At 44.0% G+C, this 72,089-nt stretch overlaps 1 protein-coding gene and 1 pseudogene across 1 annotated transcript; one reads left to right on the top strand and one right to left on the bottom strand.

Annotated features, from left to right (window-relative positions):
* Positions 1–26,609: 26,609 nt before the first annotated feature.
* On the bottom strand, positions 26,610–27,290 carry LOC148442690 (RNA-binding protein 7 pseudogene; annotated as a pseudogene).
* A 16,055-nt stretch (positions 27,291–43,345) lies between these two features.
* Positions 43,346–68,778, top strand: FOSB (FosB proto-oncogene, AP-1 transcription factor subunit). Its single transcript, XM_088463612.1, is given in 5 exon segments — positions 43,346–43,450; positions 67,178–67,203; positions 67,205–67,457; positions 67,544–67,651; positions 68,383–68,778. Coding segments are annotated over 5 exon segments (888 nt in total).
* The last annotated feature ends 3,311 nt before the right edge of the window (positions 68,779–72,089 follow it).

The following is a 72,089-nucleotide window of genomic DNA, read 5'->3' as shown; positions in this document are numbered from 1 at the left end:
GGTAGGCACTGTGACACTCTACATTATACGGTGAGCACTGCAACTGCATTATATGGTGGGCACTGCGACTGCATTATATGGTGGGCACTGCGACTCTGCATTATATGGTGGGCACTGCGACTCTGCATTATATGGTGAGCACTGCGACTCTGCATTATATGGTGAGCACTGCGACTCTGCATTATACGGTAGGCTCTGCGACTTTACATTATACGGTGAGCACTGCGATTGCATTATATGGTGGGCACTGTGACACTGCATTATATGGTGGGCACTGCGATTACATTATATGGTTGACACTGCTTCTCTGCATTATATGGTGAGCACTGCGACTGCATTATATGGTGAGCACTGCGATTGTATTATATGGTAGGAATTGCGACTGCATTATATGGCGAGCACTGTAACTCTGCATTATATGGCGAGCACTGTGACTCTGCATTATATGGTGGGCACTGCGACACTCTGCATTATATTGTGAGAACTGCGACTCTGCATTATATGGTGAGCACTGTGACTCTGCATTATATGGTGAGCACTGCGACTGCATTATACAGTGGGCACTGCGACTGAATTATACGGTGAGCACTGTGACTCTGCATTATACGGTGAGCACTGTGACTGCATTATTCGGGGGGCACTGCGACACTGCATTATACGGGAGGCACTGCGACACTGCATTATACGGTTAGCACTGCGACTCTGCATTATATTGTGAGCACTGCGACTCTGCATTATATGGTGGGCACTGCGACCCTGCATTATACGGTAAGCACTGCGACTACATTATATCGTGGACACTGCTTCTCTGCATTATACGGTGAGCACTGTGACACTCTGCATTATATGGTGTGTACTGTGACACTCTGCATTATACGGTGAGCACTGTGACTCTGCATTATACGGTGAGCACTGTGACACTCTGCATTATACGGTGAGCACTGCAACTCTGCATTATGTGGTGAGCACTGCGACTCTGCATTATATGGTGAGCACTGCGACTGCATTATATGGTGAGCACTGCAATTGTATTATATGGTGGGAACTGCGACTGCATTATATGGCGAGCACTGTGACTCTGCATCATACGGTGAGCACTGTCACACTCTGCATTATACGGTGAGCACTGTGACTCTGCATTATATGGTGAGCACTGCGACTGCATTATATAGTGGGCACTGCGACTGCATTATACGGTGAGCACTGTGACTGCATTATACGGTGAGCACTGTCACACTCTGCATTATACGGTGAGCACTGTGACTCTGCATTATACGGTGAGCACTGTGACTCTGCATTATACGGTGAGCACTGTGACTCTGCATTATACGGTGAGCACTGCGACACTGCATTATACGGGGGGCACTGCGACGCTGCATTATACGGGGGGCACTGCGACGCTGCATTATACGGTTAGCACTGCGACTCTGCATTATATGGTGAGCACTGCGACTCTGCATTATATGGTGAGCACTGTGACTCTGCATTATATGGCGAGCACTGTGACTCTGCATTATATGGTGAGCACTGCGACTCTGCATTATACGGTGATCACTGCGACTCTGCATTATACGGTGAGAACTGTGACACTCTCCATTATATGGGGGGCACTGTGACACTCTGCATTATACGGTGAGCGCTGTGACACTCTGCATTATACGGTGAGCACTGTGACACACTGCATTATATGGGGGGGCACTATGACTGCATTATACGGTGAGCACTGTGACTCTGCATTATATGGTGAGCACAGTGACTCTGCATTATATGGCGAGCCCTGTGACTCTGCATTATATGGTGAGCACTGCGACTCTGCATTATACGGTGAGCACTGCAACTCTGCATTATATGGTTAGCACTGCGACTCTGCATTATACGGTGGTCACTGCGACTCTGCATTATACGTTGGTCACTGCGACTCTGCATTATACGGTGAGCACTGCGACACTCTGCACTATACGGTGAGCACTGCAACTGCATTATATGGTGGGCACTGCGACTGCATTATATGGTGGGCACTGCGACTCTGCATTATATGGTGGGCACTGCGACTCTGCATTATATGGTGAGCACTGCGACTCTGCATTATATGGTGAGCACTGCGACTCTGCATTATACGGCGAGCACTGCGACACTGCACTATACGGTGAGCACTGTATCACTCTGCATTATACGGTAGGCACTGCGACTTTACATTATACGGTGAGCACTGCGATTGCATTATATGGTGGGCACTGTGACACTGCATTATATGGTGGGCACTGCGATTACATTATATGGTTGACACTGCTTCTCTGCATTATATGGTGAGCACTGCGACTGCATTATATGGTGAGCACTGCGATTGTATTATATGGTAGGAATTGCGACTGCATTATATGGCGAGCACTGTAACTCTGCATTATATGGCGAGCACTGTGACTCTGCATTATATGGTGAGCACTGCGACTGCATTATACAGTGGGCACTGCGACTGAATTATACGGTGAGCACTGTGACTGCATTATACGGGGGGCACTGCGACACTGCATTATACGGGAGGCACTGCGACACTGCATTATACGGTTAGCACTGCGACTCTGCATTATATTGTGAGCACTGCGACTCTGCATTATATGGTGGGCACTGCGACCCTGCATTATACGGTAAGCACTGCGACTACATTATATCGTGGACACTGCTTCTCTGCATTATACGGTGAGCACTGTGACACTCTGCATTATATGGTGTGTACTGTGACACTCTGCATTATACGGTGAGCACTGTGACTCTGCATTATACGGTGAGCACTGTGACACTCTGCATTATACGGTGAGCACTGCAACTCTGCATTATGTGGTGAGCACTGCGACTCTGCATTATATGGTGAGCACTGCGACTGCATTATATGGTGAGCACTGCAATTGTATTATATGGTGGGAACTGCGACTGCATTATATGGCGAGCACTGTGACTCTGCATTATACGGTGAGCACTGTCACACTCTGCATTATACGGTGAGCACTGTGACTCTGCATTATATGGTGAGCACTGCGACTGCATTATATAGTGGGCACTGCGACTGCATTATACGGTGAGCACTGTGACTGCATTATACGGTGAGCACTGTCACACTCTGCATTATACGGTGAGCACTGTGACTCTGCATTATACGGTGAGCACTGTGACTCTGCATTATACGGTGAGCACTGTGACTCTGCATTATACGGTGAGCACTGCGACACTGCATTATACGGGGGGCACTACGACACTGCATTATACGGGGGGCACTGCGACACTGCATTATACGGTGAGCACTGCGACTCTGCATTATATTGTGAGCACTGCGACTCTGCATTATATGGTGAGCACTGTGACTCTGCATTATATGGCGAGCACTGTGACTCTGCATTATATGGCGAGCACTGTGACTCTGCATTATACGGTGAGCACTGCGACTCTGCATTATACGGTGAGCACTGCGACTCTGCATTATACGGTGAGAACTGTGACACTCTGCATTATATGGGGGGCACTGTGACTCTGCATTATATGGTGGGCACTGTGACACTCTGTATTATACGGTGGGTACTGTGACTCTGCATTATACGGTGAGCACTGTGACACTGCATTACACGGTGAGCACTGTGACACTGCATTACATGGTGAGCACTGTGACACATTCTGAATTATACGGTGAGCACTGTGACTCTGCATTATACATTGGGCACTGTGACTCTGCATTATACGGTGAGCACTGTGACACTGCATTACATGGTGAGCACTGTGACACTCTGCATTATATGTTGGGCACTGTGACTCTGCATTATACGGTGGGCACTGTGACACACTGCATTATACGGGGTGCACTGTGACACGCTGCATTATACGGTGAGCACTGTGACACTGCATTATACGATGAGCACTGTGACTCTGCATTATATGGTGAGCACTGTGACACTCTGCATTATACGGTTGGCACTGAGACCTTGCATTATACGGTAAGCACTGCGACTACATTATATAGTGGGCACTGCTTCTCTGCATTATATGGTGGGCACTGCGACTCTGCATTATATGGTGGGCTCTGCGACTACATTATATCGTGGACACTGCTTCTCTGCATTATATGGTGTGCACTGCGACTCTGCATTATATGGTGAGCACTGCGACTGCATTATATAGTGGGCACTGCGACTGCATTATATAGTGGGCACTGCGACTGCATTATACGGTGGGCACTGTGACTCTGCATTATACGGTGAGCACTGTGACTGCATTATGCGGTGAGCACTGTGACACTCTGCATTATACGGTGAGCACTGTGACTGCATTATACGGTGAGCACTATACGGAGGGCACTGCGACACTGCATTATATGGTTAGCACTGCGACTCTGCATTATACGGTGAGCACTGTGACTGCATTATACGGTGAGCACTATGACACTGCATTATATGGGGGCCAATGCGACACTGCATTATACAGTGAGCACTGCGACTCTGCATTATACGGTGAGCACTGCGACTCTGCATTATACGGTGAGAACTGTGACACTCTGTATTATACGGTGGGTACTGTGACTCTGCATTATACGGTGAGCACTGTGACACTGCATTACACGGTGAGCACTCTGACATTCTGCATTACATGGTGAGCACTGTGACACATTCTGAATTATACGGTGAGCACTGTGACTCTGCATTATACATTGGGCACTGTGACTCTGCATTATACGGTGAGCACTGTGACACTGCATTACTTGGTGAGCACTGTAACACTCTGCATTATATGTTGGGCACTGTGACTCTGCATTATATGGTGGGCACTGTGACACACTGCATTATACGGGGTGCACTGTGACACGCTGCATTATACGGTGAGCACTGTGACACTGCATTATACAATGAGCACTGTGACACTGCATTATACGGTGAGCACTGTGACACTGCATTATACGGTGAGCACTGTGACTCTGCATTATACGGTGAGCACTGTGACTCTGCATTATACGGTGAGCACTGCGACACTGCATTATACGGGGGCACTGCGACACTGCATTATACGGGGGCACTGCGACACTGCATTATACGGGGGGCACTGCGACTCTGCATTATATTGTGAGCACTGCGACTGCTTTATACGGTGAGCACTGTGACTCTGCATTATATGGTGAGCACTGTGACTCTGCATTATATGGCGAGCACTGTGACTCTGCATTATATGGTGAGCACTGTGACTCTGCATTATATGGTGAGCACTGTGACACTCTGCATTATACGGCGGGCACTGCGACACTGCACTATACGGTGAGCACTGCGATTGCATTATATGGTGGGCACTGTGACACTGCATTATATGGTGAGCACTGCGACTGCATTATATGGTGAGCACTGCGATTGTATTATATGGTAGGAATTGCGACTGCATTATATGGCGAGCACTGTAACTCTGCATTATATGGCGAGCACTGTGACTCTGCATTATATGGTGGGCTCTGCGACACTCTGCATTATATTGTGAGAACTGCGACTCTGCATTATATGGTGAGCACTGTGACTCTGCATTATATGGTGAGCACTGCGACTGCATTATACAGTGGGCACTGCGACTGAATTATACGGTGAGCACTGTGACTCTGCATTATACGGTGAGCACTGTGACTGCATTATACGGGGGCACTGCGACACTGCATTATACGGGAGGCACTGCGACACTGCATTATACGGTTAGCACTGCGACTCTGCATTATATTGTGAGCACTGCGACTCTGCATTATATGGTGGGCACTGCGACCCTGCATATACGGTAAGCACTGCGAATACATTATATCGTGGACACTGCTTCTCTGCATTATACGGTGAGCACTGTGACACTCTGCATTATATGGTGTGTACTGTGACACTCTGCATTATACGGTGAGCACTGTGACTCTGCATTATACGGTGAGCACTGTGACACTCTGCATTATACGGTGAGCACTGCAACTCTGCATTATGTGGTGAGCACTGCGACTCTGCATTATATGGTGAGCACTGCGACTGCATTATATGGTGAGCACTGCAATTGTATTATATGGTGGGAACTGCGACTGCATTATATGGCGAGCACTGTGACTCTGCATTATACGGTGAGCACTGTCACACTCTGCATTATACGGTGAGCACTGCGACTGCATTATATAGTGGGCACTGCGACTGCATTATACGGTGAGCACTGTGACTGCATTATACGGTGAGCACTGTCACACTCTGCATTATACGGTGAGCACTGTGACTCTGCATTATACGGTGAGCACTGTGACTCTGCATTATACGGTGAGCACTGTGACTCTGCATTATACGGTGAGCACTGTGACTCTGCATTATACGGTGAGCACTGCGACACTGCATTATACGGGGGGCACTACGACACTGCATTATACGGGGGGCACTGCAACACTGCATTATACGGTTAGCACTGCGACACTGCATTATACGGTTAGCACTGCGACTCTGCATTATACGGTTAGCACTGCGACTCTGCATTATACGGTGTGCACTGTGACACTGCATTATACGGTGGGCACTGTGACACTGCATTATACGGTGAGCACTGTGATACTCTGCATTATACGTGGAGCACTGTGACTCTGCATTATACGGGGGGCACTGTGACACTCTGCATTACATGGTGAGCACTGTGACACTCTGCATTATACGGTGAGCGCTGTGACACTCTGCATTACATGGTGAGCACTGTGACACTCTGCATTATACGGTGAGCGCTGTGACACTCTGCATTATACAGTGAGCACTGTGACACACTGCATTATATGGGGGGGCACTATGACTGCATTATACAGTGAGCACTGTGACTCTGCATTATATGGTGAGCACAGTGACTCTGCATTATATGGTGAGCCCTGTGACTCTGTGCATTATGTGGTGAGCACTGCAACTCTGCATTATATGGTTAGCACTGCGACTCTGCATTATATGGTGGTCACTGCGACTCTGCATTATACGTTGGTCACTGCGACTCTGCATTACACGGTGAGCACTGCGACACTCTGCACTATACGGTGAGCACTGTATCACTCTGCATTATACGGTAGGCACTGTGACACTCTACATTATACGGTGAGCACTGCAACTGCATTATATGGTGGGCACTGCGACTGCATTATATGGTGGGCACTGCGACTCTGCATTATATGGTGGGCACTGCGACTCTGCATTATATGGTGAGCACTGCGACTCTGCATTATATGGTGAGCACTGCGACTCTGCATTATACGGCGACCACTGCGACACTGCACTATACGGTGAGCACTGTATCACTCTGCATTATACGGTAGGCTCTGCGACTTTACATTATACGGTGAGCACTGCGACTCTGCATTATACGGTGAGAACTGTGACACTCTCCATTATATGGGGGGCACTGTGACACTCTGCCATTATACGGTGAGCGCTGTGACACTCTGCATTATACGGGTGAGCACTGTGACACACTGCATTATATGGGGGGGCACTATGACTGCATTATACGGTGAGCACTGTGACTCTGCATTATATGGTGAGCACAGTGACTCTGCATTATATGGCGAGCCCTGTGACTCTGCATTATATGGTGAGCACTGCGACTCTGCATTATACGGTGAGCACTGCAACTCTGCATTATATGGTTAGCACTGCGACTCTGCATTATACGTTGGTCACTGCGACTCTGCATTATACGTTGGTCACTGCGACTCTGCATTATACGGTGAGCACTGCGACACTCTGCACTATACGGTGAGCACTGCAACTGCATTATATGGTGGGCACTGCGACTGCATTATATGGTGGGCACTGCGACTCTGCATTATATGGTGGGCACTGCGACTCTGCATTATATGGTGAGCACTGCGACTCTGCATTACATGGTGAGCACTGCGACTCTGCATTATACGGCGAGCACTGCGACACTGCACTATACGGTGAGCACTGTATCACTCTGCATTATACGGTAGGCACTGCGACTTTACATTATACGGTGAGCACTGCGATTGCATTATATGGTGGGCACTGTGACACTGCATTATATGGTGGGCACTGCGATTACATTATATGGTTGACACTGCTTCTCTGCATTATATGGTGAGCACTGCGACTGCATTATATGGTGAGCACTGCGATTGTATTATATGGTAGGAATTGCGACTGCATTATATGGCGAGCACTGTAACTCTGCATTATATGGCGAGCACTGTGACTCTGCATTATATGGTGAGCACTGCGACTGCATTATACAGTGGGCACTGCGACTGAATTATACGGTGAGCACTGTGACTGCATTATACGGGGGGCACTGCGACACTGCATTATACGGGAGGCACTGCGACACTGCATTATACGGTTAGCACTGCGACTCTGCATTATATTGTGAGCACTGCGACTCTGCATTATATGGTGGGCACTGCGACCCTGCATTATACGGTAAGCACTGCGACTACATTATATCGTGGACACTGCTTCTCTGCATTATACGGTGAGCACTGTGACACTCTGCATTATATGGTGTGTACTGTGACACTCTGCATTATACGGTGAGCACTGTGACTCTGCATTATACGGTGAGCATTGTGACACTCTGCATTATACGGTGAGCACTGCAACTCTGCATTATGTGGTGAGCACTGCGACTCTGCATTATATGGTGAGCACTGCGACTGCATTATATGGCGAGCACTGTGACTCTGCATTATACGGTGAGCACTGTCACACTCTGCATTATACGGTGAGCACTGTGACTCTGCATTATATGGTGAGCACTGCGACTGCATTATATAGTGGGCACTGCGACTGCATTATACGGTGAGCACTGTGACTGCATTATACGGTGAGCACTGTCACACTCTGCATTATACGGTGAGCACTGTGACTCTGCATTATACGGTGAGCACTGTGACTCTGCATTATACGGTGAGCACTGTGACTCTGCATTATACGGTGAGCACTGCGACACTGCATTATACGGGGGGCACTACGACACTGCATTATACGGGGGGGCACTGCGACACTGCATTATACGGTGAGCACTGCGACTCTGCATTATATTGTGAGCACTGCGACTCTGCATTATATGGTGAGCACTGTGACTCTGCATTATATGGCGAGCACTGTGACTCTGCATTATATGGCGAGCACTGTGACTCTGCATTATACGGTGAGCACTGCGACTCTGCATTATACGGTGAGCACTGCGACTCTGCATTATACGGTGAGAACTGTGACACTCTGCATTATATGGGGGGCACTGTGACTCTGCATTATATGGTGGGCACTGTGACACTCTGTATTATACGGTGGGTACTGTGACTCTGCATTATACGGTGAGCACTGTGACACTGCATTACACGGTGAGCACTGTGACACTGCATTACATGGTGAGCACTGTGACACATTCTGAATTATACGGTGAGCACTGTGACTCTGCATTATACATTGGGCACTGTGACTCTGCATTATACGGTGAGCACTGTGACACTGCATTACATGGTGAGCACTGTGACACTCTGCATTATATGTTGGGCACTGTGACTCTGCATTATACGGTGGGCACTGTGACACACTGCATTATACGGGGTGCACTGTGACACGCTGCATTATACGGTGAGCACTGTGACACTGCATTATACGATGAGCACTGTGACTCTGCATTATATGGTGAGCACTGTGACACTCTGCATTATACGGTTGGCACTGAGACCTTGCATTATACGGTAAGCACTGCGACTACATTATATAGTGGGCACTGCTTCTCTGCATTATATGGTGGGCACTGCGACTCTGCATTATATGGTGGGCTCTGCGACTACATTATATCGTGGACACTGCTTCTCTGCATTATATGGTGTGCACTGCGACTCTGCATTATATGGTGAGCACTGCGACTGCATTATATAGTGGGCACTGCGACTGCATTATATAGTGGGCACTGCGACTGCATTATACGGTGGGCACTGTGACTCTGCATTATACGGTGAGCACTGTGACTGCATTATGCGGTGAGCACTGTGACACTCTGCATTATACGGTGAGCACTGTGACTGCATTATACGGTGAGCACTATACGGAGGGCACTGCGACACTGCATTATATGGTTAGCACTGCGACTCTGCATTATACGGTGAGCACTGTGACACTGCATTATACGATGAGCACTGTGACTCTGCATTATATGGTGAGCACTGTGACACTCTGCATTATACGGTTGGCACTGAGACCTTGCATTATACGGTAAGCACTGCGACTACATTATATAGTGGGCACTGCTTCTCTGCATTATATGGTGGGCACTGCGACTCTGCATTATATGGTGGGCTCTGCGACTACATTATATCGTGGACACTGCTTCTCTGCATTATATGGTGTGCACTGCGACTCTGCATTATATGGTGAGCACTGCGACTGCATTATATAGTGGGCACTGCGACTGCATTATATAGTGGGCACTGCGACTGCATTATACGGTGGGCACTGTGACTCTGCATTATACGGTGAGCACTGTGACTGCATTATGCGGTGAGCACTGTGACACTCTGCATTATACGGTGAGCACTGTGACTGCATTATACGGTGAGCACTATACGGAGGGCACTGCGACACTGCATTATATGGTTAGCACTGCGACTCTGCATTATACGGTGAGCACTGTGACTGCATTATACGGTGAGCACTATGACACTGCATTATATGGGGGCCAATGCGACACTGCATTATACAGTGAGCACTGCGACTCTGCATTATACGGTGAGCACTGCGACTCTGCATTATACGGTGAGAACTGTGACACTCTGCATTATATGGTGGGCACTGTGACACTCTGTATTATACGGTGGGTACTGTGACTCTGCATTATACGGTGAGCACTGTGACACTGCATTACACGGTGAGCACTCTGACATTCTGCATTACATGGTGAGCACTGTGACACATTCTGAATTATACGGTGAGCACTGTGACTCTGCATTATACGGTGAGCACTGTGACACTGCATTACTTGGTGAGCACTGTAACACTCTGCATTATATGTTGGGCACTGTGACTCTGCATTATACGGTGGGCACTGTGACACACTGCATTATACGGGGTGCACTGTGACACGCTGCATTATACGGTGAGCACTGTGACACTGCATTATACAATGAGCACTGTGACACTGCATTATACGGTGAGCACTGTGACACTGCATTATACGGTGAGCACTGTGACTCTGCATTATACGGTGAGCACTGTGACTCTGCATTATACGGTGAGCACTGTGACTGCATTATACGGTGAGCACTGCGACACTGCATTATACGGGGGCACTGCGACACTGCATTATACGGGGGCACTGCGACACTGCATTATACGGGGGCACTGCGACTCTGCATTATATTGTGAGCACTGCGACTGCTTTATACGGTGAGCACTGTGACTCTGCATTATATGGTGAGCACTGTGACTCTGCATTATATGGCGAGCACTGTGACTCTGCATTATATGGTGAGCACTGTGACTCTGCATTATATGGTGAGCACTGTGACACTCTGCATTATACGGTTGGCACTGAGACCTTGCATTATACGGTAAGCACTGCGACTACATTATATAGTGGGCACTGCTTCTCTGCATTATATGGTGGGCACTGCGACTCTGCATTATATGGTGGGCACTGCGACTACATTATATCGTGGACACTGCTTCTCTGCATTATATGGTGTGCACTGCGACTCTGCATTATATGGTGAGCACTGCGACTGCATTATATAGTGGGCACTGCGACTGCATTATATAGTGGGCACTGTGACACTGCATTAAACGGTGAGCACTGTGACACTCTGCATTACATGGTGAGCACTGCAACTCTGCATTATATGGTGGGCACTGCGACCCTGTATTATATGGTGGGAACTGCGACTGCATTATATGACGAGCACTGTGACTCTGCATTATATAGTGAGCACTGCGACACTGCATTATATGGTGGGCTCTGCGTCACTCTGCATTATATGGTGAGCACTGTGACACTGTGCATTATACGGTGGGCACTGCGACCCTGCATTATATGGTGAGCACTGTGACTCTGCATTATATGGTGGGCACTGCGTCACTCTGCATTATATGGTGAGCACTGTGACACTCTGCATTATACAGTGGGCACTGCGACCCTGCATTATACGGTGAGCACTGCGACTGCATTATATGGTGGGCACTGTGACTCTGCATTATATGGTGAGCACTGTGACTCTGCATTATATGGTGAGCACTGCGTCACTCTGCATTATATGGTGGGCACTGCGTCACTCTGCATTATATGGTGAGCACTGTGACACTCTGCATTATACGGTGGGCACTGCGACCCTGCATTATACGGTGAGCACTGTGATACTCTGCATTATAAGGTGAGCACTGTGACACTCTGCATTGTACGGTGAGCACTGTGACACTCTGCATTGTACGATGAGCACTGTGACTCTGCATTATACGGTGGGCACTGGGCACTGCGACACTCTGCATTATACGGTGAGCACTGCGACACTCTGCACTATATGGTGAGCACTGCGTCACTGCATTATACGGTGGGCACTGCGACTCTACATTATATGGTGGGCACTGCGACACTCTACATTATATGGTGAGCACTGTGACTCTGCATTATAAGCTGAGCTTTACTTACCCAATAATAGGGAGCGACTGATACGCCCCCTGTGGTCCTTGTAAGCTGTGCGTTACTTACCGAATGTTAGGGAGCGATTGATACGCCCCCCTGTGGTCATTGTAAGCTGAGCGTTACTTACCGAATGTTAGGGAGCGACTGATACGTTCCCCTGTGGTCATTGTAAGCTGAGCGTTACTTAACCAATATTAGGGAGCGACTGATACGCCCCCTGTGGTCATTGTAAGCTGAGCGTTACTTATCCAATATTAGGGAGCGACTGATACGCCCCCCTGTGGTCATTGTAAGCTGAGCGTTACTTATCCAATATTAGGGAGCGACTGATACGTTCCCCTGTGGTCATTGTAAGCTGAGCATTACTTAACCAATATTAGGGAGCGACTGATACGCCCCCTGTGGTCATTGTAAGATGAGCGTTACTTATCCAATATTAGGGAATGACTGATACGCCCCCCTGTGGTCATTGTAAGCTGAGCTGTGAAGACTCACAGCCCCCTATAATACTGCATAGTATGAGCGTGTCCGCAGAGACGGACGCCCAAAGTCCCCCCACAGAGGTAGGCCATATTATGACCCTTCAAAGGAAATGTGCTCCACAACGTTTTCTTACACCTTCCCGCCCAACATAATAATATAACATAGTGTTAGTAACAACACAACATATAAAGAGCAGAAGAAAGAGATACGTTAGGGAGGGACAAACACCGTCCAGAAAGGAAGTTGCTGGGCGTACATCAGCCATATAAAGCTCACATATAGCCACTCCCACAAGCTCACACATGGTCAGTAACCAACCAACCAAATAAACCCCCCAAACTACTCTACCTAGCAACAGTCAGGGGCGGGCTGGGCCGGGGGGCATGGTGCCATCTGCCCCCCAGGCCGGTACTATTTCAGTCCTGGGGGGCTGCCAGGTGCCTGCAGCCGAGTGCTACATGAATGCCTGGTGGCTGAAGACAGGCAAAGGCAGAGGTGTATTGGGCCACTGGGACACTTCCCGCTGGGCCGGACCCCCCTCTACTGTTAAATGTCAGATGACTGCCGGCAGCCGATGTCACTCAGTGGCAGGCACCGCGCTCAGGTGTTATTCTCTGGCTGAGCCTGGAGGCGCAGCTCAATCAGTGACAGCAAGGCAGTCTGCGGTGCGTGGAGTCAGTGTACAGCACAGTCACACACACTGGCCGCGTAGGCTGTATGAGCAGAGGGGCCGGTCCTGCATCCCTATGACAGTCAGTGTACAGCACAGTCACACACACTGGCCGCGTAGGCTGTATGAGCAGAGGGGCCGGCCCTGCATCCCTATGACAGTCGGTGTACAGCACAGTCACACACACTGGCCGCGCAGGCTGTATGAGCAGAGGGGCCGGTCCTGCATCCCTATGACAGTCGGTGTACAGCACACAGTCACACACACTGGCCGCGCAGGCTGTATGAGCAGAGGGGCCGGCCCTGCATCCCTATGACAGTCAGTGTACAGCACAGTCACACACACTGGCCGCGTAGGCTGTATGAGCAGAGGGGCCGGCCCTGCATCCCTATGACAGTCGGTGTACAGCACAGTCACACACACTGGCCGCGCAGGCTGTATGGGCAGAGGGGCCGGCCCTGCATCCCTATGACAGTCAGTGTACAGCACAGTCACACACACTGGCCGCGCAGGCTGTATGAGCAGAGGGGCCGGTCCTGCATCTCTATGACAGTCGGTGTACAGCGCACAGTCACACACACTGGCCGCGCAGGCTGTATGAGCAAAGGGGCCGGTCCTGCATCCCTATGACGGTCTGTGTACAGGAAGCCAGGCCCTCAGGCCCTCTCCTGTCAGGCTGTGTACAGGAAGCCAGGCCCTCAGGCCCTCTCTTGTCAGGCTGTGTACAGGAAGCCAGGCCCTCAGGCCCTCTCCTGTCAGGCTGTGTACAGGAAGCCAGGCCCTCAGGCCCTCTCTTGTCAGGCTGTGTACAGGAAGCCAGGCCCTCAGGCCCTCTCCTGTCAGGCTGTGTACAGGAAGCCAGGCCCTCAGGCCCTCTCTTGTCAGGCTGTGTACAGGAAGCCAGGCCCTCAGGCCCTCTCCTGTCAGGCTGTGTACAGGAAGCCAGGCCCTCAGGCCCTCTCTTGACAGGCTGTGTACAGGAAGCCAGGCCCTCAGGCCCTCTCCTGTCAGGCTGTGTACAGGAAGCCAGGCCCTCAGGCCCTCTCCTGTCAGGCTGTGTACAGGAAGCCAGGCCCTCAGGCCCTCTCTTGTCAGGCTGTGTACAGGAAGCCAGGCCCTCAGGCCCTCTCCTGTCAGGCTGTGTACAGGAAGCCAGGCCCTCAGGCCCTCTCTTGTCAGGCTGTGTACAGGAAGCCAGGCCCTCAGGCCCTCTCCTGTCAGGCTGTGTGATTATGAGGGCTGGCAGGACAGGACCCAGCATTGGTGTTGTGCCCTATTCCCTCTCTTCAGAGGCTTCACTGCGGAACACCTATAATGAATCTGCAGACCATGTATCCCAGCATCCAGCTCTTCTTCTCTTCTCATCAACCTGCTTCTACTGGCCGGACCATTTAAACAGAGGCACTCTCAGGGACTGTGAGTACTACGTCTTGTAGGACAATTGTATTGTTCCTCCTCTGCTTAATTTGCTTTTGAGGTCCATTATTACAGTTTTACTATTTCCAACATTACACCCTCTATTAGATTATATACTAAATATATACTTATATACTAATGTATATGTAGAAATTGGACACATATTTGATATTAGTTACAAATGGAAAAACTGTATTGAATTATGGGCTTGATTTAGAAATGGACGCATTTCACATCGCGACACCGTCTTTGGATGCAGCAGCGATGTGAAAATCTGGTAATGTAGCAGCAGGTGTCATCGGTTCACCCTCGCAGCCCTCAGTCGCGATGGTGGCAGCATCAGCCATCTGAGAAAGCCAAAGGCTACTCAGAATGGCCGTCTTACCTGTGTAGCCGAGACCAGGAAATCTGCGTTTTCCGATATAGTCTGTAGTATACAGTATATTAATTCAAAGAAATTAGCCTTTGTCAGGTGTTGTTCGGAAATACGTTATGGCTGCTCCACTATCATTTTCTGTCACTTTTTCTTTTTGGGAGAAAACCTGGGGCCACTCACTTGGGTTTGCCCCCAGCCTGAAAGTTGCCAGCCAGCCACTGGCAACAGTTGACCAAATTCTAAGTAATTACAAAAAAATAAGGACTCTCATATATCCTTAAGCTTATGCAGCTCTCGTCTCATCTAAGGTGTCCATAACTTTATTGCAATTAAAGACAATATAACAACTTACATCTAACATACTAAAAATAGAGATAAGGACACCGATTGCTTTGGTTAAATGGTCATAACTTGCTTTTATTGAAGGTATGACCCAGAGTATTTAATTACTTTTGGGAGGCAAAGAAGGATGCTACAAATACTCAGCTCCAGCCATATGTTACATAACCAATATTAGGGAGCGACTGATACGCCCCCCCCTGAGGTCATTGTAAGCTGAGCTGTGAAGACTCACAACCCCCTATAATACTGCACAGTATGAGTGTGTACGCAGAGACGGACGCCCAAAGTCCTCCCGCAGAGGTAGGCCATACTATGACCCTTCAGAGGATATGTGCTCCACAACGTTTTCTTACACTTTACATGGCCGCTGGTTTGTAGCACCTTCTTGCCACCGCCAGGTTCAAAGAACCGCAGCCTGCCATCCAAACCAAACACCAGACCACATCCAAAAAGAAGAAACTGCACCCTAAAACACACCTACCCTAACTCTGACAAAGTACCCCATCAGAGCAAAAAACTTGAGCCTGTTCCAGCCGCAAACTCGGGTGCCGCACCACCAAACCCGGAGACAAAATGAGAAACAGCCCTATTAATCTTTCTGCAAGCCTTATCCAAGGCCAAAAGATCTCTAGAAACCTCCACACATGGTGAAGGCCAATTTCCAACCACACCAAGCACACCCCAGTCCACCGTGACCTTAGGGCATCCAAGTCAGCCTTCACCCACAAGATCAGATAAATACTCTCCTACTCTCCAATATCATTGCCTCCAAGGTGAATCACCAACCATGCCGGGCACCCACAGTGCTTCTAATGATGAAACAGAAGGTCCAAAAGAGTCGACCAATGCATATCTCGGACCCCAAACCACCGAACCTGATGACCACCTAATAACAGGGATGCCCTTCTTTCCATCCCATGCTTCTCAGCCCAATAAATAAATGAATGGCCCACAAGCCACACTTGCTCAGAAGACACGGACCAAGCTGTAAAAGAACAGACTAAAACGGCAGTAATCAGAACCTATAATAGAAAAAGGATAGAGAGGTAAACAAGAGGGAGAATGTTAGTAGCAATACCCAAGTGAAGGAGAAAATACAAAAAACCTCCCGTGAGCCCTGAATAATAAGCCAATTGAATTGAGGCCCTTTAAGAGGAAAAATGAAAAAATCCCTTCACACCCTCAATTATTGAATGCGAGCCATTCAAAAACTGGCGGGTAAACAACATTTCTGGGTAGGAAACACAACTTAAAGCTTTATCACATCTAACATATGACTAAAAGCGGATGACTTCCATCTTCCAATAGCTTGTATGGCAGATGGAGGCAACCCACTGGCCGCCGCGCAAGTAGTGTGAGTACCATACTGTGCAACATCCAAACCCAACTGCCCCAAGCAGCGCTTACACACAGCAGCAAACTGGAACTAGTCAAAGGGGAGGAGTCCGCATGCAATAACCATTGCGGGCCGACTGACGGGCGCAGACCCGCATATAAACCAGCCAAGCGCAAAAGGGCAATCTCAGTATTAGGCGTTGGGTTACCATCAAGCCTCATCCTAACTGATCAGCTTTAGATTTAGAAGGGGGGAATGTTAGTGGATTAAATTCCACAATAAAATGTAAAAACGTTATTCTGCACATAGGGCCTGATTCAGAGCCGGACGCAATTAGCGCTTGCTCATTCAGAAAAAGGGGGTGGCTATTCTAATGAACCGTTCGCTCTTTGCGGTCTGTTCACGCCTCTATGTCTGAATGAGCGAACAAAACTTGCGGTCATTTTTTGAAAAAATACGCCCCCTGGCCGCTCGCATCGTACGTCATGTCCGCTATTTATTAGATTAATCGAGTACATCGACCAGCGTATGAACTGCTCGCTATTCTTGGGGTTGGATTTTGCTACCGCAATCTTGCGAGCAGTTCTGACTATAAAACAACCAAGTGACGTGGTCAATGACGCTGCTGTATTAAATATACACACCCATAAAACGCCCGTTTTGACCTTTAAGCACGCCTGCGTTCGGATCTCCACTCCCCATTTTCAAGCACCTTCCCCTGTTACCACCCACATACGCCTCCTACTGTCACTCAAAGTAGCAGGCATTCGCTATATAGCGAACAAACGATTTTCGGCCGCACTGACTGGTTCGCGGATGCGTATTACGATCCGTATGCATGCGCAGTTGTGCAAACATCGCTCGGAGCGAACGAGCGGCCGCTTACGAGCGGCTCTGAATTAGGCCCATAAAGCGATCAGGTTCGGATATAGTTTACCTTCAGGAAACAAGATGGAAACCGAGGGACACTATAACACTGCGGGATAGATGGATAGGGCATTGCCTGAACGCATCCTACAATACAAAATCAAGAGGCATTGCTATAGTTTTAGCTAAACATATAATGTATACCGTAAAATAAACTATAACTGATCCCCAAGGGAGATACAATATATACTAATAGATATACAGATTCAGGATACCAACTATACACTACTTAATATCTATACAAAAAGGATATTTTTAATGTTTTTTAACAATATTGTTAAAAAACATTTAAACCAAAAACTCTTTGATTGTATCTCTTGCTGGGTGGATACACAAAAATTCTAAAAATGTCAGACCCCTTGGATCATCCCTTATATATTCTCGGGAATACTATATATACCCTTATTAATACATTCCAAAATTTCATATGTAATCATTTCATTATTGCAACATTGGCAATTGTACAGATATGATCTGAGTATATGTAAGATAATTGTTGAATCCAATGCTTTTAGGAACTGCAGTTGTAGTTATATGTGAAATAAATTGATATTTTGTGAACATCAGCGCAGACATCTCCTTTTTGTATATTTTCATTTGTTGAGAGGAATCTGGCAGTTTCCTCTATATGTCAGCAGCTGTGTGAACAATTAGATCACCAAGTGGAATTAGCGCTCCGCTGTGTTTTGAATTGGTACTTAATATCTATGCCCCGAATAATAATCAGATCTTATCACCCAAATAAAGCAAATTATATTGAGCAGAAAAATTGATAATTTAATTATGGGGGAGATTTTAATGTGGTCGCTGACTTAAATTTAGATAGGTCACACTCAGATATAACAGTTAATACACCCATGAGAAACCCCATTTATAGATTAACAATGGATGTGGGAGTAGTGGACCCTTGGAGATTAATAAAATGGATAGAACATACACATTACATTCAGGAGATCACCGATCATTTAATCCCACAGGTCCAATCATTTAATCCCACAGGTCCAATCATTTAATCCCACAGGTCCAATCGAGTCATATAACTGACATTTTGATATCTGACCCTGCTATGGTCTTAGTCTCCCTAAACCTTCTACAGATTGGTAATAGATCCAAACTATGGAGATTCCCCGCTTATTTATACCAATCAGATAACTGTCAGCAATTCCTCCAGAATAATATGAATATGCTGAAAATAACAGTGAGCAGAGGGATAATCCCACTTAGTTTTTGGAGGCCTGTAAGGCGGTGATACGAGGGGAGGTCATATCATATGTGGCCAAGCAACGTAAATCACAAAAGGAAAAATATAATTTACTTAATAGAGAGGTATCAATTACATTTCAGGAATACATGGCCCAACCATGCACTGAGTTATTGGAGAGCTATTTATTATCACAAGCCAAAATGAACATCGATTTTGTTAAAAATCTTTTTTTTAGGTGGGGAAATAGGGTAGGATCACTCCTGGCAAATATATCCAGACCTGTGAGGCATAAAGATCATATTTTGGCCCTTAGGGGGATAGGCCGGATCAGATTCTAACAAAATCATCCGAGATTACTAAAAAAATTAAATTCTATTTCTCCGAATTATATAAGGGACAAAAATCTAGTCAGGAATGACTTGTAGAGTTAGATGTAGAGTTAGATGTAGAGTTAGATGTAGAGTTAGATGTAGAGTTAGATGTAGAGTTACTTGTAGAGTTACTTGTAGAGTTATTTGTAGAGTTATTTGTAGAGTTAGATGTAGAGTTAGATGTAGAGTTATTTGTAGAGTTAGATGTAGAGTTAGATGTAGAGTTAGATGTAGAGTTAGATGTAGAGTTAGATGTAGAGTTAGATGTAGAGTTAGATGTAGAGTTAGATGTAGAGTTAGATGTAGAGTTAGATGTAGAGTTATTTGTAGAGTTAGATGTAGAGTTAGATGTAGAGTTAGATGTAGAGTTAGATGTAGAGTTAGATGTAGAGTTAGATGTAGAGTTACTTGTAGAGTTACTTGTAGAGTTATTTGTAGAGTTAGATGTAGAGTTAGATGTAGAGTTAGATGTAGAGTTAGATGTAGAGTTATTTGTAGAGTTAGATGTAGAGTTAGATGTAGAGTTAGATGTAGAGTTAGATGTAGAGTTATTTGTAGAGTTAGATGTAGAGTTATTTGTAGAGTTAGATGTAGAGTTAGATGTAGAGTTAGATGTAGAGTTAGATGTAGAGTTAGATGTAGAGTTAGATGTAGAGTTAGATGTAGAGTTAGATGTAGAGTTATTTGTAGAGTTAGATGTAGAGTTAGATGTAGAGTTAGATGTAGAGTTATTTGTAGAGTTAGATGTAGAGTTATTTGTAGAGTTAGATGTAGAGTTATTTGTAGAGTTAGATGTAGAGTTAGATGTAGAGTTAGATGTAGAGTTAGATGTAGAGTTAGATGTAGAGTTAGATGTAGAGTTACTTGTAGAGTTAGATGTAGAGTTAGATGTAGAGTTACTTGTAGAGGCTAGACTTCCAGAACCATCACAAACACAGTGTGAAATCCTGGAAGCAGATGTTACAGAGGAGGCGATCTCGGAGGTTATCTTCCATATGCCGCTCCATAAGTCTCCCGGTCCAGACGGACTGTCAATAGAATATTATTGTGGCCGGAGGCCGGCCCCACATGTATAATGGCGGCCGCGGCACTGAAGGGGTTAACCCCCATGCTGCGGCGCCATTTTTGAATTGCATTACGCAGCCAGACCCGCTCTGTGGCCACGGCAGCGCTGTGCTTTAACCCTTGGTGTGCTGCACTGGGGGACTGTAGTGAAGTGCCGCACGCTGCCAGAGGAGAGCTCCGGCGGGGCGGCGATGGCGGAGGCTGCCCCTACAGTCGGGGCTGAGTTCCAGTCTGCCGGGCAGGTTGCCAACTGCTGAAGACCAGGAGCACAGCTCCCGGCCCTCCAGCACGCTCCAGGACAACAGGAAGCCACATGCAGGGGGGACCAGGCTAGCTGGCTCACTGCATGGCATTGGTTAACCCTCGGTGCGCAGCACCAAGGGCATTGTGTGCCAATACTGGGGGCCAGGAGCCAAGCTCCCGGCGCTCCAGCTCCACAGCGCAACGTGGCCAGCAGTTAACCCACCAAGGGGAGAATTGTGATGGGAGCACACTGGGGGTTGGGAGCTCTGGCTCTTGATACCCCAGCGTGGAGAGGCCACACATTGGTAGACCGGAGAAGCCGGCTCACAGTGCAGCGCAGCAGCGGGGCTGTCTAGGGCAACATGGCCGCCGGGGGGGGACAGGATTGGCTCCCTGAGTCCCCAGCGCTGAGAGGAGGTAGTATGGAGCGCTCACAGCCAGAGTTCTGTGCTGCGGCGCTCAGGAGGATTAACCCCTGGTGAGCCCCAGCAGTCCAGGACGGCAGGAATAAGGGAGCCCAGCGCTGAGCGATTGGCACAGGAAAATAATAAATAACAATAAATGTATTAAAGTGGTATGTACATAACTGAGCCAGGGAAGCAGGTCCTGGGCTACAGTGCTGCAGTGTGTAATAGCCTGGTGCAGGGCACAGGCCTGGTGGAAGTGTGATAACACATAATGTATTTTGAATATATATATTTCATGTATGTGGTTAAGTTTAAGTGTATAATTTATAAAGAAAATGCACTTACCTGTAATGCTCTGGATGGACAGGGGAGAGTTCTCCATGGGCTGCTGGAACCCCCAGCCCCTTCCCTAGGGGAATAAAATGTCCCCCATTGCTGCCTCATGCCTGGAAGTGGTATGAGGGGGTGCATAGGGAGCTGGCTAACGCAGCAAGCTAAGTGGGTTTAGGGTGCTTCAAATAGCTTCCCTTCCATGGCCAGGAAACCGTGCCCGGGGACCCTGCTTGCCCACCTCTGGAGCTCAGACTCAGGCAGAGGTAGGAAGCCTGGTCCCTTAGCAGATTCCTGGAATTCGGTTTTTGGAGGGAAACCTCCCCCGGCCCTAGACGAGCCGACTCCTGGGTGGCGACCAAACACCAGGTAGGCTTAGGGGAGTGACCACTCCCCACTGTCCATAGGGGACAATGTTATACATGCATGTGGCCAGCACATACACAGGTCATGCACTTATGATGATTGGTTGGAAACCACAGGGCGGACTTACCCCCTGTGGGAATGTGTATTGGAGAGGCATAAAAGAAGGCTTCATGCCTGGTAATGTTGTACATCTCTGACAATCCTGTGTGGAGAAGAACTGCTGATTGACAAGATTTCTTCTATGCTGTTTATTCCCCTACATTCCGAAGGGACAAGTCTTTTTGAAGACTATGAGCAATAAACACCTTTTGCCTGTACTTCGACTACATCTGTACCCTGCGACCAACAGAATTGCGCTAAACGCTATTCCGTTCTCCTACTGTTCTAGGTTGAGCCGAGCATCTTCGAAACTCAAGCCCTCTGCTCCCTACTGTGCAGACCTGGTCCATTGCGAGGGATCAGGTGGGAACAGCCAACACCAAACAGGAGGTATGGCCGCAGCTAGTCCACGCATACACAGCAGAAGCGGTTCCAGGTGCCGAGGTAGGAGCATGGGTATTCATAAGCGGTTCCGAGTGATGATAGGAGCTTGGTGGTGGCAGCATCATTACGCCCACAGCGCAGTGGGTGGAGTTAGTGACAGACGGCCACTGACGGTAAGCGGGAATCCCTGATCAAGTGGGGATCGAAACCCCAACCTGTCATCGGGAGCCCGGGTTGAAAGCCATCCGGTCACAATTATAATATAATCAAGAATTAAGTGACCCCTATTCTCCTTGAACTCTATCAATTAATCCATAGATGACACCTCGAGTATCCATCGTTCAATGACGCTCACACAATCTTGATCCCAAAATCAGGGGAGGATGTTTTGCTTCCCTCATCTTATTGTCCAATCACGCTTCTTAATGTGGATTTGAAAATATTGGCTAAAATTATGGCAACCCGGCTCCAGGGAATATTGTCCACATTATTAACAGAACATCAGCTGGGTTTTGTGCGTGTCCGTCATTCGGTGAAGGGTATTCGGACTGGTGTCGCAGCAGTGACAGTGTCATCGTTGCAGACTAACTCAGCCAATACCAACATGCTCCTCAGTCTGGATGCACAAAAAGCATTTGACACAGTCTCTTGGCAATATCTATATGAGATATTGAATCGCCGAGGTTTTGGAGTAGACTTTAGAGCCGTGGTAAAGTTCTTGTACACCTCTCCTGTCACCGCAATCTTGGTTGACGGATTACGTGGAGAAAAGGTGGAAATGTTTTGTGGAACAAGACAAGGATGCCCATTATCCCCTCTATTATTCAACTTAGTCTTGGACCCTATGTTATGGGTAATTCAGTCATGGTCAACAGTGGAAGGGATCTGGATTGGTGATCGAACAATTAAGATATCAGCATTTGCTGATGATATTCTGTATTATCTCTCAAACCCAAAAGAATCACTAGGACCCCTGATGTGTAAAATAAAACAATTTGGATTAGTGTCTGGTCTTGAAATTAATTTTGAAACATCGGAGGCTTTATTACTTACAAAGGGCTGTATACACCCATCGTGGGCAGATAATATAGGTATTATATGGGCTAAGAACTCAATAAAATATCTAGGTATTCAACTCCCTAAGCATATATCTCGCCTCTATGATATGAATATTTCAACAGCCATACAGTGCCTTAATAATGAAATTCAGAAGTGGAAACATCTCAGTCTATCATATATGGGTAGGGTAAAGTTTATTAAAATGGTATCTCTTCCGAGATTACTATACCCATTACAAAATCTTCCTGTACTATTAACAAATAGAGATAGTTTAGAAATGAATAGATTATTTCGTACTTTCATTTGGCAAAATAAAAAACCCAGAATTAGTTTAATTAAATTACAACAGAAAAAAAATCATGGAGATATCAATTTCCCTGGTGTAATGCAGTATAACCAGGCTGTACTATTACGCCATCTTAGAGATTGGATCCAAAATTCGCAGGTATATACAGACACCACATTGGAACAATGATGTTTGAGAGATATACACCTTAAGGAATCAGTATGATTTACCGCCAGCCACAAATCCCACCAGCGGCAGCCCGTCAGTGAAGATCCCGACAAGTGAGTATTTTTTTTATTTACTAATCTAACCTCCCCCCTAACCCTAACCCTCCCTTAGGGGTGCCTAACTCTAACCTCCATGCCCCAAGTTCCTAACCCTAACCCCCCTTCTAAGTTCCTAAACCTAACCCCCCTTCCAGACAGCCTAACCCTAATCTCCCCCCGGGGGTGCCTAACCTTAACCCCCCTTTCCCCTAGCCTAACCCTAAACTCTCGGGAGGGTGCCTAACCCTAATCTCCCCCCGGGTGTGCCTATCCCTAACCCCCCTTTCCCCTAGTCTAACCATAACCTCCCGGGAGGGTGCCTCCCTCCGGGAGCCCCTAACCTAACCCACCCCCCTCCGCAGCTGTCCACGTCCGCCGCCCAACTTATCTTCGTTTGGTATGCCGGAGCGTCGGGCTCCCGGCGTAGGGATAGTGATAGGCGTCGGGATTTCGATTTCAGGATTTCGACGCCTATCATTAGTCACCTGTCGGGATTACACAGTCGGGAAGCCAGCAGTCGGCATTTCTACTGCCGGCCTTCTGACTGCATTCCCTACATCTGTACAACCCCAGTGGCATAACCAGCTGACCTTCTTCTGCCCCCTCCCCCTCCCCCTCCCCCGGGCTTCTTGGCCTTATCTAAGGAATTAGTCTCAGTAGTCGGGAAGTAATCTCAGGCCGATCCCTGACAAGGTTCCTGGCTGTGCTGAAAACTCTTTCTGAGTACACACTGGAAGGTGGGCAGCTCAAGTAAAGCAACAGCAGTTTAGTGTAAGGGCCTCCAAATTGCCTCTTTTTCCTGTCAGTAGTTATTTACATCTCTCTCTGTGTCCATTGGGAAGAAAAAACAATGTCTTCATCCCTTCTGGGATAAAAATCCACTCCCAGCAGCAGGCATGGTGCTCAAGACACAACGTAAGACTTAAACCTTAAATCCTAAATGTTGCATTTGCTACTCTGTTCCGCTTGTCCACAATATCTGCTCCGGTTAAGTGGACAGTGGGTACAATGACAGTTTAAACTGAAGGCCACTAACTATGTTTTTATTATGTCCCTGTACAGATTGGGAAATGCTTTTTCATGTGGAAAGCACTACTAGAAGTCTTCCTGGTCCCCTTCTGGGATGAGAAAATCTACTCCCAGCAGCAGGCATGGTGCTCAAGGATTCTTCTGGGGCAAGGACTGATGTGAATGAGTAAAATATTTTTTTGTAAATGCCGCCTCCCCTTCCCTTCTCCCTCATAAATTTACTTCGGAATGAAAAAATGAAATTAGATTTACTACCAAACCCTTCCTGTCCCTGCCTTCAACTACATACATACTCCAACACTCTCAGGCCTCTCTTGAATAATAAAAACATTTGTTTCCTGATGTGCCATGTTGTCAGTTGAACTGCCATGTGTTTGTGCCGCCCACTGCTGCCGCATAGCTTAGTCAGCCAGCTAGCTTGGTGCACATTTTGGGCCTAAACTGGATGAAAACAATATAGTGAGCTGTGAGGTGGTCAAAATTGATTGGAAATTACTGGAAATACATATATATATATACATGTGTGTGTATATATATATATTAGGGATGAGCGGGTTTGGATTTCCGAAATCCAAACCCCCCGAGCCCCCCCGATCAGAGCCGCAAAGCGGGTTTTCCCGCCAGACTCGGTTCCCGAAATGAGGCAAAACGTCATTATCCCGCTGTCGGATTCTCAAGGGTTTTGGATTCTATAAAGGTCCCATGATTGCCGCCATTTTTCATTCCAGCTGTGGAGTGTGCAGAGTTAGGGAGCTGAGAGCTGTTGGTTGTCACTCAGTGTTATGTGTTACTACTTATAAATAATAAAGTACTGCTGGCTGGCTACTGTGAGGAGGGAGGGAGCTGGGAACTGGTGCTTACGCTGACCATAGGGGCTGGCTGGCTACTGTTGTCCTTGTATAGGGGCTGGCTGTTGTACTGTCCATAGAGGCTGGCTGGCTACTGTTGTCCATATACATAGGGGCTGACTGGCTACTGTTGTCCTTGGTTGTAGTGCTGTGTTGTCCAGGGGGTGCTCTGTCCATCAAGGGTGTTCTCTTCACCCACCCCTAGTGTGAAAAGCTGCCCTTCATCAGACTAATTTTTGGTTTCTACAGGGGCTGTCCTGTGGGTTGTACGCTTCCCTTCATCAGAATCATTTTTACAGGGGCTGTCTTGGACAAAAGTCCATGACAGATGATGTTTGTCCATGAAAAATGACGTTTTGCCTCTTTCGAAGACCCAATTTTTGTCGAGAAAAATGTGAACTTGGCAGGAAAATCTGAACTAATCCGAGCCTGCACATCCCTAGTCTCTGCTACTGTGGTAACTCTCCTTTTGATAAGGATGAGAGCGATGGCTTCTACTGGATCGGTGGCTGGAAGAGGAATCATATCTGTGTGGGGGAGAATGATCGGATCTGTGACTGTACCGACTTTGGTGAGGCGGATAATGTGATGGCGAGTAACTGGGTTGGGCCATCATTGCTGTGCTGGATCCATGAGGGGTTTCCGACCTATAGAAGTTATTCATCATTGCTTGTCTTTGAAGATTGTCCGGAGAAGAGTAAGATCTCTCTGAGTTTGGAACAGGAGGTGAAAGTTCAGAGTATTTCGTGAACTCCCCATTGCCATCAGGCCTGCGGTCATGTGTTGATGGACTGTTTCCAGTAAAACTGCCATTTCCTTGTGGTGAGTAGGCTGTGCTATTTGCTTCTGTGGAGCCATGTCTGCTTCCTGATCTGAATTGAATTTTCAGCGGCCTCCCAAAGAGTTTGATTCCATTTAACAAACTCATTCCATAGGGAACAGACTCCTCATGTTTAAAATTGACAAAAGCAAATCGTTTCGACTCTACATCCTTATCCTTTGGAATTTTAACGTTAATGGCAGGACCAGACTGCAGATACAGCTCGAACAGGATCTCCTCGGTGACCCTGGGATCTAAGTTCCCCACAAACAGCGTCCCATCAGCCTCAGCGGCACCCATCTCTCTCCTGAGTCCCTCCCTGTGTGCCCAGCAGCAGCAGTCGATGGGTGATGCAATAAGTCACCGTGCAGCGCCTTTTGGGGCCTAGTTTTTCAAACTGCCATCCTCTCTGCCACTGCAGTGCCACTCCTAGATGGGCCACGTGTTTGTGCCGCCCACTCGTGTCGCTTAGCATAGTCATCCAGCTACCTCGGTGCAACCTTTTGGACATAAAAACACTATTGTGAGGTGTGAGGTGTTCAGAATAGACTGGAAATGAGTGGAAATTAAGGTTATTGAGGTTAATAATAGCATAGGAGCAGAAAAACCCACAAATTCTGTGATTTTAGCTGTTTTTATGCTTTTTCCAGAAAAAATACAGATCCAAAACACAAAACCCAGAACCCAAAACACGGAAGGGTGGTTTTGGCAAAACCAATCCAGATCCAAAACACGAAGAAAGATCCAGATCCAAAACACAAAACACGAAAAGTGGCCGGTGCACACCCCTAATATATATACGTGTGTGTGTATATACACTACCATTCAAAAGTTTGGGGTCACTTAGAAATGTCCTTATTTGTGAAAGAAAAGCGCTGGTTTTTTTCAATGAAGATAACATTCTATTAATCAGAAATACACTCTATACATTGTTACTGTGGTAAATGACTATATAGCTGCAAACGTCTGGTTGTTACAGGAATATCTACATAGGTGTATAGAGGCCCATTTCCAGCAACCATCCCTCCAGTGTTGTAATGGTACATTGGGCCTGATTCAGACCCGGACACTAAGCCACGATCGCTCGCTGCCAAAAGGGGCCGGCTGTGCAAATTCTGCGATCGCACTGTGTGGCATAAGAACGCCCTCTATATCTTAGAGAGCGACGGTAGTGAGCGAACGCCGGTATAAAGACACCCACTCTCCTTTCTTAGCACACGTCATCTCCAGGGAGTGTAGGATTAATCGGTAACATCGAGAGCCATCGAAGCTGCACGCAGCGCTTGAGGCAGCCCCTACCCCGCCACAAGCACTGTGATTACTGCTGAGTGATATAACCAAGTGACGTGTACAATGACGCCTCCATGCTAATTATGCACGCCCTTTAAATGCCATTTTGACGCCCAGACACACCTGTGTTCGCACCACCACTCCCCCATCCACAAGCACCTTCCCCTGTTACCACCCACAAATGGCGCTATCTGTCACTCAAGGTAGCGCCCAGTCTTTGTGCTACGAGCGCACGACTCCTGATTGCAGTGACTGGCTCGCATATGCGCTCTGCGATGCATACGCACAATGCGAAACATTGGCAGCTACGAGCGAACGCTTCTTAGCGTCCGGGTCTGAATCGGGCCCATTGTGTTTGCTAAGCACGTTAGAAGACTAATGGATGATTAGAAAACCCTTGTGCAATTATGTTAGCGCAGCTGAAAATGGGTTTGCTCGTTAGAGAAGCTATAAAACTGGCCTACCTTTGAGCTAGTGGAGTATCTGGAGCATCACATTTGTGGGTGCGATTATACTCTCCAAATGGCCAGAAAAAGAGAACTTTCATGTGAAACTCGACAGTCTATTCTTGTTCTTAGAAATGAAGGCTATTCCATGCGAGAACTTGCCAAGAAACTGAACAACGGTGTGTACTACTCCCTTCAGAGAACAGCACAAGCAGGCTCTAACCAGAGTAGAAAGAGAAGTGAGAGGCCCTGGTGCACAACTGTGCAAGAAGACAAGTACATTAGAGTCTCTAGTTTGAGAAATAGACGCCTCACAGTTCCTCAGCTGGCATCTTCATTAAATGGTACCCGCAAAACACCAGTGTCAATGTCTACAGTGAAGAGGCGACTCCTGGGTGCTGGCCTTCTAGGCAGAGTGGCAAAGAAAAAGCCATATCTGAGACTGGCCAATAAAAGGAAAAGATTAATATGGGCAAAAGAACACAGACATTGAACAGAGGAAGATTGGAAAAAAGTGTTATGGACAGACCAATCGAACTTTGAGGTGTTTGGATCACACAGAAGAACATTGGTGAGACGCAGAACAAGTGAGAAGATGCTGGAAGAGTGCCTGACGCCATCTGTCAAGCATGGTGGAGGTAATGTGATGGTCCAGGGCTGCTTTGGTGCTGGTAAAGTGGGAGATTTGTACAAGGTAAAAGGGATTGTGAATAAGGAAGGCTATCGCTCCATTTTGCAACGCCATGCCATACCCTGTGGACAGCGCTTCATTGGAGCCAATTTCCACCTCCAACAGGACAATGACACAAAGCACACCTCCAAATTATGCAAGAACTAGTTAGGGAAGAAGCAGGCAGCTGGTATCCTGTCTGTAATGGAGTGGCCAGCGCAGTCACCAGATCTCAACCCCATTGAGCTGTTGTGGGAGCAGCTTGACCGTATGGTACGCAAGTAGTGCCCATCAAGCCAATCTAACTTGTGGGAGGAGCTTCAGGAAGCGTGGGGTGGGAGGTGCTTCAGGAAGCGTGGGGTGGGAGGTGCTTCAGGAAGCGTGGGGTGATATTTCTTCACATTACCTCAACAAATTAACAGCTAGATGCCAAAGGTCTGCAATGCTGTAATTGCTGCAAAAGGAGCATTTGAAGAACAAAATTATTATTTCAAATAAAAAACATTATTTCTAACCTTGTCAATGTTTTGACTATATGTTCTATTCATTTTACAACTCATTTGATAAATAAGTCAGTTTTCATGTAAAAAACAAAATTGTCTGGGTGACCCCAAACTTGAACGGTAGTGTGTGTGTATATATAATTAGTCAGGTCCATAAATATTGGGACATTTATTCACCACCACAATGGCTTTGAAATGAAACAAACAAGATGTGATTTAACCACAGACTTTCAGATTTAATTTGAGGGTAATTACATCCAAATCAGGTGAATGGTGTAGGAATTACAATGGTTTCTATATGTGCCTCCCACTTTTTAAGGGGCCAAAAGTAATGGGACAAACTAAACAATCCTAAATCTAACTTTCACTTATTAATACTTTGTTGCAAATCCTTTGCAGGCAATTACAGCCTGAAGTCTGGAACGCATAGACATCACCAGACGCTGGGTTTCATCCCTGGTGATGCTCTGCCAGGCCTCTACTGCAAATGTCTTCAGTTCCTGCTTGTTCTTGGGGCCTTTTCCCCTTCAGTTTTGTCTTCATCAAGTGAAATGCATGCTCAATCGGATTCAGGTCAGGGGATTGACTTGGCCATTGCATAACATTCCACTTTTTAGCCGTAAAAAACTCTTTGGTTGCTTTTGCAGTATGCTTCGGGTCATTGTCCATCTGCACTGTGAAGCGCCGTACAAAGAGTTCTGAAGCATTTGACTGAATATGAGCATATAATATTGCCCGAAACACTTCAGAATTAATTCTGCTGCTTTTGTCAGCAGTCACATCATCAATAAATACAAGGGAACCAGTTCCATTGGCAGCCATACATGCCCACACCATGACACTACCACCACCATGCTTCACTGATGAGGTGGTATGTTTTGGATCATGAGCAGTTCCTTTCCTTCTCTTCTCTTCCCATCACTCAAGTTGATCTTTGTCTCATCTGTCCATAGGATGTTGTTCCAGAACTGTAATGGCTTTTTTAGATGTTGTTTGGCAAACTCTAATCTGGTCTTCCTGTTTTTGTGGCTCACCAATGGTTTGCATCTTGTGGTGAACCCTCTATATTCACTCTTGTGAAGTCTTCTCTTGATTGTTGACTTTGACACATATACACCTACCTCCTGGAGAGTGTTCTTGATTTGGCCAACTGTTGTGAAGGGGTTTTTCTTCACCAAGGAAATAATTCTTCTGTCATCCACCACAGTTGTTTTCCGTGGTCTTCCAGGTCTTTTGGTGTTGCTGAGCTCTCCGGTGCTTTCTTTCTTTTTAAGAATGTTCCAAACAGTTGATTTTGCCACACTTAATGGTTTTGCTATCTCTCTGATGGGTTTGTTTTGATTTTTCAGCCTAATGATGGCTTGCTTCACTGATAGTGACAGCTCTTTGGATCTCATATTGAGAGTTGACAGCAACTGATTCCAAATGCAAATGTCACACCTAGAATCAACTCCAGACCTTTTACCTGCTTAATTGATAATGAAATAATGAGGGAATAGCCCACACCTGTCCATGAAATAGCTTTTGAGTTGATGTCTTCTAACGGAGAGTAATAGCAATTCATTGGCTGAACTGGCCTGTTGGTAATGGACCAGTTTGAAGTGATTAGACACTTGATACTAATTTAGATGTGATACTCTGCTGTGACTACCTGAGTATTCGGTTATGTTTATTCCTGAAAAATATGTGTCTGAGAGGTGTGTACACTAAAATGTACTGTGTAATGTAACCAGCTTAGATTTATTATGCAGCGGGAAAAAGGACACAAAGGACTGTTGGAGGCTGGATTGTGTCCATACGAACTGACCTATGAATTATACTGTAACAGAAGAACCAGGAAGAAGAACCAATGGAATCATGCCAATCTGTTCTATTGTATTGCCTATCTCTGTAAGACTATATATATGTGGGCTCTCTAAACTTGGATGCCAGTCTTCTTGCTATGCTGTCGACGGAGGTTTCTATATTGATGCCGGTATCTGGGACCAGAGCGCGTGCTTATGTAACAACTGTACCTTGGGTCTGTATGATTTATTTGCGCTAATTGTATTTAGATCACAGCGTGTAACCATCTGTTTTTATATTGAATAATAACTTTTTGTGCTTTGGAACCACACTCAAAGTCTGAAAGCATTTATTTATTGTGCGACTCATAACGCTAAATAGCGAAAATTTTAGAAGGTATAGACTGGCAGGAATCGATAGTTAGAAGGTATAGACAGGCAGGAATCGATAGGGGTTTTGGGAAAAGACGCTAGTTAGCGTTGTGCGACTACGTGTTTGTGGAGTACACCATGGTACGTGTTTTGCAGGGTTGATCATTTTATATGTTTTAGTGACTGTCTGTATTTATATGATGAGGACTTTTAACTTCTTTCTATTGCGTGGGAATCGCATGACGCTAAATAATAGCATCGCCGTATGTACTTATAATGGGCAAGATTCAATAAAATGGCGCTGGGCGGCCAGTCGCAAAATGGCGTCTCATTACCATTCGCAAAATGGCGTCGTGCAGATCTAATTTTAAACCGTTCCTGTCTCAGCCAATTATCTGGCTTCGACAGTCCACCCTTTGATAGCAAACAACATGCTGTCATACTCTGATTTTAAAATTAATTTAGGCTTACATTATGGCATATTATTTAATGTTATATTATGGGATGGCAAAAGGTGATTCTTAATCCATCAATAATGTGTCTCTAGGAGGGGACATAAAACTACATTTATACGCACACCGCGAATCTTGGGAGATTGTGGGAAAGATGTGGGGATGCACCAATCCTATAAAGGAAGTCTTGAGGGGGAATAGGGACTTACATGAAATGTGTTATTAAAATGTTATTTTAAAAACATCTTAAATAATGTATGTCTAAATCTTATACATTATATGATGGTACCTTCTAGTTCAGGGTTGTAATGCAGTCCTACATTTACCTCAGTATTCATATTGTTACTACTGACCACCATCATAATTTCATTCCTTTGATTAATTTTATCTTTATATTTTCCACATTTCAACACAGTAGTAACACACCTTACACATAAGCCAATTACTATGATGACAATCAGTATGAGGATCAGGAGTTTACCTATACTCGCAACCATTTCCTGGACCCACTCTCCTAGACCTGAGAACCATTTCACTGGGTTCAACCATGAAACCCATTCCTCTACCTTCTCCTCTACTTCAGCCACTGAAGCATTATGGTTCTTCCGAAATGCCCATTTCAGCTGCAGAATTTCATCCATCTTCCGGTATATTACCTCCTGGGGATCGCTGGTATCGTTTGTAATGTAAGTGCAACATTTTACACCAAATTGGGTGGCCAAAGTTATGCAATACCCTCCAGTGACAGCTGTTAAATAATTTAACACTAGTCTGTGTTGCATGAGCTCTTTCTTGTAAGCTTGCACCTCCCTACCTGTGTACCTAAATGTGTCATCATACATCTCGGTGATATTATCTATCAATTTAGCAAGATCTTGGATACATATGAAATTTAGTGTACCCCGAGCGATCATGGTGGGATCCAATGCTACCAAACCTTGAAAGCCAGTTAACTCACTCATTAACTGTGTGGCTTTATGCACGTCACCAGGTATCATATTTCTTTTGTCTCTGTGTTCATACTGTGTGTGAAGATATGGTGATGGTGTGTTTTTATGAATACCAAGCATTTCACCATGTGTTAGGGTCATAACCTCTGGGACTACTCTTCCCAGGTAACACAAACCTTCGGAACTCGGAGAGAGCCACTTATACGCTTTCCTTCCACATATAAAATATACATCATCAGGGAGAACATAAGGAATAGAATGCATCATAATCATCCAACACATTTCCCTAACAAATTATCCTATCTCAGGTTCTCCCATCTGGCTAACACATGTTTCTGGTTGTATAACCCTAGCACAGTACCCTTCTGGTATTCTGCCAACCATTTCTTTGGTGTTACTTAGTGTGTATTTATACCGGAAGTGTCTTCCACCTGACCTAATAGTGCGTAACAGTTCATAATTCATAGGCTCACGGTCAGCTCTTAGTGAGAAGGTCATCGTCTGATTATTCCCAGTCACCTCCAAACTTCCTGGTTCATTGGAGTTGGTGATGTTCAAACATAAAAGTGATTTATCTACTTGGTACTGGTGAAGTTTAAAATTGGGTGGTTTGGACTTAAGAAATTTTCCATCCAGGGTATGCCCTCTTTGTAATTCTAAAATTTCAGAGACATTTAATGGAAATGGCACTAATCCTACATTATGCTGTCCTTGGGGCACGTGAGAGCACAGTCGGTTTGGTTAAAAATTTTGCCCACCATGGTGTGATAATCCTCTAAAGGATACCCACCCCAATACTGGTTATATTTAGGTTGACACCGTTGGATGCAATTCTCATCAATTATGGACCCACAGAACTCACACATACAATAATCCTCAGACGATAGACCTTCACACTGTCTCCGAGTGTCCACAATAGCAGATCTCTTAACAATTACTGTACTGGGTTTGGTCAGATACTGCCCTTGTGACTGTATTGCTCCTTCTCCCGACTCCACTCCAATGATATCACCATCAGCTCCCTTCTCCGTCCTCTGTTCCCTGTCACAGAAACCAGAGATCCCGAAACAACCCAAAATAATGAGGACTCTGGGAGAAAACACAAAGATAACCACAGCAGACCAATCCATTGCTGAAAACATGATCTACAAATTTCTTTAGCTCAGGTATCTCACTATAACCTTTAACCTTACCTTAAACTCGCAATTGACAGGTCTACGTTATCTGCCTCAATTCCGCCTTGTTTCTCCACCAGTTGGTTGACCTTCTTACAGTGAGTGGAATGGACCCAGGTATCTCTCTCCGCCACCTTCAATGAAGTTGTATTCGGCAGTAACACCTGATACGGACCTTCCCACCGATCTGTCAGACAACCTGAATGCAAGAAATTTCTGATCATAACAAATTCTCCAGGTTCAAAATCATGACAGTTAGTTTCAGGCATATCATGTGACAACAATTTCAGTTTCTGCTGTTGCTGTTTTAACTGTTTACTCATTGTTATAAGATACCTTACAGTTACCTCGTTGTTACCTTTCAAATCTTCCTGCGGACTTATAATCAAATGAGGTTGTCTACCAAACAGTATTTCAAAGGGGGACAGATTGAGAGGGGGTCTAGGAGTTGTCCTGATACTATGAAGGACAAGTGGTAGTGCTTCTGCCAACCCAGTCCAGTTTCCGCCATGATTTTACTTAATTTGTTTTTAATAGTCCCGTTCATCCTCTCCACCTTGGCACTGGCTTGCGGTCAGTAGGGGTATGAAGTCGACTATTAATACCAGCTTATTCATGTTTTGGAAGACATCACCTGTGAAATGAGTACCCCTATCACTCTCAATAATTTTAGGGATACCCTATCTGCATACAAACTCCTGAACAATTTTCTTGGCTGTGAACGCAGCTGTATTAGTGGCAGCTGGATATGCCTCAACCCAATTAGAAAACACATCAGTGCACACTAATACCACCCTGCAGGAATCTCAAGTATGTAAGTGAATGAAATCAATTTGTATTACCTGGAAAGGTCTGTCGGTCAGAGGAACGTGGGATGGTTTGGTAGGGATCGCTTTCCTTATGTTTTTCCTCAAGCAGGTCAGACAGGACATTGCTCTCTTCTCTGCTTGTGAAGAAAAACCCGGTGCGCACCAGTATGCTCTCACCAATTTGCACATACCTTGCTTTCCCAAATGAATCAGACCATGCGCTGCCTCAGCCAGGCTGGGGTTGTATGCCTTGGGACCCACTGGCTTACCTTGTCCGTCCCTCCAGAGTCCAGAGGACTCTTGCCCACATCTCTTGGACCTCCAGACTGACTTTTCCTGGATAGAACACAAATTTTGCATCTCAATTAATTTCAGCATATCAATTGTTTGGAAAGTCATCATTAGTTCAGTTGGCACATTCATTTTTAACCCCTGCTGCCCATTTTGCAGCTTCGTCTGCCCTGTTGTTGCCCAGTGACACCGGATCATCCTCACATGTGTGGGCTTTACACTTAATTACTGCCACGGTCTTAGGCAATTGTATTGCTGTTAGTAGTCCTTTTATTTGTCTGGACTGTGCAATTGGTGAGCCTGCTGCTGTCATAAATTTTCTCAGACGCCATAGAGCTCCGAAATCGTGTACTACCCTGAAGGCGTACCTAGAGTCAGTGTAGATATTAGCAGATTTACCTTCCGCTAATTCACACGCTCTCTTTAGTGCCACCAGTTCCACCACTTGGGCCGAGTGTGGTGGGCCTAAAGGTTCGGCTTTTATAATGTTCTCGTCATTTACCACAGCATAGCCTGTACATAACTCTCCAGTGTCAGTTTGTCTATGACAACTCCCATCCGTGTAAAATGTCACATCTACATTTTCTAAAGGTATATCCTGTATGTCAGATCTTGCAGTAAAGGTCTGATTCAGATATTCCATACAGTCATGTGCATCAATATACCTGCAGAACTCACCTGTCGCCAGCAACTCACCTCTCTCCACCCTTTGTGCATCATGTTGCACATATGGTAAATACGTAGCTGGGTTTAACGTACTGCACCTTTTGATGGTGATGTTTGCAGGTGCTATTAAGGCTAGTTCCCATTTTATGAACCTAGCTGAGGAGACGTGTCTGGTTTGGGCAGAGTTTAGTAAAGCAGATACAGCATGGGGAGTATAGACAATCATATCATGGCCTAATACTACATCCTAACTCTTACTGACCAATAGAGCAGTTGCTGCTACACTTCTTAAACACGTTGGGAGTGATCTTGCCACAGTGTCCAATTGTGCACTGTAGTATGCTACAGGCCTACTGGCATCACCATGTCTTGGTTGTGCAGCAGGTGTCCTCACACAATCAGCTTCCGTACAATACAAATCAAAAGGTTTTTCATAATCAGGTATTACCAATGCAGGTGCTCTTGTCAGACTATCCTTAAGATTAAGGAAAGCCTGCTCTGATTCCTCTGTGTGTATGACATGATTGGGCTTTGAGGAAGAGACTAAGGGGGTCATTCAGACCCGGTCACAAGCACCGATGTTCACGCAGCCAGGTCGATGGGTAGCCCTGCGCACGCGCAGCGTCCGCACTGCGCATGCGCAAGCCCCAGAGCGAGAAAGAAACTCTCTCGCTCTGGAGCTCGCTACAGAAGGGGCGGCTGTCGATGTTGATCGACAGCTCGCCCCTTTTTGTAGGCGGGCCAGGGGGTGGTTTCCAAAACGGAGGTGTTCCTTTAGGAACGCCTACCGCTTTGTGGGCGGCCATACTGACATCATCAGTGATGTCAGTGGGGAGCTTCCTGCTCGATCAGAGCAGGAAGCTCCCTGGGGCTTGCGAGTGCCCAGGCCCAACCTTAGGGTCTGGTTGTAAGCTAAGCTGTGGGTGGTAACCCACAGCTTAGCTTGCAACCAGGAGGCCGCACCAAAAAACAAGAAGTGCCCGCACTCATTCAGAGAGAGCGATCGCTTCTAGCGACCACCTCTGAATGAAGTCCTAAGTCCTGTAATGGCAAGGCCAAAATAGAAAAACCACATTCTACAGTATCCACACATTCCAAGAAGATACGAATTTGCTGTTGATTCTGCGGCAGTGTCATGGTCTGTATGGCCTGGATTCTATAATTTGTCAGATGTCGTAACCCCTGGGTTAGGCAATGTCCCAAGTATTTAACCCTGGACTGGCATGGCTGTAGTTTGTCCTTAGCAACCTTGTGTCCTGTTTGCGAGAGATGAAGCAATAACAGTTTAGTATCATTTAAACATGACATAAACGAATCAGAACATAACAATAAATCGTCCACATATTGTATTAGAACAGACCCATTGGCAGGTTGAAAAGATTGTAAACAGTCGTGTAAGGCCTGGGAGAAGATACTGGGGCTGTCTATGAAACCCTGGGGCAATCGTGTCCATGTGTATTGTACACCCCTGTATGTAAAAGCGAATAGGTACTGACAGTCAGGTAAAGAGGTACAGAGAAGAAAGCAGAACAGAGGTCAATGACAGTGAAATGGGTTGCATTTGGTGGGATCTGCATAAGAATGACAGCTGGATTTGGCACTACAGGAAATTGGCTTTCTACCAACTTATTAACCCCTCTAAGGTCTTGTACCAGCCTATAACCCCTCCCACCACTCTTCTTCACAGGAAAGATGGGACTGTTGGCTACACTTGCTGTACGGACTAAAATTCCCTGCTGTAATAATCGCTCAATTATGGGATAATCCCCTAACTCTACCTCCTGTTTTAATGGGTACTGGGGAATTTTTGGAGCTCCTTTTAGATTTACCATTACGGGAACTACATTTGCCATTAATCCAGTGTCCTGTCCATCCTTAGTCCAAAGGGAATCTGGAATTTGGGATAACATTTGATCTACCAGAGATGGATTTTTACCTGAACCAGTAGAGTGATACATTATCCTTTGGGGAGTGTCTAACATATCCCGCACCTCGTGCTCAACTCTCTCTGGGATATCTAGAAATATACCATCAGGGGTACAATATATGACACATACCATCTTACATAACAAATCCCTACCCAGCAGGTTAGTAGGAGCTGCTGCTGCCAGGAGGAAAGAATGACTGGCATGCAATGGCCCGATAGTGCCCTCTGTGGATTTGGTTAAAGGATAATGTTGCACTTTACCCGTTACGCCCATTGCTAGTACTGTCTCGTTGGTTACCTGTAAATTAGTGGGAGATTTTATCACTGAATTGGTCGCCCCTGTGGATATTTAGTAGAGAGGGTAAAAGTTACTTGTTACATTTTTATTGGTTTTTTCAACGACTGTACCTGCACCCCCATCCGCATAGGGCGGTGGTGGTGCTCGTGAGCCACTGGCAATACCTTCCGCAACGCTACCTTGCTGCACGTGCGCGCTATTTCGCGGTGCGCACGCACCACTGTTTAGCGATGCGTGTGCCCTCTCCTGTAACATGCTCGTGACGCTAGTTTGCGTCGCATGCACACCTTTAAGCCACACATCCCCCTCACACTGACACAACTTATATTTTACCTTTTTCATTGGAGAATGCACCATACAGATGTGATCTCGGACATTGTTCAATACTTCCTTATCACAGCTGACAATTCTGGGGAAAGGCCTAACACTCTTCATCGTCATTTTAAACCATACATCACAGTACCTAGTTGCATAAGCACCATACTTAGTATGCATAATATGCCATGCCGACCCAAGCGGCACTTCCAACAGCAGCACATCATCTAACATCTCTACCGTTTGCTTGGCCCCCATTCTGGGAGAACCCTAAGCTTTTCAATAGAGATTTAAACTGGTAAAAGACAGTCAAGATACTTTCACTTACCTGCGGACGATATTAACAGGATGCGCCCACACACCTATGGAAGAATAACCAGGCTGCTTCCACGCACCTAATCCCTTTTTCACTACCTTTCCCTGCTAGCATGTAGGCATTCCCATAACACCCTTTTCTGTGATTTTGTCCACACTCTGCTTAGTTCACAATCACAATTTAGCCACAACTGTGCGGTTCAATTACAATGCTCAAATAACCCTAACTGATCACTGAATACTGTAATCACACTGAGAGCCGAAACTACAACAAAGGCAACTACACCTGCTTATGTGTATAGACTGCGGTATCTACTACCGAGACACTTGGCCGACACCAGGCGCCTAGCACATAAGGGTCCTACGATACCCTTAACTAGGGAACATGAAACCCCTACCAACAAATACTCACTGTTACACTCCCTTTTCCTGCGCAGAAAAATACATGTTTCCCCAGACTATGGTAACACTGATCAATGTATTTACAACAATGCTATATATCAGTATCACCGTGCACTCTCACCGGCTTTGTTTAAAACACGTGGCAGTAATACAGGAAATACGTATACGCTATTGTGCGACTAGTCACATACACAATAATACGACTACTACACAAAACGTATTAATACCATTATGCTATTGTGCGACTAGTCACATACACAATACGTTTTGTGTAGTAGTCGCATTATTGTGTATGTGACTAGTCGCACAATAGCGTAAGGGTAATAATAATGCGACTACTACACAAAACGTATTAATACCCTTATGCTATTGTGCGACTAGTCACATACACAATACGTTTTGTGTAGTAGTCGCATTATTGTGTATGTGACTAGTCGCACAATAGCGTAAGGGTAATAATAATGCGACTACTACACAAAACGTATTATTACCCTTACGCTATTGTGCGACTTCCCCTTTTTAACATTAAAAAAAATATATCAATGAAGGAAAACAAACTTTTTCCTTCCTTCTCCCTGGATTCTTAATCAGCGCTCCTTAGGCCACAATAACGGGTAGCGGACTCTCAGCAACAAAGTGGTAGCAGATTTTTGAAGGTACAATGCGTTCTCCTATGGCGCCTCCTCCCTTTTGCTGAGAGATCGCTACCGAGTGTTACCAAGTGACCGGTAGTGTGATTCACACTGCGAGCCCCCAACTATAGATACCTATTTAGAACCTCTATGCAATCCTGTGAATACCTTCTAAAATTGTCACTATTTAGCGTTATGAGTCGCACAGTAAATAAATGCTTTCAGACTTTTTGTGCTTTGAAACCACACTCAAAGTTATTATTCAATATAAAAACAGATGGTTACACGCTGTGATCTAAATACAATTAGAACAAATAAATCATACAGACCCAAGGTACAGTTGTTACATAAGCACGCACTCTGGTCCCAGATACCGGCATCAATATAGAAACCTCCGTCGACAGCATAGCAAGCAGACTGGATTCCAGGTTTAGAGAGCGCACATATATACTCTTACAGGGATAGGCAATACAATAGAACAGTTTGGCATGATTCCATTGGTTCTTCTTCCTGGTTCTTCTGTTACAGTACAGTTCATAGGTCAGTTCGTATGGACACAATCCAGCCTCCAACAGCCCTTTGTGTCCTTTTTCCCGCTGCATAATACATCTAAGCTGGTTACATTACAGAGTACATTATAATGTTTAACTCTCTATAGTCCGTATTTTGCAGACACATGTTCCGATACTGAATAAAACCTTGGATATTACACACTGCACACTGCACACTTACATAAAAGGTTCCCTAGTATTAAAGTATTGGGGAATTGGGAAGAGACGTTAGTTAGCGTTGTGCGACTACGTGTTTGTGGAGTAGACCATGGTGTGTGTTTTGCAGGGTTGATCATTTTATATGTTTTAGTGACTGTATTTATATGATGAGGACTTTTAACTTCTTTCTATTGTGGGAATCGCACAACGCTAAATAATAGCATCGCCGTATGTACTTATAATGGGCGAGATTCACTAAAATGGCGCTGGGTGGTCAGTCGCAAAATGGCGTCTCATTGCTATTCGCAAAATGGTGTCGTGCAGATCTAATTTTAAACCGATCCTGTCTCAGCCAATTATCCGGCTTCGACAGTGTATGAGAGATGTGTGTATATAATATATATATGTGTGTGTGTATGTGTAATATATATATATATATATAATGTATATGTGTGTGTGTGTGTATATATATATATAATGTATATGTGTGTGTGTATATATATATATAGTAGTAGTAGTATTAGTAGTAGCTAATAATAATCCCCTATGGCTGTAGCTCAGTGAGAGAGTGAGTGAGGGGGGAGGGGGAGGGAGCTGGGCTGCTGGGAGCAGGGAATCCCTGTGACGTCACTGCCTAGTAACCAGATAAACACAGCACAGACAACACCTTATATGGCTATGTACGTCACAGGAACTCCGGGGGGCGGGGCGAGCCTCCTGCCCCGTATACCCCCTGTATCTGGGCACCAGGGGCAGCGGCGGGGACGTGAGTGTCAGGGTAGGGGCAGACGTGGCTGGGGTGCTGGGGGTCCGGCTATGGGGCCGCTAGGGTGAGTGTGGGGGGAGATATTTGGGGGGAATGGAGGTGTGACGTCAGGAGGGGGCGGTACCGACGGTATAAATATTCCCAGGGCTGCTGCCAGCTTCATTCACAAATCTCTGCCGGCTCCGAGGGTGCAGGAGGGGAGAGCCCGTGTGTGACAGCCGGGGCACGGACACTGAGAGGAGCGCTACCCGGGAGGAGAGAGCCGGGACACGGACACTGAGAGGAGCGCTACCCGGGAGGAGAGAGCCGGGACACGGACACTGAGAGGAGCGCTACCCGGGAGGAGAGAGCCGGGACACGGACACTGAGAGGAGCGCTACCCGGGAGGAGAGAGCCGGGGCACGGACACTGAGAGGAGCGCTACCCGGGAGGAGAGAGCCGGGACACGGACACTGAGAGGAGCGCTACCCGGGAGGAGAGAGCCGGGACACGGACACTGAGAGGAGCGCTACCCGGGAGGAGAGAGCCGGGACACGGACACTGAGAGGAGCGCTACCCGGGAGGAGAGAGCCGGGGCACGGACACTGAGAGGAGCGCTACCCGGGAGGAGAGAGCCGGGACACGGACACTGAGAGGAGCGCTGCCCGTGTGTGACAGCCGGGGCACGGACACTGAGAGCTGCCCGGGAGGAGAGAGCCGGGACACGGACACTGAGAGGAGCGCTGCCCGGGAGGAGAGAGCCGGGACACGGAGAGCTGATAGTACTTTGGGGGCAGCCAACACCGGGGACACCCACTGCCATCATCCCCCCCTGTGTGACACCTGGCTGGAGCATTCTCCCCTGCCTCACTCCTGGAGCATCCCCCCCTGTGTGACACTTGGAGCACAGAGCATCCCCCCCTGTGTGACACTTGGAGCACAGAGCATCCCCCCCTGTGTGACACCCGGAGCACAGAGCATCCCCCCCTGTGTGACACTTGGAGCACAGAGCATCCCCCCCTGTGTGACACCTGGAGCACAGAGCATCCCCCCCTGTGTGACACCTGGAGCACAGAGCATCCCCCCCCTGTGTGACACTTGGAGCACAGAGCATCCCCCCCTGTGTGATACCCAGAGCACAGAGCATCCCCCCCTGTGTGACACTTGGAGCACAGAGCATCCCCCCCTGTGTGACACTTGGAGCACAGAGCATCCCCCCCTGTGTGACACTTGGAGCACAGAGCATCCCCCCCTGTGTGACACCTGGAGCACAGAGCATCCCCCCCTGTGTGACACTTGGAGCACAGAGCATCCCCCCCTGTGTGATACCCAGAGCACAGAGCATCCCCCCCTGTGTGACACTTGGAGCACAGAGCATCCCCCCCTGTGTGACACCTGGAGCACAGAGCATCCCCCCCTGTGTGACACTTGGAGCACAGAGCATCCCCCCCTGTGTGATACCCAGAGCACAGAGCATCCCCCCCTGTGTGACACTTGGAGCACAGAGCATCCCCCCCTGTGTGACTGACACCCTTTCCTCCCCCTGTGACAGTCCCGGCGATGCAGCATCGGGAGTAAGATCGGGATAACTCCCTCGGAGGACATGTACCAGGGCTACGACTCCTCCAGCTCCTCCCCCTCCGCAGACTCTCATTATCTCTCTTCCGTGGAATCTTTCGGGAGCCCCCCGGCAGCCGCTGCCCCACAGGTGAGTCTGAAGTCACTGCCCGGGAGGGGTTAGTATAATAAGTATCATCTACACCTGTAATATCCCCCCTTACTCACACTCACCTGTCACTGTAATATCCTCCCTTACTCACACTCACCTGTCACTGTAATATCCCCACCCCTTACTCACACTTACCTGTCACTGTAATATCCCCCCTTACTCACACTCACCTGTCACTGTAATATCCCCCCTTACTCAAACTCACCTGTCACTGTAATATCCCCCCTTACTCACACTTACCTGTCACTGTAATATCCCCCCTTACTCACTCATCTGTCACTGTAATATCCCCCCTTACTCACACTCACCTGTCACTGTAATATCCCCCCTTACTCAAACTCACCTGTCAGTGTATTATCCCCCCCTTACTCACACTCACCTGTCACTGTAATATCCCCCCTTACTCACACTCACCTGTCACTGTAATATCCCCCCTTACTCACACGTCACTGTAATATCCCCCCTTACTCACACTCACATGTCACTGTAATATCCCCCCTTACTCACACTCACCTGTCATTGTTATATCCCCCCCTGACTCACTCACCTGTCACTGTAATATCCCCATCCCTTACTCACACTCACCTGTCACTGTAATATCCCCTCCTTACTCACACGTAATTGTAATATCCCCCCCTTACTCACACTCATCTGTCACTGTAATATCTCCCCCCTTACTCACACTCACTTGTCGCTGTAATATCTCCCCCCTTACTCACACTCACCTGTCACTGTAATATCCCCTTCTTACTCACACTCACCTGTCACTGTAATATCCCACCTTACTCACACTCATCTGTCACTGTAATATCCTCCCTTACTCACACTCACCTGTCACTGTAATATCACCCCCTTACTCACACTCACCTGTCACTGTAATATCCCCATCCCTTACACTCACCTGTCACTGTAATATCCCCACCCCTTACTCACACTTACCTGTCACTGTAATATCCCCCCTTACTCACTCACCTGTCGCTGTAATATCCCCCTTACTCACACTCACCTCTCACTGTAATATCCCCCTTACTCACACTCACCTGTCACCATAATATCCCCCCTTACTCACACTCACCTATCACTGTAATATCCTCCCGCTTACTCACACTCACCTGTCACTGTAATATCACCCCCTTACTCACACTCACCTGTCACTGTAATATCCCACCCTTACACTCATCTGTCACTGTAATATCTCCCTTACTCACACTCATCTGTCACCATAATATCCCCCCTTACTCATACTCACCTGTCGCTGTAATATCTCCCCCCTTACTCACACTCACCTGTCACTGTAATATCTCCCCCCTTACTGACACTCACTTGTCGCTGTAATATCCCCTCCCTTACTCACACTCACCTGTCACTGTAATATCCCCCCCTTACTCACACTCACCTGTCACTGTAATATCTCCCCCTTACTCAAACTCATCTGTCACCTACTCCCAATACTACTGGAATAGCTATATATATATATAAACTGCTGTCCCTGATGAAGGGGGGAACCCTGAAACGTTGGACTAAATAAAGGGCAGTTTTCAGATGTGAATAAGACTACTGAGTGCTGTCCTATATTCATTCTATATGGAGTAACCACTATACTCTGGAAAGGCACCGTAGCAAGCACTGATATTACCCTAAATGTGAGTGTCGGGTTTATATGCACGTATCTATCTCATATCTATCTATCTATCAATCTCTTATCTATTATCTATCTATCTATCATTTATCTCATATCTATCTATCATCTCTCATATCTATCTATATATCTCATATCTATCTCATGTCTATCTATCTATCTATCATCTATCTCATTATCTATCTATATATCTCATATCTATCTATCATCTATCTCATTATCTATCTATATATCTCATATCTCATATCTATCTATCATCTATCTCATTATCTATCTATATATCTCATATCTATCTATCATATCTCATATCTATCTATATATCTCATATCTATCTATCATATCTCATTATCTATCTATATATCTCATATCTATCTATCATATCTCATATCTATCTATCATATCTCATTATCTATCTATATATCTCATATCTATCTATCATATCTCATATCTATCTATCATCTATCTCATTATCTATCTATATATCTCATATCTATCTATCATATCTCATATCTATCTATCATCTATCTCATTATCTATCTATATATCTCATATCTATCTATCATCTATCTATATATCTCATTATCTATCTATCATATCTCATATCTATCTATCATATCTCATATCTATCTATCATCTATCTATCTATATATCTCATATCTATCTATCATCTATCTCATTATCTATCTATATATCTCATATCTATCTATCATCTATCTCATTATCTATCTATCATATCTCATATCTATCTATCATATCTCATATCTATCTATCATATCTCATATCTATCTATCATCTATCTTTCTATATATCTCATATCTATCTATCATCTATCTATATATCTCATATCTATCTATCATATCTCATTATCTATCTATATATCTCATATCTATCTATCATATCTCATATCTATCTATCATATCTCATTATCTATCTATATATCTCATATCTATCTATCATATCTCATATCTATCTATCATCTATCTCATTATCTATCTATATATCTCATATCTATCTATCATCTATCTATATATCTCATTATCTATCTATCATATCTCATATCTATCTATCATATCTCATATCTATCTATCATATCTCATATCTATCTATCATCTATCTATCTATATATCTCATATCTATCTATCATCTATCTCATTATCTATCTATATATCTCATATCTATCTATCATCTATCTCATTATCTATCTATCATATCTCATATCTATCTATCATATCTCATATCTATCTATCATATCTCATATCTATCTATCATCTATCTCATTATCTATCTATCATATCTCATATCTATCTATATATCTCATTATCTATCTATCATCTATCTCATTATCTATCTATATATCTCATATCTATCTATCATATCTCATATCTATCTATCATCTATCTCATTATCTATCTATATATCTCATATCTATCTATCATATCTCATATCTATCTATCATCTATCTATATATCTCATTATCTATCTATCATATCTCATATCTATCTATCATATCTCATATCTATCTATCATATCTCATATCTATCTATCATCTATCTATCTATATATCTCATATCTATCTATCATCTATCTCATTATCTATCTATATATCTCATATCTATCTATCATCTATCTCATTATCTATCTATCATATCTCATATCTATCTATCATATCTCATATCTATCTATCATATCTCATATCTATCTATCATCTATCTTTCTATATATCTCATATCTATCTATCATCTATCTATATATCTCATATCTATCTATCATATCTCATTATCTATCTATATATCTCATATCTATCTATCATATCTCATATCTATCTATCATATCTCATTATCTATCTATATATCTCATATCTATCTATCATATCTCATATCTATCTATCATCTATCTCATTATCTATCTATATATCTCATATCTATCTATCATCTATCTATATATCTCATTATCTATCTATCATATCTCATATCTATCTATCATATCTCATATCTATCTATCATATCTCATATCTATCTATCATCTATCTATCTATATATCTCATATCTATCTATCATCTATCTCATTATCTATCTATATATCTCATATCTATCTATCATCTATCTCATTATCTATCTATCATATCTCATATCTATCTATCATATCTCATATCTATCTATCATATCTCATATCTATCTATCATCTATCTCATTATCTATCTATCATATCTCATATCTATCTATATATCTCATTATCTATCTATCATCTATCTCATTATCTATCTATCATCTATCTCATTATCTATCTATATATCTCATTATCTATCTATCATATCTCATATCTATCTATCATATCTCATATCTATCTATCATCTATCTTTCTATATATCTCATATCTATCTATCATCTATCTATATATCTCATATCTATCTATCATATCTCATTATCTATCTATATATCTCATATCTATCTATCATCTATCTCATTATCTATCTATCATCTATCTCATTATCTATCTATATATCTCATTATCTATCTATCATATCTCATATCTATCTATCATATCTCATATCTATCTATCATCTATCTTTCTATATATCTCATATCTATCTATCATCTATCTATATATCTCATATCTATCTATCATATCTCATTATCTATCTATATATCTCATATCTATCTATCATATCTCATATCTATCTATCATATCTCATTATCTATCTATATATCTCATATCTATCTATCATATCTCATATCTATCTATATATCTCATTATCTATCTATATATCTCATATCTATCTATCATCTATCTATCTATATATCTCATATCTATCTATATATCTCATATCTATCTATCATCTATCTCATTATCTATCTATATATCTCATTATCTATCTATCATCTATCTCATTATCTATCTATATATCTCATATCTATCTATCATCTATCTCATTATCTATCTATATATCTCATATCTATCTATCATCTATCTATCTATATATCTCATATCTATCTATATATCTCATATCTATCTATCATCTATCTTTCTATATATCTCATATCTATCTATCATCTATCTATATATCTCATATCTATCTATCATATCTCATTATCTATCTATATATCTCATATCTATCTATCATATCTCATATCTATCTATCATATCTCATTATCTATCTATCATATCTCATTATCTATCTATATATCTCATATCTATCTATCATATCTCATATCTATCTATATATCTCATTATCTATCTATATATCTCATATCTATCTATCATCTATCTATCTATATATCTCATATCTATCTATATATCTCATATCTATCTATCATCTATCTCATTATCTATCTATATATCTCATTATCTATCTATCATCTATCTCATTATCTATCTATATATCTCATATCTATCTATCATCTATCTCATTATCTATCTATATATCTCATATCTATCTATCATCTATCTATCTATATATCTCATATCTATCTATCATCTATCTCATTATCTATCTATCATATCTCATATCTATCTATCATCTATCTATCTATATATCTCATATCTATCTATCATCTATCTCATTATCTATCTATCATATCTCATATCTATCTATCATATCTCATATCTATCTATCATCTATCTATCTATATATCTCATATCTATCTATCATATCTCATATCTATCTATCATCTATCTCATTATCTATCTATATATCTCATTATCTATCTATCATATCTCATATCTATCTATCATCTATCTCATTATCTATCTATATATCTCATTATCTATCTATCATATCTCATATCTATCTATCATCTATCTCATTATCTATCTATCATATCTCATATCTATCTATCATCTATCTCATTATCTATCTATATATCTCATTATCTATCTATCATATCTCATATCTATCTATCATCTATCTCATTATCTATCTATATATCTCATTATCTATCTATCATATCTCATATCTATCTATCATCTATCTATCTATATATCTCATATCTATCTATCATCTATCTCATTATCTATCTATCATATCTCATTATCTATCTATATATCTCATATCTATCTATCATCTATCTCATTATCTATCTATATATCTCATATCTATCTATCATCTATCTATCTATATATCTCATATCTATCTATATATCTCATATCTATCTATCATCTATCTCATTATCTATCTATATATCTCATATCTATCTATCATCTATCTATCTATATATCTCATATCTATCTATATATCTCATATCTATCTATCATCTATCTCATTATCTATCTATATATCTCATATCTATCTATCATCTATCTATCTATATATCTCATATCTATCTATATATCTCATATCTATCTATCATCTATCTCATTATCTATCTATATATCTCATTATCTATCTATCATCTATCTCATTATCTATCTATATATCTCATATCTATCTATCATCTATCTCATTATCTATCTATATATCTCATATCTATCTATCATCTATCTATCTATATATCTCATATCTATCTATATATCTCATATCTATCTATCATCTATCTCATTATCTATCTATATATCTCATTATCTATCTATCATATCTCATATCTATCTATCATCTATCTCATTATCTATCTATATATCTCATTATCTATCTATCATATCTCATATCTATCTATCATCTATCTCATTATCTATCTATCATATCTCATATCTATCTATCATCTATCTCATTATCTATCTATATATCTCATTATCTATCTATCATATCTCATATCTATCTATCATCTATCTCATTATCTATCTATATATCTCATTATCTATCTATCATATCTCATATCTATCTATCATCTATCTATCTATATATCTCATATCTATCTATCATCTATCTCATTATCTATCTATATATCTCATATCTATCTATCATCTATCTCATTATCTATCTATCATATCTCATATCTATCTATCATATCTCATATCTATCTATCATATCTCATATCTATCTATCATCTATCTCATTATCTATCTATCATATCTCATATCTATCTATATATCTCATTATCTATCTATCATCTATCTCATTATCTATCTATATATCTCATATCTATCTATCATCTATCTCATTATCTATCTATCATATCTCATTATCTATCTATATATCTCATATCTATCTATCATATCTCATATCTATCTATCATCTATCTATCTATATATCTCATATCTATCTATCATCTATCTCATTATCTATCTATCATATCTCATTATCTATCTATCATATCTCATATCTATCTATCATCTATCTCATTATCTATCTATCATATCTCATATCTATCTATATATCTCATTATCTATCTATCATCTATCTCATTATCTATCTATATATCTCATATCTATCTATCATCTATCTCATTATCTATCTATCATATCTCATTATCTATCTATATATCTCATATCTATCTATCATCTATCTATCTATATATCTCATATCTATCTATCATCTATCTCATTATCTATCTATCATATCTCATATCTATCTATCATATCTCATATCTATCTATCATCTATCTATCTATATATCTCATATCTATCTATCATATCTCATATCTATCTATCATCTATCTCATTATCTATCTATCATATCTCATATCTATCTATATATCTCATATCTATCTATCATCTATCTCATTATCTATCTATCATATCTCATATCTATCTATCATATCTCATATCTATCTATCATCTATCTATCTATCATATCTCATATCTATCTATCATATCTCATATCTATCTATCATCTATCTCATTATCTATCTATCATATCTCATATCTATCTATATATCTCATATCTATCTATCATCTATCTCATTATCTATCTATCATATCTCATATCTATCTATCATATCTCATATCTATCTATCATCTATCTATCTATCATATCTCATATCTATCTATCATATCTCATATCTATCTATCATATCTCATATCTATCTATCATCTATCTATCTATCATCTATCTCATTATCTATCTATCATATCTCATATCTATCTATCATATCTCATATCTATCTATCATCTATCTATCTATATATCTCATATCTATCTATATATCTCATATCTATCTATCATATCTCATTATCTATCTATCATCATATCTCATATCTATCTATCATCTATCTCATTATCTATCTATCATCTATCTCATTATCTATCTATATATCTCATATCTATCTATCATCTATCTATCTATCATATCTCATATCTATCTATCATATCTCATATCTATCTATCATATCTCATATCTATCTATCATATCTCATATCTATCTATCATATCTCATATCTATCTATCATCTATCTCATTATCTATCTATATATCTCATATCTATCTATCATCTATCTCATTATCTATCTATATATCTCATTATCTATCTATCATATCTCATATCTATCTATCATCTATCTCATTATCTATCTATCATATCTCATATCTATCTATCATATCTCATATCTATCTATCATATCTCATATCTATCTATCATCTATCTATCTATCATATCTCATATCTATCTATCATATCTCATATCTATCTATCATATCTCATATCTATCTATCATCTATCTATCTATATATCTCATATCTATCTATCATATCTCATTATCTATCTATCATCATATCTCATATCTATCTATCATATCTCATATCTATCTATCATATCTCATATCTATCTATCATATCTCATATCTATCTATCATCTATCTATCTATATATCTCATATCTATCTATCATATCTCATATCTATCTATCATCTATCTATCTATATATCTCATATCTATCTATCATATCTCATATCTATCTATCATCTATCTCATTATCTATATATCTCATATCTATCTATCATCTATCTCATTATCTATCTATATATCTCATATCTATCTATCATCTATCTATCTATATATCTCATATCTATCTATCATCTATCTATATATCTCAGATGATAGATAGATATGAGATATATAGATAGATAATGAGATAGATGATAGATAGATATGAGATATATAGATAGATAATGAGATATGATAGATAGATATGAGATATGATAGATAGATATGAGATATATAGATAGATAATGAGATAGATGATAGATAGATATGAGATATGATAGATAGATAATGAGATAGATGATAGATAGATATGAGATATGATAGATAGATATGAGATATGATAGATAGATATGAGATATGATAGATAGATATGAGATATATAGATAGATAATGAGATAGATGATAGATAGATAATGAGATAGATGATAGATAGATAGATGATAGATAGATAGATAATGAGATAGATGATAGATAGATAATGAGATAGATGATAGATAGATAGATATGAGATATGATAGATAGATATGAGATATGATAGATAGATAATGAGATAGATGATAGATAGATATGAGATATGATAGATAGATATGAGATATATAGATAGATAATGAGATAGATGATAGATAGATATGAGATATGATAGATAGATATGAGATATGATAGATAGATAATGAGATAGATGATAGATAGATATGAGATATGATAGATAGATATGAGATATGATAGATAGATATGAGATATGATAGATAGATATGAGATATGATAGATAGATATGAGATATGATAGATAGATAATGAGATAGATGATAGATAGATATGAGATATGATAGATAGATATGAGATATGATAGATAGATATGAGATATGATAGATAGATATGAGATATATAGATAGATAATGAGATAGATGATAGATAGATATGAGATATATAGATAGATATGAGATATATAGATAGATAGATGATAGATAGATATGAGATATATAGATAGATAATGAGATAGATGATAGATAGATATGAGATATGATAGATAGATAATGAGATAGATGATAGATAGATATGAGATATGATAGATAGATATGAGATATGATAGATAGATATGAGATATGATAGATAGATATGAGATATGATAGATAGATAATGAGATAGATGATAGATAGATAATGAGATAGATGATAGATAGATATGAGATATGATAGATAGATATGAGATATGATAGATAGATAGATGATAGATAGATATGAGATATATAGATAGATAATGAGATAGATGATAGATAGATATGAGATATGATAGATAGATAATGAGATAGATGATAGATAGATATGAGATATGATAGATAGATAATGAGATATATAGATAGATAATGAGATAGATGATAGATAGATATGAGATATGATAGATAGATATGAGATATGATAGATAGATAATGAGATAGATGATAGATAGATATGAGATATGATAGATAGATATGAGATATGATAGATATATCTCATTATCTATCTATCATATCTCATATCTATCTATCATCATATCTCATTATCTATCTATATATCTCATATCTATCTATCATCTATCTCATTATCTATCTATCATATCTCATATCTATCTATCATCTATCTATCTATATATCTCATATCTATCTATCATCTATCTCATTATCTATCTATCATATCTCATATCTATCTATCATCTATCTCATTATCTATCTATATATCTCATATCTATCTATCATCTATCTCATTATCTATCTATATATCTCATATCTATCTATATATCTCATATCTATCTATCATCTATCTCATTATCTATCTATCATATCTCATATCTATCTATCATATCTCATATCTATCTATCATCTATCTCATTATCTATCTATCATCTATCTCATTATCTATCTATCATATCTCATTATCTATCTATCATATCTCATATCTATCTATCATATCTCATATCTATCTATCATATCTCATATCTATCTATATATCTCATATCTATCTATCATATCTCATATCTATCTATATATCTCATTATCTATCTATATATCTCATATCTATCTATCATCTATCTCATTATCTATCTATATATCTATCTCATATCTATCTATCTCACATCTATCTATTTATCTCATATCTATCTATATACACACATTATCTGGTGTATCTATGTACATGTGTTATGTCTCCCTCACTCACAATATCGAGAGAGAGAACGAGAGAGAGAACGAACATATTAGAGATGTGCGCCGACCCTCGTGTTTTGGATCTGGATTTTTTTTTCTTATAAAACCAGCTAAAATCACATAAAATGGGCCTGTTTTTGATCCTACTGTATAATTAACCCCAATAACATCTATTTCCAGTAATTTCCAAACAATTTTGACCACCTCATAATATTATTTGCTTCATCTAGTTAAGGCCAAAAGGTTGCATCCAGCTAGCTGGCTGACTAAGCTAAGTGACACAGTGGGCGGCACTAACATGTGGCAGTTCAGCTTCTAAGTTCCAATACGGATACAGTGTGTTATACAGTGTGTTATATAGTGTGGGTTGGATACACCAATAGTGCACTTACTGTAACAGCAGTGTCGGCAGAGCGGGGTTGCTGACGGTGTCCTCAGTACACGGAATGACAGTGCTGCGGTGCTGGCAGTGTCCTCAGTGAAGGGTACCAGTGATGTTGGCAGTGCAGGGGTGCCAGCGGTGTCTTTAGTGCAGGTTTGCTGACTGTGTCGGCAGTGCAGGGGTGTTCTCAATGCAGGGTGCCGGCGGTATCGGCAGAGCGGGGGTGCCAGTGGTGTCCTCAGTGCAAGTGTGCTAACGGTGTCGGCAGTTCTCAGTGTGGGAGTGTCAGCAGTGTGGGGGTCGCTGACGGTGTCCTCAGTACGTGGGGCAGCAGTGCAGCGAGTGATGCTGTCGGTGGGAGTGCCGGCGGCGTCTGCAGCGGGGGATGGCGGGCGCCATCTTCTTTTTCTCTCTCTCTCTGTGCATTATCAATGGGCTTAACACTGATTGGCTGAGAGCCATGACAGACAGCTCTCTCAGCCAATTAGCTTTAAGCCCGCTCAAAACAAAACCTTGCGACCCGACAGCGGGGTTGTGAGGTTTTGCCTTGGGTGAGGGATCCGGGGAAGGCAGAGATCCGAGCTTTGCTCGGATCCCCGAAATTCGGATGGGTTCGGATCTCTGAGATCCGAATCCGCTCATCTCTAATACATACATATATACACATACATTCATACATACTGAGGTATAGCTCTACTCACATACATTGAATTTATGAACAAATTGTACTGACCATGGGTGAACAAACTGCGTACTATGGGGACACTACTGTATATAGAGTACTGCGTAATATGTGGACACTACTGTATATAGAGTACTGCGTAATATGTGGACACTACTGTATATAGAGTACTGCGTCATATGTGGACACTACTGTATATAGAGTACTGCGTACTAAGTGGACACTACTGTATATAGAGTACTGCGTAATATGTGGACACTACTGAGTAATGCGTCATATGTGGACACTACTGTATATAGAGTACTGCGTAATATGTGGACACTACTGTATATAGAGTACTGCGTACTATGGGGACACTACTGTATATAGAGTACTGCGTACTATGGGGACACTACTGTATATAGAGTACTGCGTAATATGTGGATACTACTGAGTAATGCGTCATATGTGGACACTACTGTATATAGAGTACTGCGTAATATGTGGATACTACTGAGTAATGCGTCATATGTGGACACTACTGTATATAGAGTACTGCGTCATATGTGGACACTACTGTATATAGAGTACTGCGTACTATGTGGACACTACTGTATATAGAGTACTGCGTACTATGGGGACACTACTGTATATAGAGTACTGCGTACTATGTGGACACTACTGTATATAGAGTACTGCGTACTATGGGGACACTACTGTATATAGAGTACTGCGTAATATGTGGACACTACTGAGTAATGCGTCATATGTGGACACTACTGTATATAGAGTACTGCGTAATATGTGGACACTACTGTATATAGAGTACTGCGTAATATGGGGACACTACTGTATATAGAGTACTGCGTAATATGGGGACACTACTGTATATAGAGTACTGCGTACTAAGTGGACACTACTGTATATAGAGTACTGCGTAATATGTGGATACTACTGAGTAATGCGTCATATGTGGACACTACTGTATATAGAGTACTGCGTAATATGTGGATACTACTGAGTAATGCGTCATATGTGGACACTACTGTATATAGAGTACTGCATCATATGTGGACACTACTGTATATAGAGTACTGTGTACTATGTGGACACTACTGTATATAGAGTACTGCGTAATATGTGGACACTATTGAGTAATGCGTCATATGTGGACACTACTGTATATAGAGTACTGCGTCATATGGGGACACTACTGTATATAGAGTCCTGCGTACTATGTGGACACAACTGTATATAGAGTACTGTGTACTATGTGGACACTACTGTATATAGAGTACTGCGTAATATGTGGACACTATTGAGTAATGCGTCATATGTGGACACTACTGTATATAGAGTACTGCGTCATATGGGGACACTACTGTATATAGAGTACTGCGTACTATGTGGACACTACTGTATATAGAGTACTGCGTACTATGGGAACACTTCTGTATATAGAGTACTCCGTACTATGGGGACACTACTGTATATAGAGTCCTGCGTACTATGTGGACACAACTGTATATAGAGTACTGTGTACTATGTGGACACTACTGTATATAGAGTACTGCGTAATATGTGGACACTATTGAGTAATGCGTCATATGTGGACACTACTGTATATAGAGTACTGCGTACTATGGGGACACTACTGTATATAGAGTACTGCGTACTATGGGGACACTACTGTATATAGAGTACTGCGTACTATGGGAACACTTCTGTATATAGAGTACTCCGTACTATGGGGACACTACTGTATATAGAGTACTGCGTACTAAGTGGACACTACTGTATATAGAGTACTGCGTACTATGTGGACACTACTGTATATAGAGTGCTGCGTAATATATGGACACTACTGTATATAGAGTAATGCGTCATATGTGGACACTACTGTATATAGAGTACTGCGTACTATGGGGACACTACTGTATATAGAGTACTGCGTACTAAGGGGACACTACAGTATATAGAGTACTGCGTACTATGTGGACACTACTGTATATAGAGTACTGCGTAATATGTGGACACTACTGTATATAGAGTACTGCGTCATATGTGGACACTACTGTATATAGAGTACTGCGTACTATGGGGACACTACTGTATATAGAGTACTGCGTACTATGGGGACACTACTGTATATAGAGTACTGCGTACTATGGGAACACTTCTGTATATAGAGTACTCCGTACTATGGGGACACTACTGTATATAGAGTACTGCGTACTATGGGGACACTACTGTATATAGAGTACTGCGTAATATGGGGACACTACTGTATATAGAGTACTGCGTACTAAGTGGACACTACTGTATATAGAGTACTGCGTAATATATGGGGACACTACTGTATATAGAGTACTGCGTACTATGTGGACACTACTGTATATAGAGTACTGCGTACTATGTGGACACTACTGTATATAGAGTACTGCGTACTATGTGGACACTACTGTATATAGAGTACTGCGTACTATGGGGACACTACTGTATATAGAGTACTGCGTCATATGTGGACACTACTGAGTACTGTGTAATATATGGACACTACTGTATATAGAGTACTGTGTAGTATATGGACACTACTGTATATAGAGTACTGCGTACTATGGGGACACTACTGTATATAGAGTACCGCGTAAGATGTGGACACTACTGTATATAGAGTACTGCGTAATATGTGGACACTACTGTATATAGAGTCCTGCGTACTATGTGGACACAACTGTATATAGAGTACTGTGTACTATGTGGACACTACTGTATATAGAGTACTGCGTAATATGTGGACACTACTGAGTAATGCGTCATATGTGGACACTACTGTATATAGAGTACTGCGTAATATGTGGACACTACTGTATATAGAGTGCTGCGTACTATGGGGACACTACTGTATATAGAGTACTGCGTACTATTTGGACATTACTCTATATAGAGTACTGCGTAATATGTGGACACTACTGTATATAGAGTACTGCGTAATATGTGGACACTACTGTATATAGAGTACTGCGTACTATGGGGACACTACTGTATATAGCGTACTGCGTAATATGGGGACACTACTGTATATAGAGTACTGCGTACTATGTGGACACTACTGTATATAGAGTACTGCGTAATATGTGGACACTACTGTATATAGAGTACTGCGTACTATGTGGACATTACTGTATATAGAGTCCTGCGTACTATGTGAACAAAACTGTATATAGAGTACTGCGTAATATGTGGACACTACTGTATATAGAGTACTGCGTAATATGTGGACACTACTGTATATAGAGTACTGCGTACTATGTGGACACTACTGTATATAGAGTACTGCGTACTATGGGAACACTACTGTATATAGAGTGCTGCGTACTATTTGGACATTACTCTATATAGAGTACTGCGTAATATGTGGACACTACTGTATATAGAGTACTGCGTAATATGTGGACACTACTGTATATAGAGTACTGCGTACTATGGGGACACTACTGTATATAGCGTACTGCGTAATATGGGGACACTACTGTATATAGAGTACTGCGTACTATGGGGACACTACTGTATATAGAGTACTGCGTACTATGGGGACACTACTGTATATAGAGTACTGCGTACTATGGGGACACTACTGTATATAGAGTACTGCGTAATATGTGGACACTACTGTATATAGAGTACTGCGTAATATGTGGACACTACTCTATATAGAGTACTGCGTAATATGTGGACACTACTGTATATAGAGTCCTGCGTACTATGTGGACACAACTGTATATAGAGTACTGTGTACTATGTGGACACTACTGTATATAGAGTACTGCGTAATATGTGGACACTACTGAGTAATGCGTCATATGTGGACACTACTGTATATAGAGTACTGCGTCATATGGGGACACTACTGTATATAGAGTACTGCGTGCTATGGGGACACTACTGTATATAGAGTACTCCGTACTATGGGGACACTACTGTATATAGAGTACTGCGTACTATGTGGACACTACTGTATATAGAGTGCTGCGTACTATGTGGACACTACTGTATATAGAGTACTGCGTAATATGTGCACACTACTGTATATAGAGTACTCTCATATTTGGACACTACTGTATATAGAGTACTGTGTAATATGTGGACACTACTGAGTAATGCGTCATATGTGGACACTACTGTATATAGAGTACTGCGTAATATATGGGGACACTACTGTATATAGAGTACTGCGTAATATGTGGACACTACTCTATATAGAGTACTGCGTAATATGTGGACACTACTGTATATAGAGTCCTGCGTAATATGTGGACACTACTGAGTAATGCGTCATATGTGGACACTACTGTATATAGAGTACTGCGTAATATATGGGGACACTACTGTATATAGAGTACTGCGTACTATGTGGACACTACTGTATATAGAGTACTGCGTACTATGTGGACACTACTGTATATAGAGTACTGCGTACTATGTGGACACTACTGTATATAGAGTACTGCGTACTATGGGGACACTACTGTATATAGAGTACTGCGTCATATGTGGACACTACTGAGTACTGTGTAATATATGGACACTACTGTATATAGAGTACTGTGTAGTATATGGACACTACTGTATATAGAGTACTGCGTACTATGGGGACACTACTGTATATAGAGTACCGCGTAAGATGTGGACACTACTGTATATAGAGTACTGTGTAATATATGGACACTACTGTATATAGAGTACCGCATCATATTTGGACACTACTGTATATAGAGTACTGTGTAATATGGGGACACTACTGTATATAGAGTACCGCGTAATATGTGGACACTACTGTATATAGAGTACTGTGTAATATGGGGGACACTACTGTATATAGAGTACTGCGTAATATGTGGACACTACTGTATATAGAGTACCGCGTAAGATGTGGACACTACTGTATATAGAGTACTGCGTAAGATGTGGACACTACTGTATATAGAGTACCGCGTAATATGTGGACACTACTGTATATAGAGTACTGCGTACTATGGGAACACTTCTGTATATAGAGTACTCCGTACTATGGGGACACTACTGTATATAGAGTACTGCGTACTATGGGGACACTACTGTATATAGAGTACTGCGTACTATGGGGACACTACTGTATATAGAGTGCTGCGTACTATGGGGACACTACTGTATATAGAGTACTGCGTAATATGTGCACACTACTGTATATAGAGTACTCTCATATTTGGACACTACTGTATATAAGTACCGCGTAAGATGTGGACACTACTGTAATATAGAGTACCGCGTAAGATGTGGACACTACTGTATATAGAGTACCGCGTAAGATGTGGACACTACTGTATATAGAGTACCGCGTAAGATGTGGACACTACTGAGTAATGCGTCATATATGGACACTACTGTATATAGAGTACTGCGTAATATGTGGACACTGCTGTAGAGTACTGTGTAATATGTGGACACTATATAGACTGCGCTGGGTAATACGCATTGCTCTACTGTGTATATGCATATTATGTGGGCACTATATACGGTACTGTGTAATATGTGGGCACTATAATAGAGCATTGGATAATATGTGGGCACTATATAGAGCTTTTGCTTACTATGTGGGCACTACACAGAGCGATGGGTAATATGTGGACTCTTTATACAGCACTGCGTAAAATGTCTGCACTATATAGAGTGCCAAGTAATATGTGAGCAATATACAGAGCAATGGTAATATGCGGGGGGATCGGTATGATTTACCGCCGGAAGACCGGCACCAGTGAAGATCCCTACTGCCCTAAAGGTAAGTATAAACTAACCTAACCCCACCCCTACCTTAAGGGTGCCTAACCCTAACCCCCCTTTTCCCGCTGCCTAACCCTCCCGGGAGGGGGTGCCTAACCCTAACCTCCCCCTGGGAGTGCCTAACCCTAACCTCCCCCTGGGGGTGCCTAACCCCCCTTCCCCTAGCCTAACCCTAAGTCCCCCACGGGCGCCCATAACCTAACCATCCCCTGCACGGATGTCCGCACCCGGCTTACCTTCGATCGGGATGTCAGGCTCCCGGTGTAGGTAAAATGACAGGCATCGGGATTTCGACGCCTGTCAGTAAACCCTTGCCGGGAGTAGACAGTCGGGATGCCAACGGTCGGCATTTAGACCGTCGACATCCCGACTGCATAACTATGTGAGCACTATACAGAGCGTTGGGTAATGTGGGCACTATTTAGACTGCTGCATATGTATATAAAGCATACGTAATATGTGGGTACTATATAGAACGCTGCTAAGTATAGAGATATAAACAGCTAAGTCCTGGTACGTAGCAAGAAGTATAAAATAATGGGGGTCTCATCAACACTCACAGATGCCGTCACTAATCGCTGACAGCTCCCCACAGTTCTACACCACAATACTGATGGGTTTTATTCCAGAAAAATAAAGATTCCATAAATCTACTGTGATTCATAATGACTGATCCCGACAGCATCTGATACTGGTCAATTTATATGGAGAACGCGCAACCCAAGCACCGGTGAGGAGTTACACGGGGAACGCGCGCCCCAGACGCCGCTGAAGAGTTACACGGGGAACGCGCGCCCCACACGCCGCTGAGGAGCTACTATGGGAACGCACGCCCCGGACGCCGCTGAGGGGTTACGCGGGGAACGCGCGCCCCGGATGCCGCTGAGGGGTTACGCGGGGAACGCGCGCCCCGGATGCCGCTGAGGGGTTACGCGGGGAACGCGCGCCCCGGATGCCGCTGAGGGGTTACGCGGGGAACGCGCCCCGAACGCCGCTGAGGGGTTACGCGGGGAACGCGCGCCCCGGATGCCGCTGAGGGGTTACGCGGGGAACGCGCGCCCCCGGATGCCGCTGAGGGGTTACGCGGGGAAACGCGCGCCCCGGACGCCGCTGGTTACATTACTGTTAATGCTTCTAGAACTATGAGCCCAGCAGGCAGCTTCTCTAATGCAATAATTTGCTAATAACTAATGTAGAATTACAAGTCCCAGCATGTCGACCCCTAATGCAGGCAGGGCAGGCTGTGAGGTACAACAAGTCCCAGCACACCCCCCTGCTGTATATGTGTACGCCGTGCCCGCAGCCGTCAGTCATCGCTGCGGGGGTGGGCGGGGCTGACGCACGCTGACGCCGGAGAGCTATTTTGGAACGCAGCGTAGTGAGGACGCGGGGACGTAGGTTCTGACGTCAGACAGGGGGTGGGGTGAGGGAGCCACGCCTAGTGCCGATGCAGAGAGAGCTCAGGGCGGCTGCTGTATATAATGAGGATAGGAGCCCCCTGTGCAGCGTTACTACACTGAGAGGGAAGTGGCTCAGTGGGTAAAGGATGTGGCAGCGGTTCCCTATTGCACAGTACTATACAAAGTGGCTCAGTGGGTAAAGATCCCTCAGACTGTTGGAGAAGCTGACATTGGGATGTGGCAGCGGTTCCCTATTGCACAGTACTATACAAAGTGACTCAGTGGGTACAGCTCCCTCAGACTGTTGGATAAGCTGACATTGGGATGTGGCAGCGGTTCCCTATTGCACAGTACTATACAAAGTGACTCAGTGGGTACAGATCCCTCAGACTGTTGGATAAGCTGACATTAGGATGTGGCAGCGGTTCCCTATTGCCCAGTACTATACAAAGTGACTCAGTGGGTACAGATCCCTCAGACTGTTGGAGAAGCTGACATTAGGGTGTGGCAGCGGTTCGCTATTGCACAGTACTATACAAAGTGGCTCAGTGGGTACAGCTCCCTCAGACTGTTGGATAAGCTGACATTAGGATGTGGCAGCGGTTTCCTATTGCACAGTACTATACAAAGTGGTATTGCACAGTACTATACAAAGTGGCTCAGTGGGTAAAGATCCCTCAGACTGTTGGGGAAGCTGACATTGGGATGTGGCATCGGTTCTCTATTGTACAGTACTATACAAAGTGACTCAGTGCGTTCAGATCCCTCAGACTGTTGGATAAGCTGACATTAGGATGTGGCAGCGGTTCGCTATTGCACAGTACTATACAAAGTGACTCAGTGAGTACAGATCCCTCAGACTGTTGGAGAAGCTGACATTGGGATGTGGCAGCGGTTCCCTATTTGCACAGTACTATACAAAGTGGCTCAGTGGGTACAGATCCCTCAGACTGTTGGATAAGCTGACACTAGGATGTGGCAGCGGTTCCCTATTGCACAGTACTATAGAAAGTGGCTCAGTGAGTAAAAGGCCCTCAGACTGTTGGATAAGCTGACACTAGGATGTGGCAGCGGTTCCCTATTGCACAGTACTATAGAAAGTGGCTCAGTGAGTAAAGGGCCCTCAGACTGCTGGATAAGCTAACATTGGGATGTGGCAGCGGTTTCCTATTGCACAGTACTATACAAAGTGGTATTGCACAGTACTATACAAAGTGGCTCAGTGGGTAAAGGACCCTCAGACTGTTGGATAAGCTGACATTAGGATGTGGCAGTAACTGCTGCAATCAGTGTGCACGTGCTGCAGAACAGATAAATCATTGTCCTGAAGAGCTGACATTCAAATCACTCAGCTACTTTATGATCAAGTCATTAGTGTCTTAGATCCTGTGAGTTAGCTGCTTCTTGCAGAATCCATATTACCCTCTGGTAAAGCATCCAGGTGCGCGCTCCTAATACTGTCACCGCCCGCATCAATTACACACATGTACTCCCTGTGTCTGATGCATCATTCTAAATTCAACCCTATTGGTTATTTCCCCGTAGGATTATTACATTGGGTAATAAATACTAAGGTTAGAAATAGTGAGTTCCATTTATACTATGACTTGTACCTATTACCCTCACTCCCACATTCCACCCCTAGTACCTATTACCCACACTCCCACATTCCACCCCTAGTACCTATTACCCACATTCCAACCCTAGTCCCTATTACCCTCACTCCCACATTCCACCCCTAGTACCTATTACCCACACTCCCACATTCCACCCCTAGTACCTATTACCCACATTCCAACCCTAGTACCTATTACCCACACTCCCACATTCCACCCCTAGTCCCTATTACCCACACTCCCACATTCCACCCCTAGTCCCTATTACCCATACTCCCACATTCCACCCCTAGTCCCTATTACCCATACTCCCACATTCCACCCCTAGTCCCTATTACCCATACTCCCACATTCTAGGTTCTGTACTTATTACACATACTCCCACATTGTAAGTCCTGTAATTATTACACATACTCCCACATTCTAGGTTCTGTACTTATTACATATATCCCAAATTTCAACCCTAGCACCTTTTACCCTATTACATATTAACCATACTCCCAAATTGCAGCTATAATACTTCTTAGCTATACTCCTAAATTCTAACCTTATTACTTATTGTCCAAACTCCCAATTCTAACTCTAGTACCTATAACTCATACTCCCTATTTATAATTCTAATACTACTTATCTATACTCCCTATTTATACACTGAAATCCTAACCCTGGAACCCATTACCCATACACTGAAATCCTAACCCTGGAACCCATTACCCATACACTGAAATCCTAACCCTGGAACCCATTACCCATACACTGAAATCCTAACCCTGGAACCCATTACCCATACACTGAAATCCTAACCCTGGAACCCATTACCCATACACTGAAATCCTAACCCTGGAACCCATTACCCATACACTGAAATCCTAACCCTGGAACCCATTACCCATACACTGAAATTCTAACCCTGGAACCCATTCACTGAAATCCTAACCGTGGAACCCATTACCCATACATTGAAATCCTAACCCTGGAACCCATTACCCATACACTGAAATCCTAACCCTGGAACCCATTACCCATACACTGAAATCCTAACCCTGGAACCCATTACCCATACACTGAAATCCTAACCCTGGAACCCATTACCCTTACACTGAAATCCTAACCCTGGAACCCATTACCCATACACTGAAATCCTAACCCTGGAACCCATTACCCATACACTGAAATCCTAACCCTGGAACCCATTACCCACACACTGAAATCCTAACCCTGGAACCCATTACCCACACACTGAAATCCTAACCCTGGAACCCATTACCCACACACTGAAATCCTAACCCTGGAACCCATTACCCATACACTGAAATCCTAACCCTGGAACCCATTACCCATACACTGAAATCCTAACCCTGGAACCCATTACCCATACACTGAAATCCTAACCCTGGAACCCATTACCCATACACTGAAATCCTAACCCTGGAACTCATTACCCATACACTGAAATCCAAACCCTGGAACCCATTACCCATACACTGAAATCCTAACCCTGGAACCCATTACCCATACACTGAAATCCTAACCCTGGAACCCATTACCCATACACTGAAATCCTAACCCTGGAACCCATTACCCATACACTGAAATCCTAACCCTGGAACCCATTACCCATACACTGAAATCCAAACCCTGGAACCCATTACCCATACACTGAAATCCTAACCCTGGAACCCATTACCCATACACTGAAATCCTAACCCTGGAACCCATTACCCATACACTGAAATCCTAACCCTGGAACCCATTACCCATACACTGAAATCCTAACCCTGGAACCCATTACCCATACACTGAAATCCTAACCCTGGAACCCATTACCCATACACTGAAATCCTAACCCTGGAGCCTTTTACCATACTCCCTATTTCTAGTTCTAATACTTCTTATGCACAATCCCAAATGCTAATGTTTGTACTCATTGCCCATACTCCCAAATTATAACTTTTGTACTTATTAACCATCCTCACAAATTGTAGCCCAAGTAACCATTACCCGTTCTACCATATTCTAACCCTAGAATTTATTATTTATACTCCCACATTCTAATTTCTGTACTTATTACCCATAATCCCACATTCTGTCCTGTACTTATTACTCCTATCCCCTATTTCTAGTTCTAATACTTCTTATCTATACTCCCAAATTGTAACCTTTGTACTCATTGCCCATACTCCCAAACCCTACACTAGTGTGAGCATCAGAAGCTCGGCATCCAGCATAGGTGTCAGCCATCAGATGCGATGGGAAAATTACTTTTATCTTTATTACAGCTTCTGATGTCTATTCCTACTCTGTGACTTGTATGTATTACACATACTCCCAAATTCTAGCCCTAGAACTTGCTATCCATATTCCCAATTTATAGCCCTAGTAGTTATTGTCCATGCTCCAAAATTCGAACCCTAGTACTTATTACCCTTGCTTCCAAATTCTAACTCTAGTACTTCTTAGCTATACTCCTACATTTTAACCCATTGCACTTATTACCCACATTTCAAAATTCTAACCCTTGTACCTATTACCCATACTCCCACATGTTAACCAATTACTTATTACCAATACTCCCACATTCTAAGACTTGTTCTTTTTGCCTTTACTTCCACATTCTTAGCTACTTCTTAGCCATAATTCCAAATTTTAACTCTAGAAATTAAACATCATCTGTCTCCTCCGTGGTGTGGCCATCTGTCTCCTCCGTGGTGTGGCCATCTGTCTCCTCCGTGGTGTGGCCAACTGTCTCCTCCGTGGTGTGGCCATCTGTCTTCCCCGTGGTGTGGCCATCTGTCTTCCCCGTGGTGTGGCCATCTGTCTTCCCCGTGGTGTGGCCAACTGTCTCCTCCGTGGTGTGGCCATCTGTCTCCTCCGTGGTGTGGCCATCTGTCTCCTCCGTGGTGTGGCCATCTGTCTTCCCCGTGGTGTGGCCATCTGTCTCCTCCATGGTGTGGCCATCTGTCTCCTCCGTGGTGTGGCCATCTGTCTCCTCCGTGGTGTGGCCATCTGTCTCCTCCGTGGTGTGGCCATCTGTCTCCTCCGTGGTGTGGCCATCTGTCTAATCCGTGGTGTGGTCATGTCTCCTTTCTGGTGTGCCCATCTCTCTCCTTCATGGTGTGTGGCCTTTCTGGTGTGATCATCTCTCTCCTCTTTGTTCTAGGAGTGTGTGGCCCTATGTGATGTCCCCCCCCTTTGTCCCAACCGTTACGGCCATCACCAGTAGTCAGGACCTCCAGTGGCTGGTCACCCCCACTCTTCTCTCCTCCATGGCTCAGTCCCAACCAACACCAGGGCCATCTCTTGACCCATATGACCTCCCAGGCCCCAGCTATGCCTCACCTTCTGGATCGACTTTTGGCCCAGCTCAGTCCGCTGCTACCTCTGGACAAGAGGAAACCCGTCCTACTCGTGCACGGGGCAAAAGGACCAGGGAGGAGGCCGTAAGTAGAGATGTAGTGAAAGGAATGGATTGTTCTTGTTTTTTTGTGCCACCTGTTACATGGTGAAAACCTCTCTCTTCATACAGCTGACTCCCGAGGAGGAGGAGAAGAGACGCGTACGCCGGGAAAGGAACAAATTGGCTGCTGCCAAATGCCGAAACCGAAGACGAGAGCTGACTGATAGACTGCAGAGTGTAAGTATCTCATCTCAAAAAAGCTTGCTATCAACCATTCACATTTCAGAGAGTGAAGGGGTTTTGTTATTCTCAGCGGCTGGTCACTAGTGGTGTTCAGAACTGATTATGAGACCTATGATGTCACTCTTAATGTTATTTAAATCTACACTGGGTTCTTCTGACTGAGTTTACTGGTATGCCCTGACCAGATACAGGAGACGCTGTTTACAGTTAGAGAAGTACTGAGGCATGAGATGACTTCGCTACAGGGAGGCAGATAGGTAATGGCAGCAGAGACTGGAAGCAAGCTGATTGTTTCCAAAGATCGGTGAGGAATGCTATCAAGGCATGAGAATGACAGTAGATCCCGGTTTGGGTGTGTTTCCCCTCTGCTTAGGTGTCTCACCATGGTCAGAGATGACATTCATTCATCTTTATAGTAAAAACAGAATCAGTAGACTTTGCAGGTAATGAATGCATCATGGATCCTTCTTAACTGATTTTCGGTGCATTCGGTTCTTATTAAACTGTCCATCTGACCTGACAAGGTATTATAAAGATGAAAGAATGTCCATGGTTAGATCCGTTCTCTGTGTTTTGCGAAAGTGGAGGCAAGGTCCCAGAACAAGTGTGTATGTGCTTTGTTGATGGAAATGATAGGATCATAGTGACAGAGGTAACATTGATGGATGGGCCTTAGAATATAGCCGTGTTCCTCACTTAATGTCTGTCCTTTATTCCACCTGCAGGAGACTGATCTCTTGGAAGAGGAGAAGTCTACTCTTGAAGCAGAGATCGATGAGCTTCGAAGACAGAAGGAACAGTTGGAATTTGCACTTCTCTCCCACCAATCGGGATGTAAACTGTCCTATGAGGACCCTGACCTGCCCCCCACCGACCCAGCTGCATCTTTCCCTCACGGAGGACTCCTGCCCTCGTATCCCCCCCAGCCGGAGGTATCATTCCCTGTCTGTTTGCCCCCACTACCGGACTCAGACTGTGTCCCCGGCGTGGGATCTTACACATCTTCATTTGTGTTCACCTCCCCAGAGGGAGGAACCTGTGGAAGCCGGTACCAGCGCAGCAGTGGAAGTGAGCGCTCATCCTCCGACTCACTCAGCTCCCCCTCACTCCTGGCACTCTGAGACATGAATTTCATTCCTCCGTTCTCCATCCAGATCCTCTCTCTTCTACTCATCTAGGGACCTTCGTTCTCCACTCTCTCTCCTCCAGGTATCTTCATGGCCAACTGAGCCTGCCATGGATAAAACACCCCCTCCCCCCTCTTCCCTGCCCTCTCACACACTTGTGGACTTGCTGGTTCCAAGTTTACTGCTACCCGGCTTCCATAGTCTATCTGGTCTTTTATTAAAGGAAAACTATAGCTGATGTATTGAAGATCTAATTGCTACACTCACACATATATACTATATATATATATGTTAGCAGGGGGGATAATTTTCTATATTCTCTCCTGGTTTCCTCTCCTACAAATATCAGAGATGCAGCTGGAAGCCATTTAATATTATATTATTTACTCATCTTTAATCTCCGCTAGAGTTTCCCCTTAATCTATGAAACAATGCCTCCAGTATCCGCCTCTTCCATCTCAATTTATATCTCTTTGGCTCTATGGCCTCTTCTCTATCATCCCTATATTTGTGAACATAACCTCTCATACCCTCATTGTGTAAGTGTGTGGTGGGCTGAGTGCTGTCAAGAAGACTTCGCCTTGCCACATTCCACTTCGAAGACCAGCATCCAGCATGAAATGAGCTACTGCCAGAGAGACCCCTGGGACCACCTCATCGACCTTCAAGAGGCCAAGACGATTGGTGTGAGATGGGCTGTGATGGGGTGGGAGCAGGAATAATAATGTATCAGGAAGGAGGAACACCATGCTGAGACCAGAAGAGTAACCTCTGCCCTGCCAGAGCAATGATTGGCCAGCCTTTACCTCCTTCCCTCCCAGACAGAGGCCACAGACTACATACCGCCTTCCCTCCCAGACAGAGGCCGCAGAGTACACACCGCCTTACCTCCTAGACATAGGCCGCAGACTACTTACCTCCCAGACAGAGGCCGCAGAGTACTTACCGCCTTCCCTCCCAGACAGAGGCCACAGAGTACGTACCTCCTTCCCTCCCAGACAGAGGCCGCAGAGTACACACCGCCTTACCTCCCGGGCAGAGGCCGCAGACTACTTACCGCCTTACCTCCCAGAGGCCGCAGAGTACTTACCGCCTTACCTCCTAGACATAGGCCGCAGACTACTTACCTCCCAGACAGAGGCCGCAGAGTACTTACCGCCTTCCCTCCCAGACAGAGGCCACAGAGTACGTACCTCCTTCCCTCCCAGACAGAGGCCGCAGAGTACACAGCGCCTTACCTCCCAGGCAGAGGCCGCAGACTACTTACCGCCTTACCTCCCAGAGGCCGCAGAGTACTTACCGCCTTACCTCCTAGACATAGGCCGCAGAGTACTTACCTCCTTCCCTCCCAGACAGAGGCCGCAGACTACTTACCTCCTTCCCTCCCAGACAGAGGCTGCAGAGTACTTACCGCCTTCCCTCCCAGACATAGGCCGCAGACTACACACCGCCTTCCCTCCCAGACATAGGCCGCAGAGTACATGCCGCCTTCCCTCCCAGACAGAGGCCGCAGACTACATACCGCCTTCCCTCCCAGACAGAGAGCCTGATTCAGAGCCGAACGCTCTGACCAGAGCGCTTGCTCTGAATCAGGGCCCTCCTACCTGTTTTTGGAGCGGCCTCATGGACGCTTGCATAGCTGTGGGTTACCACCCACAGCTATAGCGAGCATCCATGATGATGGTCGCGATGGTCAAGACCATCGCGACCATTGGGCTTGCGACGAGACCCTGCGGTAGGGTCTCGCTGCCACAAGCCCTGGAGTGATTTTGGCTCTATCAGAGCCAAAATCACTCCCACTGACATCACTAGTGATGTCAGTGGGGCCGGACCCAAACGGTAGGCTTTCCCATGGGAACGCCTCCGTCTGGCAGCCACGCCCCCGGCACGCCCACCAAAGGGGGCGTGCTGTCACTCACCATCGACAGCACGCCCCCTTTGGTGCGAGACCAGGAGCGACGACTTCCTCGTCGCTCGCCGGGTCTCGCGCATGCGCACGACGGAGCTCCCTCAGTCGTGCGCATGCGCACTTCGGCACCATCGACCCGCTTGCGAGCGAACAGCGCTCGCGAGCGGGTCAGAATCAGGCCCAGAGGCCGCAGACTACTTACCGCCTTCCCTTCCAGACATAGGCCACAGAGTACTTACCTCCTTCCCTCCCAGACAGAGGCCACAGAGTATTTACCTCCTTCCCTCGCAGACAGACGTGAGCATAGTACTTACCTCCTTCCCTCCCAGACATAGGCCACAGAGTACACACAGCCTTACCTCCCAGACAGAGGCCACAGAGTACTTTCCTCCTTCCCTCCCAGACAGACGTGAGCATAGTACTTACCTCCTTCCCTCGCAGACAGACGTGAGCATAGTACTTACCTCCTTCCCTCCCGGACAGAAGTGAGCATAGTACTTACCGCCTTCCCTCGCAGACAGACGTGAGCATAGTACTTACCTCCTTCCCTCCCAGACAGATGTGAGCATAGTACTTACCTCCTTCCCTCCCAGACAGACGTGAGCATAGTATTTACCTCCTTCCCTCTCAGACAGACGTGAGCATAGTACTTACCTCCTTCCCTCGCAGACAGACGTGAGCATAGTACTTACCTCCTTCCCTCCCAGACAGAAGTGAGCATAGTATTTACCTCCTTCCCTCCCAGACAGAAGTGAGCATAGTACTTACCTCCTTCCCTCCCAGACAGAAGTGAGCATAGTACTTACCTCCTTCTGTCGCAGACAGACGTGAGCATAGTACCTCCTTCCCTCCCAGACAGACGTGAGCATAGTACTTACCTCCTTCCCTCCCAGACAGACGTGAGCATAGTACTTACCTCCTTCCCTCCCAGACAGACGTGAGCATAGTACTTACCTCCTTCCCTCCCAGACAGACGTGAGCATAGTACTTACCTCCTTCCCTCCCAGACAGAAGTGAGCATAGCACTTACCTCCTTCCCTCCCAGACAGAAGAGAGCATAGTACTTACCTCCTTCCCTCCCAGACAGAAGTGAGCATAGCACTTACCTCCTTCCCTCCCAGACAGAAGAGAGCATAGTACTTACCTCCTTCCCTCCCAGACAGAAGAGAGCATAGTACTTACCTACTTCCCTCCCAGACAGACGTGAGCATAGTACTTACATCCTTCCCTCCCAAACAGAAGTGAGCATAGTACTTACCTCCTTCCCTCGCAGACAGACGTGAGCATAGTACTTACCTCCTTCCCTCACAGACAGACGTGAGCATAGTACTTACCTCCTTCCCTCCCAGACAGACGTGAGCATAGTACTTACCTCCTTCCCTCCCAGACAGACGTG

This window comes from Taudactylus pleione, unplaced genomic scaffold (genome assembly GCF_031769625.1).
Source record: "Taudactylus pleione unplaced genomic scaffold, aTauple2 ptg001420l, whole genome shotgun sequence".
Taxonomy (NCBI): Eukaryota; Metazoa; Chordata; class Amphibia; order Anura; family Myobatrachidae; genus Taudactylus; species Taudactylus pleione.
The sequence above is the reverse complement of the archived record's forward strand: the minus strand, read 5'-3'. Positions and strand labels throughout refer to the sequence as shown.